The 55,512-nt window shown below is 44.0% G+C and overlaps 1 protein-coding gene across 5 annotated transcripts; it reads right to left on the reverse strand.

The window, feature by feature from the left end:
- Positions 1–3,206: 3,206 nt before the first annotated feature.
- On the reverse strand, positions 3,207–31,643 carry LOC134341106 (uncharacterized). 5 transcript variants are annotated; one of them, XM_063038865.1, is made up of 3 exons: positions 31,557–31,643; positions 13,307–13,441; positions 3,207–12,385 (listed from the first exon to the last, which is right to left on the reverse strand). In XM_063038865.1, exons 2-3 carry the CDS (start codon positions 13,392–13,394, stop codon positions 8,610–8,612), a joined length of 3,864 nt encoding a protein of 1,287 aa, XP_062894935.1. In that variant the 5' UTR covers positions 13,395–13,441; positions 31,557–31,643; the 3' UTR covers positions 3,207–8,609. The 5 variants fall into 5 exon arrangements, with proteins under 5 accessions (XP_062894935.1, XP_062894934.1, XP_062894936.1 ...); XM_063038864.1 differs by lacking the exon at positions 31,557–31,643 and adding an exon at positions 30,950–30,991; XM_063038866.1 differs by lacking the exon at positions 31,557–31,643 and adding an exon at positions 28,499–28,605.
- Between the last annotated feature and the right edge of the window lie 23,869 nt (positions 31,644–55,512).

The raw sequence follows: 55,512 nt of genomic DNA on the forward strand, positions 1-55,512 counted from the left end.
TCTCCCTCCGTTGCTCCTCCCTCATTCTTCATGTTTTCCTAGTAGCAATTCTTCCCTGCAAACACACGTCTTGTTCCTCCTACCCAGTTTGAGATCGCCTGATCAATACTTGAAAGGAGTGTCAATCTCTTTGATTTCAGCCTTTGGTGACTCTAGTTATTTCGACCCGAACAAGAAGTTGACCTCCACACAAATTGTTCTAAGCTTGCACGTGCGGTTCACTAATCGATCTTAGTACATCGATTTTATTTGCAAATTTGCTGCTAATTCCGCAAATGAAACATTTTTAACAATGCAATGTCTGTAAGGTTTGTACGTTTTAACATGCAGTACTAACAATGTAAATTCATCAGAAGAATAGTCCCTAGGTAAATAGTAGAGGCATAATATGATTAGGAATAGTCAACATGGCTTGTCAAAGACAGGTCGCGCCTTACGAGACTGATTGGAATTTTTGAGGACGTGACTAAATACATTGGTGAAGGTAGATCCGTAAATGTAGTGCATATGGATTTTAACAAGACATTTGATAAGGTACCCATGCAAGTCTTATTACGAAAGTAAGGAGGCATGGGATTCAAGGGGTCATTGCTTTATGGATCCAGAACTGGCTTGCCCACAGAAGGCAAAGTGTGCTTCTAGACAGGTCATATTCTGCATGGAGGCCAGTGACCAATCGTGTGCCTCGGGGATCTGTTCTGGAACCCCTACTCTTAGTTATTTTGATAAGTGAACTGGATGAGGAAGTGGAGGGATGGATGAGTGAATTTTCTGATGACACAAAGGTTGATGGTGTTTTGAGTAGTCTGACAGACCGTCAGAGTTTACAACGGGACATTGATAGGATGCAAAACTGGGCTGAGAAGTGGCAGATGGAGTTCAACCCAGATAATTGTGAGGTGGTTCATTTTGGTAGGTCAAATATGATGGCAGAATATAGCATTAATAGTAAGACTCGGCAGTGGGGAGGATCAAAGGAATCTTGTGGTCCGAGTCCATAGGACACTCAAAGCTTCTATGGAGGATGACTCTGTGGTTAAGAGTGCATATGGTGCATTGGCCTTCATCAATCGTGGGATCGAGTTTAGGAGCCAAGTGGTAATGTTGCAGCTACATAGGACCCTGGTCAGACCCCATTTGGAACACTGTGCACAATTCTGTTCGCCTCATTACAGAAAGGGAGCAGAGGAGATTTACAGGGACGTTGCCTGGATTGGAGAGCATGCCTTATGAGAATAGGTTGAGTGAACTTGGCCTTTTCTCCTTAGAGCGATGGAGGATGAGAGGTGACCTAATAGAAGTGGACAAAATAATGAGAGGCATTGATCGTGTGGATAGTCAGAGGCTTTTTCCTAGGGCTAAAATGGCTAGCATGAGAGTGCATAGTTTTAAGGTGCTTGGAAGTAGGTACAGAGGAGATGTCAGGGGTCTGTTTTTTTATGCAGAGAGTGGTGAGTGTGTGGAATGGGCTGCCAGCGGCGGTGGTGGAGGCGGAAACGATAGGGTCTTTTAAGAGACCCCTGGGTGGATACATGGAGTTTAGAAAAATAGAGGGCTATGAGTAAGCCTTGGTAGTTCTAAAGTAAGGACATGATCGGCACAGCTTTGTGGGCCGAAGGGCCTGTATTGTGCTGTAGGTGTTCTATGTTTCTAAAACTTTACAATGGATAATGTTTGGTTCACTTTATGTAGCACTGTCCTCCTGCTGTTTAGATTAGATATTTATCAGACTGGAAAGGGTTGAATTCATAAGTGATCAGTCTAAGCTCTTTCACATCTGAAAATCATGTAAAACTGGAATAGTAGTTCAGGGACAAAGTGTCCGCAGAAGGGTGGAAGGTAAGGACAGCAAATCTGACAGGTTTGTTTTAAAAAGAGTAGCGGGGATAAACAAGGATAAATGCATTGAATCGGTAGTCAGGAAGCTATGGGGATAAATACTGGAGGACGGGTTTCATTTACACACCAAAGTCAGGAATTAGTCAGGTTGTCAGGGAAGGGGTGTTCAGAGTAGCTCCTCTTTGATCAATTTGTTTCAACAATTTGAAGGGGTTAGATGTATTGATCTGATTGATATATGTTGACTTGGACAAGTCCACATGTGGGAAAGAAATCGAAAGGTTAGAGCATGTAGAATCCAATGCAAATTGGTTCCAGAACTGATTTATTAAAGGAAGGGAAGGGTGATGTTGTGACATTCTAAAGTTCAAATGTTCAGTTTATTATCAAAGTACTTATGTAAAACACAACTCTTGTAATTTGTCTCTTCTCCATATAGCGGTAGAATACAGAAAGCCATTTAAGTGGTTGAAAGAAAGACATCAGTTACCCACCACCTCCGCCCCACCCCCCACCCCCCACCCCCACCCCTGCCCCGCATGAAATGATAAAGAAACAAAAACTCGCAATCCCCGCAAAAAAGCCTACAAACCCTCCCTCAAAACAAAAACTAACCCAACCCCACCCGCGAGCTCGCAAATCCTCAACAAGAAAGAATGAGCGAAAAAACGTAGAACTGAAAGAGGACAACGTGAACTATAGTCCAATCGATATATCTCAGAATTTCGATAACATCTCTGACAGCATCGGGACGCAGCGGCCTCTCCGACGGCAGCGACTCGAGCCAGTGGGCTCTCCAGGAACCGCAAACTCCCCTTTGCATTTGCTTCGATGTTCCAATCTACCTCGACGCTTTAACTGGCGACAAATGTAGTCGATCTTGGCCCCTCATCTCGTCCCTGAGCTTCTCCTCGTAGCAGAGTGCTAACTCACTCAGTCGAACTGCAGACTGTAAGTTATGGGCTCCAACAATTTCGAAAACAAAATTACGCTAAAAAGAAAAAGTGGCAGATGTAGAACAACTGAAATGATTGGCTTTCTAGAAGTTGTTGCCTGAGGAATGAACTACAACAATTGTTCATCCCAGTTTGGCAAAAGAATAAATCAAGGAAGGTAGTGCACCCGTGGCTGACAAGAGAAATTAGGGATAGTATCAATTCCAAAGAAGAAGCATACAAATTAGCCAGAGAAAGTGGCTCACCTGAGGACTGGAAGAAATTCAGAGTTCAGCAGAGGAGGACAAAGGGCTTAATTAGGAAGGGGAAAAAAGATTATGAGAGAAAACTGGCAGGGAACATAAAAACGGACTGTAAAAGCTTTTATAGATATGTAAAAAGGAAAAGACTGGTAAAGACAAATGTAGGTCCCCTGCAGACAGAAACAGGTGAATTGATTATGGGGAGCAAGGACATGGCAGACCAATTGAACAATTACTTTGGTTCTGTCTTCACTAAGGAGGACATAAATAATCTTCCAGAAATAGTAGGGGACAGAGGGTCCAGTGAGATGGAGGAACTGAGCGAAATACATGTTAGTAGGGAAGTGGTGTTAGGTAAATTGAAGGGATTGAAGGCAGATAAATCGCCAGGGCCAGATGGTCTGCATCCTAGAGTGCTTAAGGAAGTAGCCCTAGAAATAGTGGATGCATTAGTGATAATTTTTCAAAACTCGTTAGATTCTGGACTAGTTCCTGAGGATTGGAGGGTGGCTAATGTAACTCCACTTTTTAAAAAAGGAGGGAGAGAGAAACCGGGGAATTATAGACCGGTTAGCCTAACGTCGGTGGTGGAGAAACTGCTGGAGTCAGTTATCAAGGATGTGATAACAGCGCATTTGGAAAGCAGTGAAATGATCAGACAAAGTCAGCATGGATTTGTGAAAGGAAAATCATGTCTGACGAATCTCATAGAATTTTTTGAGGATGTAACTAGTAGAGTGGATAGGGAAGAACCAGTGGATGTGGTATATTTGGATTTTCAAAAGGCTTTTGATAAGGTCCCACACAGGAGATTAGTGTGCAAACTTAAAGCACACGGTATTGGGGGTAAGGTATTGGTGTGGGTGGAGAATTGGTTAGCAGACAGGAAGCAAATAGTGGGAATAAACGGGACCTTTTCAGAACGGCAGGCGGTGACTAGTGGGGTACCGCAAGGCTCAGTGCTGGGACCCCAGTTGTTTACAATATATATTAATGATTGGATGAGGGAATTAAATGCAGCATCTCCAAGTTTGCAGATGACACGAAGCTGGGTGGCAGTGTTAGCTGTGAGGAGGATGCTAAGAGGATGCAGGGTGACTTGGATAGGTTAGGTGAGTGGGCAAATTCATGGCAGATGCAATTTAATGTGGATAAATGTGAAGTTATCCACTTTGGTGGCAAAAATAGGAAAACAGATTATTATCTGAATGGTGGCCGATTAGGAAAAGGGGAGGTGCAACGAGACCTGGGTGTCATTATACACCAGTCATTGAAAGTGGGCATGCAGGTACAGCAGGCGGTGAAAAAGGCGAATGGTATGCTGGCATTTATAGCAAGAGGATTCGAGTACAGGAGCAGGGAGGTACTACTGCAGTTGTACAAGGCCTTGGTGAGACCACACCTGGAGTATTGTGTGCAGTTTTGGTCCCCTAATCTGAGGAAAGACATCCTTGCCTTAGAGGGAGTACAAAGAAGGTTCACCAGATTGATTCCTGGGATGGCAGGACTTTCATATGAAGAAAGACTGGATGAACTGGGCTTGTACTCGTTGGAATTTAGAAGATTGAGGGGGGGATCTGATTGAAACGTATAAGATCCTAAAGGGATTGGACAGGCTAGATGCAGGAAGATTGTTCCCGATGTTGGGGAAGTCCAGAACGAGGGGTCACAGTTTGAGGATAGAGGGGAAGCCTTTTAGGACCGAGATTAGGAAAAACTTCTTCACACAGAGAGTGGTGAATCTGTGGAATTCTCTGCCACAGGAAACAGTTGAGGCCAGTTCATTGGCTATGTTTAAGAGGGAGTTAGATATGGCCCTTGTGGCTACGGGGGTCAAGGGGGTATGGAGGGAAGGCTGGGGCGGGGTTCTGAGTTGGATGATCAGCCATGATCATAATAAATGGCGACGCAGGCTCGAAGGGCCAAATGGCCTACTCCTGCACCTATTTTCTATGTTTCTATGTTTCTATGAATCGTTGTTGGCTGGCGCCATCTTGATTGGACGAAACATTCAGTTTCTGTTTAGAGGCTTGTGACCCGACGGCCCCATCAGAGGTAGCAGAGAAGCCAAAGGGGATTCTTGCCTTTATACTCCATGTCATAGATTCTCAGTAAGGAGTGGTTACAGTACAGTTTATACAACATCTATCAAGAAGCAGCTGGATTATTGTGTGTAGTTCTAGGTTTCACGCAGCAGGGAGGATGCAATTGTATGGGACGGAATGCAGAGCAGAGTCGCAAGTATACTGGCTGGAATCTGTAGCATTTCAGTCCTGAGGAGAGACAGCATAGCCTTTGTTTCTGTTGGGAAAAACGATGCTCCAGCGGGCTCCTGATTGAGTAATACATTTTCTGAGGAGAGGCGATGGGGTATGTATTAACAACCTTTTCTTAAAAGCCCCCTACAAGATTCGCTGGCTCACATTAAAGGTAAGGACCCTCACACAGTAAAAGATTGCAGAGAAGTAGAAAATTTAGAGGGGTTTAAGGAAGAACCTTTCGAAACAGATGGTGGCTGAAACCTGGAACAAACTGCCAGAAGGGATCTTGGAGGCAGAGAATCTCGCACTTACGAGGAATTTAGATGAGCACTTCAAATACTTGAAATGCCAAAGTGCAGAAGACTACGTGCCAAATGCTATACAATGACATCAATAGAGGTAATAGTTTGCAAGCATAGACACAGACAGGGGCCTGTTTCTGTACTGGCAGACTTAATACAGAGTATTCCGTTTGTTTCATTGAGCGTCGTATCACGTGGGTGATCAAAGTCTTTCCATGACCATGATAGTTTTTGACAATTTTTTACACAAAAGTGGTGTGCCATTGCTTTCTTCTGGGCAGTGTTTTTATAAAACGGGTGACCCGAGACATTATCAATTCCCTTTAGAGATTGTCTGCCTGGCATCAGTGGTCGCATAACAAGGGCTTCTGATAAAGAGTATACGCGGTGGTTTTCCTGCATCCCTAGAGGCCTTTATCGCAAGTTTTTGAGGACAGCAGCTTTGATCTCCTTGGTTGGTTGTGGGGGCGCAATGCAGCAAGTGCCTCAGGGCAAGCTCTGCCCTTCTCCATTCCAATATACAAAATACAGGCTAGGCTGCTGCCACCACAGCACTACGAGGCAGTAACTCTCACTCCCATTGTGAGCTAGGCTACGGACACTCTGCCTCCATCCTAAGTGAGCAAATGGTCAGGAATGCATCAAGCTATACCTCATCAAATCTTCTGATTTACAATTTTGAGAGATTCAATGAGGGCTCACTAATGGAAGCTCACTGCCTGGTGAAATAAAATACAGAGATTGAGAATGTGTTCTGAAGGGTCTGAGCATAGGGAGAGGCCATTAAGTCCAGCCAGTCTGTACAAGAGCTGTCCATCTGATCCCAAATTTTCTGTGCATTTCTTCATATTTTCACAGCTCTTTGTAAACACTACAGTGGAACCTGCTCTAAATTGAATCACATCCTAACGAGTGCAAGACTGAACACTTGACTCCCAGCTGCATTTTGATGTCTGATACCTTAACGATCCTTTTGCAAATGTTTCTCAAGTGTACATCAGGTCCAATGACTATCCTTCCCTTGAGGCATGTCCTCTATAGAGATTGCCTACGGGAATTCTCTCTTTATTCCTCAGTTAACGGTGCCCAGCAGTCAAAGGTGTTTTCCCCAATGGTCAGGATAGGGAGTGGGAAGGAGGTTGCTCATTCAACTCATGTCCTATTCCATTTGTCCTCCTGAGTGTGATAATGACATCAATGCAAAATTTGATTGCGAGGTGAGAAGTTTGACTGAGTAACCATCACTGTCAATTCCTGGTGTGATCGATACATCCTCTGTATTTGCCCTTAAGGCATGAGGGGTTGGGAACTTTTCTAATTGACCTTCTGAGGGAGTACATTTCTCTCCAGCTCCCCGGACAGATGTTGGAGGAAGAAGCTAGAGCAGATCCTAAAGAGCAAAGAGAGAGAACACAGATGTGTGGACTTCTGCAATGAGTGCAGAGTGGCTGAGAGACTGATTCATGACATCGAACATCCAAGTGGAAGGACTGAATCCTTCAGAAATACTTGAAGGCACGGATATTCTCCATTGCCAGAACAATCTACTGCACACAAAACAAAGTCGTTGAGGATTCCTGTGAAGTCAGTAATGGATGCCCTCATACCTTGTGGGGTCAGATTCTTCCTTCTAGATTGGGTCATCAAAGTTTCTGTGAGGTTCAGGGGATAGATGTGTCTGAATGGAAATATTCACTCCAGTCAATGGTTTCGGGTGAACTCCTACCATTCCAGATATTTACCACATTTATGACCATTCATCCCTGCTGAGTTCCATGGCTGTTGGCCAATGTCCAGTTGTCCTGTACCATTGGTGCGAGCTGCAGGAACAGAGAGTTCCCTGGAGTGCAGCTCTGGGTAAAGTTCACACCACTGATCAATCTTAAATTCTGCTGGTTTTGAGCAGGTGGAAATCATGTTATGAGTTGGTTAATGTCTCTTTGTTTCAGACTTTCAACATGTGCAGGTTTTCACATCGAGATTTAACCTGAGTTTCCATTAAAATCTGATTGATTCTGATCTACCATTTCCAAATTTTGAAGCATCTGTACACCAAACCACTATGTTCCTGTTTCACATTTATATTTATAACTTTTAGACTATCTTAAAGGTCAATCAATTAATTGGTTATTGTAAATCTCTCCGTCAGATACCTATTGCCCCATCCACACTCCATGAATGTGATTGATGGGAGAATTACTGTAAGTACAGGAAGTGCTGAGAGCACTCTGTCACGCAGCATTTGTAAAGAAAGAAACTGTTAAAGACCGGGTCTGGGCTGTTCACTTTAACCTACTTCTCTGCTGCATTTGTTCTCATGCTGAGATACTCAAAACAATGCCTCTGAAAGTTCTGATGAAGATCATAGATCTGAAACATGAACTATTTTACTCTCATTTATGCTGTCTGACCCACTGAGGGGTTCCAAACTCTTCTGTATTTATTTCATATTTTCAACATCTGCAGCTGTATTCACCTTCCATTACACGTGAATGAGTGGGTTGTTTGGCATTTGACCAAGAGAAGATGACAAGGATATCAGGGAAATGGGTTGCTTTGAAAGCCAACATTGGGTCAGTGGACTGAATGCCCTTCTATGTTCTTTGACATCACTTGGGAGAAGTTTTCCAGTCATCCTGTATGGATGGAGGAATGAGTCATCTGACAGGATAGAGAGAGTGGGAATTGAGGAAGGAAGTAAGGACATACATCTTGGGACACCCTGTGACAAAGGAAAGCATTGATGTTGGGAAGGTTTGCCTCCAAGGTATGGACACAGATAGGAAACAGTTCATGTCAGCTAGCCTCAGAAGAGCCTCTGGTGATGACTCTACCTGGATGACACACCAGGCTGGTTGAAGGAAGCCAGCACTGTGGATGGATGATGCGCCATTAAACACTGAGGGCAGATGGGGAACGAAATGGAGGGAATATATAATAAGCAGTTTTTTAAATCACCTAGATAAAGCTTTGTCTCCCCACATTAGAAATAGCTGAAATGTATGCCAGTTACTTATCACCAAGCAGCCAATCAGAAAATTTAGAACATTTGCTTTTGATCAATTGCCGAACATCTTTCTTTCCTGTCAGTAGATCTTGTCTCATATCCTCTGATGACTGCTTGCCATTGCTGATGACCTGTTCCATTAACACTGCCTGCTCTTTGACCATTGTCAGTGACTGAATTCGCTCCATGTACCCAGGTTTCCCTTCATCTTTCTCAGACTGAATCAGGAGGTCAATGTAAGCTGGGGTGGAAAGAGGATTTGGTCTCAGAGCTACTTCTTCAAGTCTTCTAATACTCTGAGATAATTGTACAATCAACTCCAGCACTGCATTCTGAACCCCTTCAAACTCCTGCTTAAGCTCTTCCATGATCTTCTCCTGTGTTATCTTCTCACCACAGGCCTTCTCGTACTTTTTCTTTATGTCACCTAATGTCTTCTTCTTCTTTACTTTTTCATAGACATACTTGTACCTTTCCCTTGAGTGGTGACCCATGCCACATTTATTAGGACAGACTTTACAATTGCCCCATTTATCCATTGATACACACCAATATTTTAAAATATATGCAGCATAAGTACAGGGATCATGGCAATTAAATTCACATTTCTTACAAACGTTTACTGTTGAAGCATTACGTTCAAGATCCTTCCTTATTGTATATGTGACCTCAACTTCAAACTCAAAGTCTTTATTTTCATCCAGCTTGTTCTGATGCTGCTCCAGAACCTGTTGTGTTTTCTTAAGTTCCTCCAATTTGGTCAGTCCAACTTGAATCTGATTCTGCAAACCCTTCATTGTAGCTTCCAACTGGTTACGTTCCCTCAAAACTTCTTTGGTCAAAACTAAACTTTTTGGCTCCATTGTGTCGAGAGCTCTAAAGAATTTCTTCATACTGTTAGTTCCCATCTTCCAGAACATTGCATCAAAGTTATCATCATCCTCTTCTTCTTCCCCACTGTCATCAGAGCTCCTCTTTTTGGCAGCATTTCCAGATACTGGACGTTGGGCAAATATGACAGAATTGTTAAACTTGAAGTGAATTGGCATACCATTTTTATCTTTGGGACATGGTACCTCAGCTACCTTCAAAGCCTCCAGAACAGGAGGACGCTTTCCATCTGCGAATGTCACCAATATCTGAATGTTCTCTGCAATATCTTTGCCAAAAACAGAAAGAATTGAATCAAAGACATATTTCTGTGTTTGAGTCAGGCGAGCCAAAGAGGCTTGAGCAACAAAACACACAGCATCAATCTGATCAACCCCCTGTGGGGAGGTGAAAAACTCGCGAATGTTGTCAGTAATCAGTTTATCTCGGCTTATCCCCCTGGTATCCCCGAATCCTGGCGTATCAATTATTGTCAACGAGTAATCGATTTTAAATCCCACCTGATGGTGTAGGTTGTATGCAGTGATGGAGGATGTCTGACTTTCAGCTTGGGACTTTCCTGTCTCTTCCTGTATTAACCTGTATCTGAAGTTATCACCCCATTCCACACCCAAGATGTAATTAATCATCCCATTAATAAGAGTTGTCTTTCCTGACCCTGTAGCTCCCATAACCATAATTGTCTTCATTCTTTCTCCTATGCTGGGTTTTCCAAAGAAACAGTTCACAAGATGCTTTGACTCATTAAAGACCTCCTTCTGCAGGTTTACCATGTAAATGGAAGGGTTTCCTGTAGATAATAATTGGCCTTCTGTGTGAAGAGTCTGGGGTATTTCCTTTGTTGTTTCTCCTATTTTTATTAAAATCTCTTCACTTGGGACACTCGAACCTGCTTCTCCACAGTCAGCAGACACTCGGACCCTGTAATCTGTCCGAGGTTGCAGTCCCATTAAATTATAGCGACATTCACTCTCTGTCGGCTTTACTTCCATCCACAGTGGAGCCTCTGTGTTCGAGGTAAGAGCTGTTTCTTCTCTATACTCAATCCTGTACTGAACTATTTTAACACCAGCTCCAATACAACTTGGGCTATCCCAGGAGAGTTTTGCAAAGGATGAACAATCCTCGAAGACCAGTTTACCAGGTGAACTTGTAGGAAGTGTAATTTGCCTATAGCTATCACTGGCCTTGCTAACCCCTACCTTGGTCACTGCTCTGTATTGGAAATAATATTCCTGATGTGGTTGTAACCCAGATATTGTAAAAGACTCAGATTTATCATGTGTATCCACAGTTGTCCATTCCTCCTGCTGGGTAGCTTTGTACTCTATCTTGTAACCCACAATCTCACTCGTACCATATCTAGGAGGGTGTATCTGCAGTGTCACGCTGTCATGTGTTGTTCCACTAGCCACAGCTCTTGGGGGCTGTGATGGGGGTTCAAAGCATCGGTTCTTTATACACGGACCCTCATACAAGTAAATCGATGTTCCTATGTGGCTATCATCCTTCACAGAAGCAACAAGGAATTTTATGTTCCCATGTGATTTGTTGGCCGTGGCAAAATCAAGGAATAGCTGAGATTGTTCCTTCATCTTTCGTTTTACAACTTCTGAATGAAACCACTGCTCGCCACGATGGGTTCGGTAGTCTCCATCAGCAGGAATTGGTGTTCGCATCTTTGGAATTGCGTTTGATTGGAGGTAATTGATTGCCTCTGACAGATAGGTATCCTCCTGATGCAGCGTTGTAAAGGCAAAGCAAACCACGTAGTCCATTGCGCAATCCATCAATTCATCCTCCAAATCATGTACAATTTTCACAGAAGATATGTCATCGAATATCCTCAGATAATGCCCCAATACCTTCAGCTCTCTTTCCTTGTCATCCAGCCATGTGATCAGCAACTGGTGTCTGAGAGGTGACTCTTTCTTTTTTTTCAGTATATCCACCAGTAACTCTTCCTCACCCGCACCGCCCCGGATGATTGGAAGATCTTTCGCTAAAGTCTTCTGGAAAACTAGTTTGCATTCCTGACACAACTCTCGGAATTTTACTATCCTGTCCCTGACCTCGGGAAACTTACTGGCAACTCTTTCTTTCTGCATGTCGTTACATCTCATCACTGCCTCACTGAGCTGTTCTAGGGCATGCTGGCAGCGAGTGAGCAATCCCACACTTATCTCTCTCACCAGTTGAACAGCAGTCGAGTCTAGTTTATTGAGAGGATAAAGCCAGACTGTCATGGGCACTGCATGCTCCCCGTCTGGTCCCAGTAAGCTTGGAAGTGTTGCATAGATGCTGATGGCATCTTGGAATGTGGTGGGATTGTTCTTCAGAGAGAAATCCCCATAAAAGGTGCAGCTAAATTTCTCAGCATTTGATTTTTGTTCTTCTGTCATTTTTAAGGAGGCCTCACCCTCAATCGCAATCTTAGGGAGACGTTTAATAGCTGACTCCATATTACCCTGGATATCCTGCAATTTTTCTGCTGAGGAAACCATTCGATCAAACACAAAGAAAGCCTGGGCCCCATAGAGCACTGCTGTAATGACATGGGTTGCTGACCCCTCATCAAACACACTCGGATAGGTGATATTCTGCCTCCCTAAGTGACTCATTGTCAGTTGTTCAAACCTGGTGGTTGTTTTATACTGAAGGGTAACTCGCGCTTGTTGCTTTGATCCCTTTGTGTCGTTGAGGTATTTTGCAGATCCTTTCACTTCCACTAGCCCACACATGAGACTGACTTTCATAGATCCAGACACATTAAGTGCAGAGGCTTTCTCATCCATGGCATCAGATGCAATGATCTGAAACTCAGTGCTGGGCTGATCGCGAGTGCCAACATTGCTTTGGAGTGTCTGTAAATCCCACAATGTGATACCTACAAAAAAAAACAGCATTAAAAATTGTTAAATTGATGTAAAGTGCTTCAGTCAATTGGCATTTACTTGATCAAAACACCAGCATCTACAGAATCTATTCTAGATTTGAATATCTTGAATATTGTTTATTTGAATATCTTCCTATACTGGCTGTATTTTAAACTGTCTGTACAATGCTTTGCCCTCGCTGAACTAAATATTTCACTGGTTTATATCAGGTTAGTTCACTTGCCAGAACATTTTTCCTCACCCTGAGCCAACTGACAGCACAACTGCTTGCCACCTGGTCTAAAACGGGTTCCCAGTCCCACACTGCAGAGGCAGGAATGCCATTTGGAACATCAGCTTGTGACTGAATGTCATATAGGTCTTGCTGCTTTAGACATGGTCTGTTTTGTGGATTTCAGCAATGCATAATTATCAGTGAATGTCCCCCCTACTAGCCTTATGGCAGAAGAAATGTAATTTCAACAGCAATTGAAAATGATTGCTCTCATCAAGCAGTTCTGCTGGTGATGGGGTTTATCTGCAAAGAGCACACGGACCTTTTGTGATATATATAGGCCTCATGAGAGACACATAGCACAAGACCATAGTTTGTGTCTAACTGCTGCATCAAACCATTCCCCATACCCTGTCAGATATTGTACCCTTTCTCACTTGCATCACTCCACACCTCCTCGATTAATGAGTGACTTGTCAGATGGAGATTTACCTGCAGCTGGCTGCTACTAGTCTACTTTTGTCAAGTGGTTCTGTATGATGTTGAAATCAGCCATACCACAATTCATAATCTTTATTCCCAGATTATCCTTATTCCCTTGCTTAACCAGAGAACCTGATGACTATCTTGAGATTGGTGACCTGAATCAACTGGGCTGCATTGATCTCTACTGATTAATATGATTTTATTCCAATACCTGGGATCAGAACATCTGACCGGCAGTCGTACAGCATTCCCAACTGGAAAGGACGGCCCAGAGTAGCAAGTTGTATAACCTCACTCATGTCTGCACCAGGAGCTGGAGACTCAGGCAATACCACTCACCTGAAACCTAAAATACAATTACATTTTAAAAAAGTTGAATTCAGTTGGCATACATCAGGCAATGTATTGCAGATGGCCTCCTTTAGATATAAAGTATCTGAGATCAGCTCAAGATGCAATACACTAAAATTGTAATAATCTAGTATTTGCCTGCTCATGAGACCTACTATCTGCAGATCTGTCTGTTCTTCGTCTAAGGTTCTCTCTAACTGTTCTTTACAGCTGGATGGACCAACCATTGCTCTGAGTTGAAACATTTTACATTGCTTGAAAGCTGTATGTCACTTTATAATAACATGATATAAAAGAAAGTGCCAGCGGTACACCAACAAAGACTATGTGCATGGAAGCATTTCAGTTACTACGTGGTTGCACAGCCATGCAACTTAATGGGAATAGTGAATTCAGGTTATTTCTATATTAGTGAGAGTGTGCAAATGGTGTGTGGTCAGAGCCAATGTCTAGAATGTTTTCCAACCATACAGCCTTATTCATAAAAAGATAAGCACAAGACATCTGAAAAAGCAGTGCAAATTTCTTTACATTCATACTGTTCTTCAGTCTGTACGCTCAGTTTTATAAACTTACATCATGAGCATAGTCTGCACACAGAGCACCATTGGGTGCCTCTAAACATGCAGCTTTTTCGGGATTTTATATTAGGCTTAGCTCTTTGGTGTCCTGAGGAAGAGGAACCTAGATTGTGCGTCTTCAGTACTGAACCTATGGACAGGCTGGAAGCTCATCATTTAGCATATACCTCTGCAGACTGGACGGTGTCATAGAGTTTTAGAGTTATAGATCAGAGGAACAGTTCCTTCAGCCCAACGGATTCTTACCAACCAAGATGCGATATCCAAGTTGATCCCATTTTCCAGTGTTTGGCCAATATTGTTCTAAACCATTCTTATCCATTTGCCTTCCAGCCGTCTTTTAAAAGTTGTTATTGTGACTCTCTCAACCACTTGCTCTGGCAGCTCATTCCATCTACATATCACCCTTCATATAACAATAACGTTATCCATCAGGTTTCTGCTAAATTTTTTATCTCTCACCTTATACCTAGTACCTCTAATTCTTCATTCGCATGAGAATGTGAAAAGACTAAGTGCATTCACACTATCTAATCCCCCGAAGATTTTATACACCTCTATAAGATTACCTCTCAGTCTTATACGGTTTATTTCATAAATCCTAGACTGTGCAACCCCCTCCCACTCAGTCTGCCAGGTCCTAACAGCATGCTCGTTAACCTTTTCTGGACTCTTTCTCGTTTAATAACATACTTCCAAGACCAAACACAACACTACAAGTGCAACCTCACCAGCACAAACCACACTATAACCTTCCAATTTTATGCTCAATGCGTGAGTGGTGAAGGTCTGTGTGTCAAAAAGCCTTCATTATCACGCTCTCTTCCGGCAACTTCACATTCAAGAAACCATGTATCCTCTTTTCTGCAACACTTCCCAGGGCCCTGCTGTTTACTCCAAGACTCCTACCTGGATTTAACTTCCCAAAATGCAGCACCTCGCAGAAGTAAATTAAAGTCCATTAGCTATACCTCGGTGTGCCAACACAGACAATAAAGATTTTGCCCTGCAACTTTGATAGCCTTCCTCATTATCCACTTTACCACCTATTTCACACTCAGATGCAAACTTATTGCGCAATATACACAATATACACATGCAAAATATAGAGTATACATGCCATGTGTTTAGCTATCCAAATCATTAACAAATAACAAACAGTCCAAAACCAATTCGTCAACAAGTACTGAAGGAAGACTTCAATCACGAATATAATTATTGGATATTATTATCATAATTGACGTTTTGTGTTTGTTTAAAAGTAATTGTTATCAGAATAGGTCAAACGTAGAAGCATTGCAAATGTATCAAATCATTATGCAGTACTATAACTGTAGTTTTGAAATACTCTGTAACATAGACACTTCAAGTTTTTCCACCTCCGAATTTTCAGATGTGACTCTACCAGGTTCCTTTATGGAAACCAGTTTTTTCAATAATATTTTTTATAAGATTTGTACTTTTTAACAAACTCATGTATTTTTACACTCACTTTATACTTTAACAGCATAACAGCTAAAGTAACACTTTATCAGCTTTCTCATTTTTCATCGATGAAGTATTAGCACAATACCCATCTGATGTAATTGTTTTAATGATGTAACCTATTAACTAGTTTATCGTTATCTAAGGAACTTCATGTCTTATATATAAAAGTGATTGATTTTTCAGGCACAATCTTTATTCTATTGTCTTACACATTTTTGCATTGGTTCTCAGCTCTTTATTTAGTTTGCTTAGTATTTGTATGTTTGCTTATACTCTCAATTGAACAGAAATCATAGAATTAAGTCTCATTCTTAACTCCTCGAAGAACCATAAGGTCAGAAATTAAATGGAGTCCCAACTATCTCTTAGGCTTCTGACTTTTTCTTGCAATTAGTTTTATATCTTGCTGATGAAATTTAACATGGTGACGAGTTATTTTTAAACATAACTGAGATAACTACCTACCTGCTGAAGTGTAACTAATCAAAGTTCAAAATAAATTTTATTATCGAAGTACATATACTGTATGTCACAAAATACAAACCTGAAATTCATTTTCTTTTGGGCTTATTCAATAAATCTATAGAACTCTAACTTATATCCACATGCCCTAAGTTCTACACTTGCCCAAACACCTCCTCCCTCACTTTCCTTCAGGATCCCAAACAGTCCTTCCAGATGAGGCACCACTTCACTTACAAATCTGCTGGGGTCATCTGTTGTGTCCTGTTCTCCCATTGCACCCTCCGTAAATTGGGGGGGGGGGTCACTTCATCGAGCAGCTCAGCACCATCTGCCACAAGTGCTGGTCATTCTAATGTGCCGATCCATGGCCTCCTCTTGTGCCAAGACGGGGCCACCCTTATATTCTGTCTCAAGACCTCATATTCTGTCTCAGCACCTATTCTCATATTCTCAACACCTCATATTCTGTCTGGGTATCAATTTCCCCTTCCTGTGAACAAAATTTCCCCCTGCTCCCAGTTCCTTTATTCTCCACTCTGACCTTTCACTTCTCACCTGCCTATCACTTGTCCTTGGTCGCCTATTCCTTTTCTCCTATTGTCCACTCTCCTCTCCTATCAGATTCTTTCTTCTCCAGCCCCTGACCGTTCCCTCTCACCTGGCTTCACCTTTCACTTTCCAGCTACCCTATTTCCTCTCCCCTCACTTTTTAATTCAGGCATCTCCCCCTTCCTTCTCAATCCTGAAGAACAGCCTCAGCCCAAAACACTGACTGTTTCTCCAGTATTTTGTGTTGTTTTGGATTTCCAGCAATTCCAGCAGGATTTCCTCATGTTTGGAATAACAACAAAAGCAGAGTCAATTAAAGATTGCCCAACTAGGGCATTCAGTCAAACTGCAGAAGGCAACAAACTGTGCAAATACAAAAGGAAGAAATAATTATAAAAATAAATAAGCAATAAATATTGAGAACATGAGATGAAGACTCTTTGAAAGTGAGTGCATTGATTGTGGTAACATTTCAATGATGTGGCAGATGGGGAAAGAGGTAAAAATGGGATAGCCAGTATTGCGGGGTCATGAGGGCTGAGCAACTATAACTTGGTGATGCATTACCAAACGGTGATGCAACTAGTTTGAATGCTATCTGCTGTACACCTATAGAAATTTACAAGAATCTTTGGTGAAATGCCAAATATCCTCAAATTCCTAATGAACTAAAGTCCATGTCATGCCTTCTTTGTATGGGAGAAGATGGTGGCATGACGGCAGCGTTGTTATCTGTTATCTGTCAAGTAGGGGACCGTGCACAATCCTGATTTGATGGAGATAGACGTGGGAACATCTGGAAAACTTCTGAAATGCCGCTTTGCTGCCGCTGCTACTGTGTGGTAACCGGAATCTCCGGAGCTGAAGGCCCCGAAATCCTCAACTTTGCATGTTTCAGCAGCCAGGGAGAGGTCGAAGGCGCTCAGCAGAGGATGGCGCTCGGGAGGCGGTGTCGGAGAGGCTGCTTGGAAGCTCGGAGTTTTCGAACGGATGGACTCAGGTCGGCTGGGGTCGGCTGCTTCCAAGGTATCGGCAAGTTGACGGTGCCTGGAGGTTTATGGCAGGGAGTTTCTCCCTTTTGCCGCCTGCTATCGGGGACTCGGGAGTCGATCGACTAGGGACTTTGAGACTTCTTTTTTTACTGTGCCCATGGTCTGTTCTTTATCAAATAATGGTATTGCTTTGCGCTGCTGTAACTATATGATATAATTATGTGGTTCTGTCAGTGTTAGTCTTTGGTCTGTCCTGTTTTCTGTGATATCACTCCGGAGAAACATTGTATCATTTCCTAATGCATGTATGAATTTCTAAATGACAATAAAAGAGGACTGATTATTCTGATAAACTAATTCAATCAATATGCTAGGATAGTTCTACAGAGATTTTGACCCCTAGGAACTCAAATCTGCTCACCCTTTCTGCTGTTGATGCCTCAATGGGGATTGGTATCTGTTCCATCAACTTCCACTTCCTGAAGTCCTCCCAACCCTCTGAAATTCTGCCAACAATACCTATGACATCAGCAAATAGATGGTGTTTCAGCTGTGCCCTGCCACACTGTGGTGGGTGTAGGGAGAGTAGAGCAGTGGAATGAGAATGCATCCTTGTGGTGCACCAGTGTTTACTGTCAGCGAGAAGGAGATGGAATTTCCAGTCTACACTGACTGTGGTCTCCTGGAAAGGAGATCAAGGATCATGTTACAGATAGAAGTACAAAAGTCAAGGTTTTGGAACTGGTGATTAGAACTGAGGCAAATACTAGGAAATCTGCAAATGCTGGAATTTCAAGCAACGTACATAAAAAATGCTAGTGAACACAGCAGGCCAGGCGGTATCTGTAGGAAGAACTACAGTCAACGTTTTGGGCTGAGACCCTTCATCCTGAGTTAGTCCTGACGAAGTGTCTCAGCCCGAAACGTCGACTGTACCTCTTCCTATAGATGCTGACTGGCCTGCTGCGTTCACCAGCAATTTTTATGTGTGTTATTAGAACTGAGGGTATGATTATGTTGGATGTGGAGCTACAATCAATAAACTGCAGCCTGACATAGATATTGTTATTGTACTCCGAGTGGAGGGCCAGTGAGATATCATCCACTGTAGACCTATAGTGACAATAGGCAAATTGCAGCAGGTCCAGGTCTTTGCTTAGGCAGGAGTTTACTTTGGCCATAACCAGTCTCTCAAAGCACTTCCTCACAGTAGATGTGTGTGCAAATAGGCAACAGTCTTTGAGGTAGCTCGCTCTGCATTTCTTGGACACTGGTATGATTGTCGCCCTTTTAAAGCAGGTGGGAACCTCAGTCTGCAGCAGAGAGAGATTGAAAATGTCCTTCAACACTCCCCCAGTTATTCAGCACAGGTTTTCAGAGACCTACTAGGTACACTATCATGGCCTGATACCTTGTGAGGCTTCACCCTCTTGAAGAATGCTCTACTGTCCAGATGGATGCTCAATTCCTCATTTGCAGTCAGTTTAGATTGGCAACAGCAGCTCCACCACTATCTCCATCAGCATAAGTGCATCACAAGACCATGTGCTTATCCCGCAGCTTTACTTTCTTTATACTTATGACTGTGAGGCTAAGCATAGTTCCAATGCCATATTTAAGTTTACAGAGGATTGGAAATATGATTGAGTGGTGTCCCAACAACCTCTCACTCAATATCAGCAAGACCAAGGAACTGATTATTCACTTCAGGAGGAGGAAACCGAAGGTCCATGAACCAGTTCTCACTGGGGCATCAGAGGTGGAGAGGGTCAGCAACTTTAAATTCCTCAGTATTATCAGTTCAGCTAATCCGTCCTGGGCCCAGCACTTCCGTGCAATTACGAAGTAAGCACTGTAGTGCCTCCACTTCCTAATTAGTTTGTGAACTTTGACAAACTTCTAGAGATGTGTGGTGGAAAGTATATTGACTGGTTGGATCACTGCCTGGTATGGAGACACCAAAGGCCTTAAGTGTAAAATCCTCCAAAAATAGTGGATATGGCTCAGTCCATTAACGGGTAAAGCCCTCCCCACCATTGAGCACATCAAGATGGACCACTGTCATAGGAAAGCAGCATCAATTATCAAGGACCCCACCACACAGGTGATCCTCTCTTCTCACTGCTGCCATCAGGAACAAGGCACAGGAGGCTCAGGACCCATACCATCAGGTTCACGAAGAGTTATTAACCCTCAACCATCAGGCTCTTAATCGAGAGGGGATAACCTCTCTCAGTTTCGTTCGCCCCATCAGTGAACTGTGGCCACAACGTATAGACTCACTTTCAAGGCTCTTCATCTCATGCCCTCGAAGTTTACCGAATATTTACTGTATTATTCTTTTCTCACTTGTGTTTGCAGTTTGCTCTCTTTCAGACAGTGACTGTTTGTCTAACCTGTTGGGAGCGCTCTTTCACTGACACTATCTGTTTCTTGCATTTACTGGCATGGCTATTCTGCACTGCCATTCTCAATGGCTGACTTAATATCCCTCTCAGCCCCATTCTACTGCCTTCTCCCAAAAATCTTTCACACATTGCTAATTAAATGCTGATCATCCTCTGCCTGAAGTACCTAATGACTTGGCTTCCATAGCCGTCTGTGGCAAGGAACTGCACAAATTCACCAAACTCTAGCAGAAACAATTCCTCCTCAAGTCTGTTCGAAAAAGACATCCTTGTATTCTGAGGGTATAAACTCTGATCCCAGACTCTCCTACGATAGAAAATATCCTCTCCACATTGACTTGTCATGGTCCGGTCCGTGAAGTCCGTATTCCGGTTCACGGCCTGGTCCATTGTTCCTTAATCCAGGGTTTCTGGTTTTCCCCAGTTTCTGCTGTGGGCACATGATTCTCATTTTGGGGCTGAGACATAAATACCGCTGCAAACCAGGGATTCCCTGCTGGACTGTTCTGTTCCCCTCCTTGTCTCCCCACCCCCCCCCCTTGCCTGACTCTCTGCCTGGATACCTCGCCTGACTCTCTGCCTGCTCACCTAGCCTGGATACCCCACCTGTATTGCTGAAGTTTTACCGCCGGAGCAAGACCAGAGTCTTGTTAGGTCAAGATAAGGAACTGTCTTTCATTGTGTGGAATTGTCTTTCTGTGTCCACGCCTTCGCTAGGTAGGTCCGGCCGTTTCCTGCCACCTAGCGTTGGGAACTGTCTCTGTGTCTGCGCCTTGGCTAGGTTGGTCCGGCCATTTGCCGGTACCTTGTGGTGGTATCCGTCTCTTCATGTTCAGCGTTCTGTGTATGAGTCCCGGCCCTATGTCCTGTTCCCAAGGAGGGGTCACGGCTCTGTGTTCCGTGCTCCTGTCTCTTCTAGTCCAAGGCTCTGAGCTCCTGAAGGCCCTCGTCCAGTCCATGCCTAGACTAGTCCTATCCATGTGCCTTTACCTGTCCTTGTGTCTCGCCCTACCCAGGAGTTCCTCACCCAAGCCATGTCCAGTACTGAAGCCTCGTCTTGTCCTCACCTAGTTCTGGAGTCCAAGCCCAAGGCAAGTCCCACATTCTGGGTCCTTGCCCAGTCTCTGGCTCGGAGTCCAGGCCTCAAGCCTCAAGCCCCCAAGCCTGTCTCCAGGCCTCAAGCCTCAAGCCCCCAAGCCTGTCTCCAGGCCTCAAGCCTCAAGCCCCAAGCCTGTCTCCAGGTCTCAAGCCCCCAGCCTCCAGTCCTGCAGTCATGTCATGTCCTTGCCTGGTTCTGGGGCCTGAGCCCAAGGCAAAACCCAGGTTCTGGGTCCTTGTCCAGTCTCTGGCTCGGGGTTCAAGCCCAGCCTCCTAGTTCATAGTTCCTCGTCCGGGTTCCCTGCATCTAGTCCATGTCCTAGCCCAGATCCTGCATCCTTGTCCTGTTCCTAGTTCTTCAGTGTCTGTGTCTTGCATTTGGGTCTGCCATCAACGCCCCCCCATTGTGACACCACTCTATCCAGACCTTTAAATATTCAATAAGATTCAATGAGATACTCCCTCATTCTTCTAAACCCCAATGAATACAAGCCTAGTAGCTTCAAACGCTCCTCATGCATTAACCCTTTTACATCTGGGATACTTCTCGTGAAACTTCCCTGGATCCTCTCCAATGTCAACACATCCCTTCTTTGGTAAAGGCTCCAAAACTGTTCACAATGCTTCAAGTGCGGTCTGACTTATTGCTTAAGAAGCCTCAGAATTGCATTACTGTTTTTATATTCTAGTCCTCTCAAAATGAATGCTTACATTGTATTTACCTTCCTTGCCAATGAATCAAGTTGCAAGTTAGCCTTTAGAGAAACCTGCATACAGACTCCCAGGTCCCTCTGCACCACTGATTTCTGAATTTGTTCCATTTAGAAAATATTCTACAACATTATTCCTTCTAAGTATGACTGTACACTTTGCTACACTATGATCCATTTGCCAATTATTTACTCATCCTCCTTATCTGCCCAAGTCCTTCTGCAAACTCCCTGCTTCCTCAATCTATCTTTGCCACTCCCATCTATCTTTGCATCATCTGCAAATTTGGCTACAAAGCTATCAATTCCGTCTTACAAACCATTCGCATACAGTGTGAGGGAAGTGGTCCTACCACTGACAATGCCAGAACTCCACTAACCAGTAAAGTTCCTTCTTTATCCCTTCCTATGCAACCAGGGCATGGAAAAGCTAATCTTGGTCACCTGAATATGTCCAGTGACCATAACTGGTTTCTCTATGCCCTGAACTCAAAGTTCAAAGCAAATTTATTATCAAAGTTTTTATGTCACCATTTACAACACTGAGATTCATTTTCTAGTGGGAAAGCACAATAAATCCACAGGGACATATAGCACAGAAACAGATCCTTTGGCCCACCGCGTCTGTGAATACTACCAACAATGCATTTACATTAATCCTACAATAATCCCGTTGGTTCCTTTTTCCCAACTTCTCGCCACCTCCTATATACTCCCCACCACGCGTGGGTTCATGGACAGTACAGTGGCTAATGAATTGACTCTCTGGTATGTTTCTAGGATGTGAGAAGTGCAAGAAACCTGCTGACTTTAAAGGCGCTAACACAGAGAGACTGCTGGAGGGATTTAGCAAGCCAGGCAGCTTCTATGAAGGGAACTAGTTGACATTTTGGGACTCATCATCAGGACTGAAATGGTAAGGGGCGGAAGCTAAAATAAGAAGGTGAGACGGGGAGGAGTGCCAGTTGGCAGATAATAAATGAGACAAGGTAAGGAGTGGATCGTTGGGTGGAGGAGGGACGATGAGGAGAGATGCTGGGAGAAGGTAGGAAGAAGGAGTAAAGGGCTAAAAAAGATGAAATAATCTGATACGAGTGGACAGTGGAACATGGAATAAATAGACAGAGATCAGGAACCTGAGGGAGGTGATGGGCTGGTCAAGAGAGCAGGAGAGGAGAAAGGAAGCAGAGAGAGGCCAACTAAAATGGGGGGGAAACCAAACAAAGGCAGGGGTGTTGAGTAAAACAGTGGGAGTAGTTAGTGGACATTAGAAAAAATGATGTTCATGCTATCTGGTGGAAGATTACCCTGGCAAAGAATGGGATGTTACTCCTCCATCCTGAGTTTGGGCTCATCTTGGCAGGAGAGCTGGCAATAAACAGGCACATCCGTGTGGGAATCTGAAGCTGTATTTAAATAGTAGCCACCGAGAGTTCCTGTCTTTGATCGTGGTCAGCATGAATGAGTTCAATGAGGCAGTCCTTCAATTTTCATTGGGTAAGGTGTTGTTTCCCCAACCTGACTGTGGCCTCATCATGACGATGGAGAAGGCCATGCATAGTCATAACAGAATGGGAATGGGAAGTGGAATTAAAATGGGCGACCACTGGGAGATTCCATTCCTGTATATCAGTGAGATCTGACACAGATTGGGAGACCACTTCGCCGAGCATGTGCTGTCTGTCCACCAGAAAAGAACGGGCTCTCCCAATGCCCACCTATTTTAATTCCACTTTCCCATTCCCATATTTCTGTCCTTGGCCTCCTCCACTATCATGATGAGGCCACGCTTAGGTTGGAGGCACAACACCTTATATTCTGTTTGGGTAGCCTCCAACCCAATAGCATGAATATCAACTTCTTGAACTTCCAGTAATGGCCCCCAACCCCTCTCCTTCACCATTTCCCATCCCTTTTTCTTTGTCTCACCTTATCTCCATGCCCGCCCATCGACTCCCTCTGGTGTTCCTCGTCCCGTTTCTTTCTTGCATGACCTTCTGTCTCTTCCACCATCCGAACTCTTAACTTCCTCCCTCCCCATTCAGATTTCACCCATCACATGGTGTTTCTCTCGCACCTCTCTCCACCTTTTAAATCTACTCCTCAGCAAATATGATAGTACAGTTTAAGTTGCAGTTACAGAGGAGTAGATTTAAATGTAGATGCAAACCACAGACAGATACAGACTTTGTGCAGGCAGAGAGAATAAAATTTCCAATATGGACTATGCAGACGCGGAGAGTCAATTTCCGGAGGTGCAAGCTCACGGAGGTTTTAACGCGGTTACTGAACAAGCAACGGCTGGTCTGTTCAACTCACCCACAAAGGGAAACATCAGTTGAAGGACGCACTTGGTGTCGCATAAAAACACTAAATGCCTCACACAGCATTGCACACTAATTCACACAATCCCCAATTCTCTCACAAATGCTAGTCCAACTCTCTCCTCTCTCTCTCTATCTATCTATCTACCTGTATCTCTCTATTCTCTCTCTATAAATCTATCTATCTATCTCTCACACACACACAAACAGGGTCTGCACTCTCACTCAAGATAGCTTCAGGAACTATCGTGTCATACAGCCGTTTCCTGTATTGCAAATTCTCCTCTGTTCTATGAAGCCAGCACAGAATTACTCAGAATTCCTATACGACATGAAGTGACAACACTCGGATAATTTATTCCATATTCTGTTGTTTGCTCCTATCAGATTCCTTCCCTCTCTTAGCCCGTCCGTCTATCACCTCTCAGCTTCTCACATCACACCCCGCCCCAAGTCACCGACCTATAACCCTTCCACAGCACCACCCCATCCCCTTTTCCTTATTCTAACTTATTTCTTCATTTCAAGTCCTCATTACGGATATCCGCCCCAATCTTCGCCGTCTATTTACTCTTCCCCCGCCCCCAACCACAATACAGAGGTTTCCTGGTCTCCTCAGTTCCTCTTGCAATCTTCGTGCGTTGCTCTAACACGCTAGCGTCTGCAAAAGAAACGATGTTTTTCTGCTTGAAGGACAAGCAGAAAACGGAGAGGTTAATTAACCCAATGTTATCTGTTCTTTGCAAAAAGTAGCGACGTTCTGCTTTGAGTTACTGTTCAGACAACAACAAATATAACAGTCCATTATATTTCCCGATCCCAGTCTCCACCAATTTCCCTTTTCAATTGACAGCCATCACAATGATTTTTCAATTGGATTTCACATTTCCTTTACTTATTGCAAAATGTTGTAGTTCTGAAATTGTTAAGAGGAAAAGTTATTACATTAAAATGAGTTGCCATGCTAAATCAGACGTGGGAATGTACACTGCTCACTACTATAGAACGAAGAGGAGCAGATTTCTATAGAATTTAAAGTCGGTTAGCGAACAAGCAAAGGGCTGGTTTGTTCATCTCACCCACAGATGGGAAGCATCAGTTGAATGACATGCTAGGAGTCTCACAAAAACACTGACTGCGGCGCTCAGCATTCCAGAGTAATATATGCAATTCCCTTTGTTTTCTTTTTTACACACACACACACAAACTGGATTCGCATTCCTACTCAACAGATACCGTTTGGACATGAACATGTCTCATTCACTGATAGATGAAGCATCGGCCTGCAGCAGAAGACGGTCGACAATGCTACGACTCGTTTGCCTGCCAGTTCTTTTGTACACTGTCAGCACGTGAGTCCGATTCTAAAGCTGAGTTGGCTCACTAAAGGCCCAGTGTTTTTAACTTTGATATTTTCACGTGCTTTCAGCGAATCTTCACGTTATGACCAATGTAAAGTGGAGGTACTTGCAGCGCAGGTATGTCCTCTTTCAGTACAAGAATTGTTCCTTCTTCACTCACTCGAAAGGATTTCTGCAATTGAGCTTCTTATTTCTTTCATTTCCGTTTTTCTCTAAACAGAAACTTTACAGGACATGCTGACATAGACCAGAGTATCATCGAACAACAGCAGCTGTGCATCTCACGTACACAGAAACAGCAACAAACCTGCTGTACTCGGTCTTCGACCAATAGGCATCAGTCAAGACTCAAGTTGGTGGAACCAGATAGAATAGTACAGTTTAAGAGGCAGTTACAGAAAATCTTGAAAATGCGAAACACAGACAGATACAGACACAGAAAATTCAATTTCGAATATTGACTGCGCAGGCGCAGAGAGACAAAGACCCATTTCCTGAGGTGCAAAGTCTCCTCTGTTCAATGAGCCAGCAAATACAACACAGAGTTCCTAACTGACATCAAATGACAACATTGCGAGTTTATTCCACGATTCGTTGTCCTTTCACATCAGGCACCACCCTTCTCTTTAACACTCCTTCTATCATGTCTCAGCTCTTCACAGCACCCCATTCGCCCACCCCTTACCTTCTCCCTCAGCTGCTCTCAGCTATCAATGCCCCTCCATTTTCTTATGCTAACGTCTTGTTTCTTCCTTTCAAGTCCTCAGTAAGGGTCTCAGTCAGAATTGCGGCTGTCTGTTTATGTCCCCCCCCCCCTCCCACACACACACTCCGCCCTACTCTCCCTCCACCAGAGAGGTTGCCTGGCCAGCTCAGTTCCTCTGGCATTTCTGTGCGTTGCCCTAGTTTACCGGCGGCTGCAGAATCTCTTATGCCTCTGCCTGAAGGAACAGCAGAAAACAGTCTAGCATACATTAACTCAAAGTTATCTGTCCTTTGCGACAAGTTGCGATGTTCTGGTATGAGATTGATTTTCAGGTAACAATAAAAATAAAACAGTCAATTAATACTCCGCGATTCCAGCCCCCTCGATTTCAGTTTTCCATTAACAGCCATTGACAGCATTTTCAGCTGGATTTCACATTTCCTTTACTTAATATCCGTGCTTTCCATTGCAGAATATTGCAGATTGAAATTGTTAAGCGGGAAAGTGATTTCTTTAAGAAACATTGTCATGAAAAATATAAGTGGGAATGTACAGCGATCAATACTATAGAAAGACGGGGAGAAGTTTTCTGTAGAGGGTTTAATGTTGGTTACTAAACAAGCAACGAGATGTTTTGTTCACGTCACCCACAAGCAGAATCATATGTTGAAAGATGTTCTTGGTATCTCACAAAAACACTGATTGTTTCACTCAGCATCCCCAGTTAATGCACAGTACACCCATCTCCCTCTCTCTTTCCTCTCTCTCTCTCTCTCTCTCCACACACACACACACACACACACACTGGATCCACGTGTCCGCACTCCAACTCAACAAATACCGTTTCGACATGAACATGTCTCACTCACTGGTAGATGAACCAATCGCCTGCAGGTCGACAATGGTACGACTCGTTTGCCTGACAGTTCTTTTGTGCACTGTCAGGATGTGCGTCCGATTCTGAACCTGAGTTGTCTCACTAAAAGTCCAGTGTTGTTAACTTTGATGTGCTGATATGCTTTAGGCGAATCTTCGCGTTATGACCAATGTAAAGTGGTGAAACTTGCTGCGACGACAAGTCCTCATTCAGTACAAGAACTGTCTTGCGCAACTTCTTCGCTCACTAGGGCGGAGTTCTGCAGATGAGCTTTTCATTCCATTCATTTCCGCTTTTATCTAGACAGAGAACCTTTACAGGACTCGCTGACATAGACCAGAGCATGATCGAACCACAGAAACTGTGCATCTCACGTACACAGAAACGCAACAAACCTGCTGTACTCAGTTTTCCCACCGATAGGCATCAGCCGAGACTCAAGTTGCTGGAAGCCGATAGGATAGTAGAGTTTAAGAGACATTTACAAAGGAGTTTGAATATGCAAAACACAGACAGATAGAGACAATGTGCAGGCAAAGAAAATTCAATTTCCAGCATTGTCTGCACAGGCACAGAGAGTCAAAGACCCATTTCCCTAGGTACAAAGTCTCCTCTGTTCTATGAAGTCAACAGATACGACATAGAGTTCTAACTGACATCAAATGACAACATTGCGATAGTTTATTCTACGATTCATTGTCCTTTCACATCAGACACCTCCCTTCTCTTTAACACTCGTTCTATCATGTCTCAGCTCTTCGCATCACCCAATTCGCCCACCCCCTACCTTCTCCCTCAGCTGATCTCAGCTATCAATGCCCCACCATTTTCTTACGCTAACGTCTTGTTTCTCCCCTTTCAAGTCCTCATTAAGGGTCTCAGTCAGAACTGCGGTTGTCCGTTTATGTTCCCCCACACAATCCTCCCTACTTTCCCTCCACCAGAGAGGTTGCCTGTCCGGCTCAGTTCCTCTGGCATTATCTGTAAGCTACTCTCGTTTACTGGCGTCTACAGAGTCTCTTATGCATCCAGCTGAAGGAACAGCAGAAAACAGAGAGGCATAAATTAACGCAAAGTTATCTGTTCTTTGCAACAAGATGCGACGTATGAGATTGCTGTTCAGGTAACAATAAACGTAAAATCAATTAATTAATATTCACCCATCCAGGCCCCACAATTCTCACTCACTGCTAGATGAAGCATCCACCCGCAGCGGAAGAGGGTCGACAATGGTACGACTCGTTTGCCTGCTAGTTCTTTTGTACACCGTCAGCACCTGAGTCAGAAGACACATCCTCATTCAGTACAAGGATTGTCTTGCGCAACTTCTTCGCACACTCGGACCGAGTTCTGCTGATGAACTTACTATTTCGTTCATTTCCGGTTTTCTCCAGACAGAGAAACTTTACAGGACACAGACACGCTGACATAGACCAGAGCTTCATCGAACCACAGAAGCTGTGCAGGTCACGTACACAGAAACAGGTACAAACCTGCTGTACTCCGTCTTCGACCAATAGGCATCAGCCGAGAATCAAGTTGGTGGAAGCAGATAGAATTGTACAGTTTAAGAGGCAGCTACAGAGGAGCTTGAAAATGCAAAACTCAGACAGATACAGACAACGCGCGAGCAGAGAGAATTAGAGTTCCAATATGGACTGCGCAGGCGCGGAGACTCAAAGAGCCATTTCCTGAGGTGCAAACTCTCCTCTGTTCTATGAAGCCAGCAGATACTTTTCAGAGTTCTTAGCTGACATCAAATGACAACAATGCGATAGTTTATTCCACGGTCCATCGTCCTTTCCCATCATCACCTCCCTTCTCCTTACTTCTCTTTCCTCCACCCACCTACCTTCCACTAAGCTGCTCTCACCTATCATCCACTCCCACGCCCCACCGTACTCTTATTCTAACTTTTTTTCTGCTTCCTTTCAAGTCTTCAGTAAGGTCTCAATATGAATCGTGGTCCTCGGTTTATTCTCCCTGCCCCTCCTCCTCCGCCCCACCCTCCCCCCAGCATTTTAATTCCACATCCCATTCCCATTCTGATATGTCTATCCACGGCCTTCTCTACTGTAAAGATGAAACCACACTCAGGTTTGAGGAACAACACCTTATATTCCGTCTGGGTAGCCTCCAACCTGATGGCATGAACATTGACTTCTCTAACTTACGCTAATGCCCCACCTCCCGCACGTACCCCATCCGTTATTTATTTATTTACACACATTCTTTCTCTCTCTCTCCTTTTTCTCCCTCTGTCCTTCTGACTATACCCCTTGCCCAACCTCTGGGTTTCCCCCCATCCCCCCTTTCCTTCTCTCTGGGCCTCCTGTCTCATGATCCTCTCATAACCCTTTTGCCAATCACCTGTCCAGCTCTTGGCTCCATCCCTCCCACTAGTGTCTTCTCCTATCATTTCGGATCTCCCCCTCCCCCTCCCACTTTCAAATCTCTTACTAGCTCTTCCTTCACTTAGTCCTGACAAAGGGTCTCGGCCCGAATCGTAGACTGTACCTTTTCCTAGAGATGCTGCCTGGCCTGCTGCGTTCACCAGCAACTTTGATGTGTGTTGCTTGAATTTCCAGCATCTCCAGATTTCCTCATGTTTAAGTTGAAGGACCCACTTGGTTTCTCTAAAAACACTGACTGCCTCCCTCAGCATATCACACTATACTTTATTACGAGTTTGAAGAGATTTGGCATGTCAACAAATACACTCAAAAACTTCTATAGTTGTGCCTTGGAGAGCATTCTGACAGGTTGAATCACTGCCTGGTATGGAGGGGCTACTGCACAGGACCAAAAGAAGCTGCAGAAGGTTGTAAATCTAGCCAGCTCCATCTTGGGCACCAGCCTACAAAGTACCCAGGACATCTTGAGAGAGCTGTGTCTCAGAAAGGCAGCGTCCATTATTTAAGACCTCCAGCACCCAGGGCATGCCCTTTTCCCACTGTTACCATCAGGTAGGCGGTACAGAAGCCTGAAGGCACACACTAGGCGATTCAGGAACAGCTTCTTCCCATCCGCCATCCACTTCTTCAATGGGCATTGAATCTTTGGACATTGCCCCACTTTTTTTTTAATATACAGTATTTCTGTTTTTGCACATTCCATTCCATTTACGTATACTGCAATTGATTAATTTGTTTATTTATTATTATTATTTTGTTTAATATTAATTCATTTTCTCTACTAGATTACGTATTGCATTCATCTGCTGCTACTAAGTTAACCAATTTCACGTCACTTCATTCTGATTCCAATGCACCCCACCCCCAATTCCATCACAAATGCTAGAGGAACTCAGCAGGCCAGACAGCATCTATGGAAAAGAGTTCGGGACCAGACCCTTCGGCTTGACTGGAAAAAGCGCCGTCTTTAGTCTTGCTGCAGGGTCTTGGGCCAGAACATCAACTGTACTCTATTCCATAGACGCCAGGCCTGCTGAGTTCCCACAGCAGTATGTATTTGTTGCTTGGAGTTCTAGCATCCGCAGATATTCTCATGTTTGTCTCTCGCTCTGTCTGTCTGTCTGTCTCTCTCTCTCTCTCTCTCTCTCTCTATCAATCTATCTATCTATCTATCTATCTCTATCTCTATCTATCTCTCTCTCCCTTCCTCCCTCCCTCCCTCTCTCTCTCCTCTCTCTCTCTCTCTCTCTCTCTCTCTCACACACACACACACACACATACACACACACACACACACACACACACACACACACACACACACACACGCATAGTCAGAATTGCGATTGGTTGTTTATGTTCCCCGCAGACACTCCGCCCTACTCTCCCTCCACCAGAGAGGTTGCCTGGCCGGCTCAGTTCCTCTGGCATTCTCGGTGCGTTTCTCTGGTTTACCGGCGGCTGCAGAGTCTCTTATGCCTCTGTCTGAAAGAACAGCAGAAAACAGACTGGCATACATTAACTCAAAGTTACCTGTTCTTTGCGACAAGTTGCGATGTTCTGGTATGAGATTGCTGTTCAGGTAACAATAAAAATAAAACAGTTAATTAATATTCCGCGATTCCAGCCCCCTGAATTTCAGTTTTCCATTAACAGCCATTGACAGCATTTTCAGTTGGATTTTACATTTCCTTCACTTAATATCCATGCTTTCCATTGCAGAATATTGCAGATTGAAATTGTTAAGCGGGAAAGTTATTTCTTTAAGAAACATTGTCATGAAAAATATAAGGTGGAATGTACACCGATCAATACTATAGAAAGATGGGGAGAAGATTTCAATAGAGAGTTTAACGTTGGTTACTAAACCAGCAACCGGATGGTTTGTTCACGTCACCCACAAGCAGAATCATCTGTTGAAGGATGTTCTTGGTATCTCACAGAAACACTGACCGCTTCACTAGTACACCAACTTAATGCTTAATATCCCCATTTCTCTCTCTCTCTCTCTCTCTCTCTCTCTCTCACACACACACACACACACACACACACACACACACACACACACACACACACTGGATCCACGTGTCCGCACTCCAACTCAGCAGATGCCGTTTGTACATGAACATGTCTCACTCACTGGTAGACGAAGCAATCGCCTGCAGGTCGACAGTGGTACGACTCGTTTGCTGCCAGTTCTTTTGTACACTGTCAGCACGTGAGTCCGATTCTGAACCTGAGTTGTCTCACTATAAGTCCAGTATTTTTAACTTTGATGTGCTCAGGTGCTTTAGGCGAATCTTCGCGTTATGACCAATGTAAAGTGGTGAAACTTGCTGCGACGACAAGTCCTCATTCAGTACAAGAACTGTCTTGCGCAACTTCTTCGCTCACTAGGGCGGAGTTCTGCAGATGAGCTTTTCATTCCATTCATTTCCGCTTTTATCTAGACAGAGAACCTTTACAGGACTCGCTGACATAGACCAGAGCATGATCGAACCACAGAAACTGTGCATCTCACGTACACAGAAACAGCAACAAACCTGCTGTACTCAGTTTTCCCACCGATAGGCATCAGCCGAGACTCAAGTTGCTGGAAGCCGATAGGATAGTAGAGTTTAAGAGACATTTACAAAGGAGTTTGAAAATGCAAAACACAGACAGATAGAGACAATGTGCAGGCAAAGAAAATTCAATTTCCAGCATTGTCTGCACAGGCACAGAGAGTCAAAGACCCATTTCCCTAGGTGCAAAGTCTCCTCTGTTCTATGAAGTCAACAGATACGACATAGAGTTCTAACTGACATCAAATGACAACATTGCGATAGTTTATTCTACGATTCATTGTCCTTTCACATCAGACACCTCCCTTCTCTTTAACACTCGTTCTATCATGTCTCAGCTCTTCGCATCACCCAATTCGCCCACCCCCTACCTTCTCCCTCAGCTGATCTCAGCTATCAATGCCCCACCATTTTCTTATGCTAACGTCTTGTTTCTTCCTTTCAAGTCCTCATTAAGGGTCTCAGTCAGAACTGCAGTTGTCCGTTGATGTTCCCCCACACACTCCGCCCTACTCTCCCTCCACCAGAGAGCTTGCCTGGCCGGCTCAGTTCCTCTGGCATTATCTGTAAGCTACTCTCGTTTACTGGCGTCTACAGAGTCTCTTATGCCTCCGCCTGAAGGAACAGCAGAAAACAGATAGGCATAAATCAACGCAAAGTTATCTGTTCTTTGCAACAAGCAGCGACGTATGAGATTGCTGTTCAGGTAACAATAAACGTAAAATCAATTAATTAATATTCACCCATCCAGGCCCCACAATTCTCACTCACTGCTAGATGAAGCATCCACCCGCAGCGGAAGAGGGTCGACAATGGTACGACTCGTTTGCCTGCTAGTTCTTTTGTACACTGTCAGCACCTGAGTCAGAAGACACATCCTCATTCAGTACAAGGATTGTCTTGCGCAACTTCTTCGCACACTCGGACCGAGTTCTGCTGATGAACTTACTATTTCGTTCATTTCCGGTTTTCTCCAGACAGAGAAACTTTACAGGACACAGACACGCTGACATAGACCAGAGCTTCATCGAACCACAGAAGCTGTGCAGGTCACGTACACAGAAACAGCTACAAACCTGCTGTACTCCGTCTTCGACCAATAGGCATCAGCCGAGAATCAAGTTGGTGGAAGCAGATAGAATTGTACAGTTTAAGAGGCAGCTACAGATGAGCTTGAAAATGCAAAACTCAGACAGATACAGACAACGCGCGGGCAGAGAGAATTAATTTTCCAATATGGACTGCGCAGGCGCGGAGACTCAAAGAGCCATTTCCTGAGGTGCAAACTCTCCTCTGTTCTATGAAGCCAGCAGATACTTTTCAGAGTTCTTAGCTGACATCAAATGACAACAATGCGATAGTTTATTCCACGGTCCATCGTCCTTTCCCATCATCACCTCCCTTCACCTTACCTCTCTTTCCTCCACCCACCTACCTTCCACTAAGCTGCTCTCACCTATCATCCACTCCCACGCCCCACCGTTCTCTTATTCTAACTTTTTTTCTGCTTCCTTTCAAGTCCTCATTAAAGTCTCAATCTGAATCGTAGTCCTCGGTTTATTCTCCCTGCCCCTCCTCCTCCGCCCCACCCTCCCCCCAGCATTTTAATTCCACATCCCATTCCCATTCTGACATGTCTATCCACGGCCTTCTCTACTGTAAAGATGAAGCCACACTCAGGTTTGAGGAACAACACCTTATATTCTGTCTGGGTAGCCTCCAACCTGATGGCATGAACATTGACTTCTCTAACTTGCGCTAATGTCCCACCTCCCGCACGTACCCCATCCGTTATTTATTTATATACTCACATTCTTTCTCTCTCTCTCCTTTTTCTCCCTCTGTCCTTCTGACTATACCCCTTGCCCAACCTCTGGGTTTCCCCCCATCCCCTCTTTCCTTTTCCCTGGGCCTCCTGTCTCATGATCCTCTCATATCCCTTTTGCCAAACACCTGTCCAGCTCTTGGCTCCATCCCTCCCACTAGTGTCTTCTCCTATCATTTCGGATCTCCCCGTCCCCCTCCCACTTTCAAATCTCTTACTAGCTCTTCCTTCAGTTAGTCCTGACAAAGGGTCTCGGCCCGAATCGTCGACTGCACCTTTTCCTGGAGATGCTGCCTGGCCTGCTGCGTTCAGCAGCAACTTTGATGTATGTTGCTTGAAAATCCAGCATCTCCAGATTTCCTCATGTTTAAGTTGAAGGAACCACTTGGTTTCTCTAAAAACACTGACTGCCTCCCTCAGCATATCACACTATAATTTATTACGAGTTTGAAGAGATTTGGCATGTCAACAAATACACTCAAAAACTTCTATAGTTGTGCCTTGGAGAGCATTCTGACAGGTTGAATCACTGCCTGGTATGGAGGGGCTACTGCACAGGACCAAAAGAAGCTGCAGAAGGTTGTAAATCTAGCCAGCTCCATCTTGGGTACCAGCCTACGAAGTACCCAGGACATCTTGAGAGAGCGGTGTCTCAGAAAGGCAGTGTCCATTATTTAAGACCTCCAGCACCCAGGGCATGCCCTTTTCCCACTGTTACCATCAGGTAGGAGGTACAGAAACCTCAAGGCACACACTAGGCGATTCAGGAACAGCTTCTTCCCCTCTGCCATCCGCTTTCTCAACGGGCACTGAATCTTTGGACATTGCTTCACTTTTTTGTTAAAATACAGTATTTCTGTTTTTGCACATTCTTTTTCATTTACGTATACTGCAATTGATTAATTTGTTTATTTATTGTTATTATTTTATTTAATATTATTTTATTTTCTCTACTAGATTATGTATTGCATTCATCTGCTGCTACTAAGTTATCCAATTTCACGTCACTTCATTCTGATTCCAATGCACCCAACCCCCAATTCTCTCACAAATGCTAGAGGAACTCAGCAGGCCAGACAGCATCTATGGAAGAGTTCGGGACCAGACCCTTCAGCTTGACTGGAAAAAGCGCCGTCTTTAGTCTTGCTGCAGGGTCTCGGGCCAGAACATCAACTGTACTCTTTTCCATAGACGCCAGGCCTGCTGAGTTCCCACAGCAGTTTGTATTTGTTGCTTGGAGTTCCAGCATCCGCAGGTATTCTCATGTTTGTCTCTCGCTCTGCCTCTCTCTCTCTCTCTCTTTCTCTCTCTCTCTCCCTCCCTTCCTCCCTCCCTCCCTCTCTCTCGATCCACGTGTCCATACTCCAACTCAACAGATACTATTTGGACATGAACATGTCTCACTCACTGGTAGACGAAGCAATCACCTGCAACTGAAGACAGTCAACAACGATACGACTCATTTGCTGCCAGTTCTTTTGTACACTGTCAGCACGTGAGTCCGATTCTGAACCTGGACTGCGCAGACGCTGATTCAAAGAGTCATTTCTTGTGCCATGAGCTTCCAGCGCCGCAAACTTACCAATGCAGCACCCTGAAAGCACCCGACCATAGCTGGCTCTTGAGTCTGTCCAAAAACTTCGAGCCTCTGACCTGCCCTCCAACACCGAGCACCGTGCACCATCTCTGCCAATCGCTTCGATCCCGGCCCCGGCAACAGGCAATAGGCAAAGCCGAGGATTTGGGGCCTTCCCTTCCGGAGATTCTCGATCGCACAGTAGCAGTGGCAGCGAAGCGGGCATTTCAGAAGTTTTCTCCAGATGTTCCCCCGTGCTTCTCATGGCTGTCTCCATCAAATCAGGATTGTGCACGGCATCCTACTTACAAATACGATATCATTTTGGAGCGGCCGCACACACTGCATCGCGCCACCATCTTCTCCTCCTCACCCCCTCCCCAAAAATAAAATATCATTTTTAATATCTTTAAAAATAATAAATTAAAATTATCGAGTTATCAATATATCCAATTGGTCAAAATCCAATAGTCCCGAAAGCCTGCTACTCTGTCACCAGCAAAGTCTGGATACAGGATATCAAAATTGTCCTTCTACAAAATAATTATGAATGTAGATTCAATATACATTTATTATCGAAGTACATATGCACGATGCAACCCTGAGGTTCAACAGCCATGAAACAAAGAAAACTATGGACCCCTTTCAAAGAAAAATATTATCTCCCCACCGCTTCCACTCTCATGCAAGAAAACAAATTGCGCATAGAGCAAAAAAAAGCAAGCGTAAAACACAGAATACAACACACCAACCCACAAGGTCGTCATCGAAGGAGTCCAGGGGTATTCAGTTCAGTTTAATCTAGTGCTGTGAATTGCATTAACTGTACACTGCCCTGATCAAAATTGCACAAAATAGCAACAAAAGGAAGGAGTAACCAGAAACCAGAAACACATAACAACATGAGCTACAGAGTCCAGTCCACAAACCACATCACTAATCCTTGCCCAAGGCCTGGGTCTCCAACACCATTCTCCAGCAGCATGGAGGGAGAAAGGTGCAATTTGAATGCAGGCACCTTCCTCAAGGAGTAGCGAGTGAGGGGGAGAGAGAGAGACCATCACACGCAAACACCTTCCGATGGCAGCAGCAAGTGAGAGGATGGAAGACGGCGCTCAGCACCCGCTCACCATCCACTCTTGCCTCGGTGATTTCAATCTTCCTGGATGTTTTATTTGGTGAGAAATTGAGTTGACCATGGACCTGCACCCCATCTCCAGGCTTTTGGCTGCCAGGCTACATACATCACTTGAAACCTCACTGATCACCCTCGAAACAGCAAAGTACCGGATTGTTCAATCGACCCGAAAACACACCACCAAAATGCAGTTCTTCAGGCTACAGCAGTAGGAGAACCACACTTGAAATTTTTTTAAAGTGTAAAAGAAGTGAAAGAAGTGGTTTCATGAGCCATCTGAAAGATGTTTGTTGCCCTTGGTTGCATTGTTTGCTGGTGCCACCTGCTTATAAAAAAATGCAGAGTCAACCATACCTCTATGTACTCCATATTTCACAAAGTACAAATTTGAAATAAGGCTTTGATGTTCTGCTGGATCATCAAGTTGTTGAAAGACACACATTGGTCTGGCCTGAACCTCTAGCACAATGGGATATTTGTAAGTGAATGCAGCTAATCAGCATATTCCTAGCAGCGGCACAGTCACCATGAACCAAGTGCTAGGAAAGGGATTGCTATACATCGTAACTTGATAGCCAGCATGGATCTGCTGGACCAAATGACTTGTTTCTGATCTCTATTACTCTACCTGTCTGTCGAGAGAAATGCTTTACTCTTCCGTGGTTAAGAAGGCATATGGTGCATTGGGATTGAATTTAAGAGCCGAGAGGTAATGTTGCAGCTGTATAGGATCCTGGTCAGACCCCACTTGGAGTACTGTGCTCAGTTCTGGTTGCCTCACTATAGGAACGATATGGAAACCATAGAAAGGGTGCAGAGGAGATTTACAAGGATGTTGCCTGGATTGGGGAGCATGACCTATGAGAATAGGTTGAGTGAACTAGGCCTTTTCTCCTTGGAGCGACAGAGGATGAGAGGTGACTTGATAGAGGTGTACAAGATAATGAGAGGCATTAATTGTGTGGATAGTCAGAGGCTTTTCCCCAGGGCTGAAATTGCTAGCACAAGAGGGTATCGTTTTAAGGTGCTTGGAAGTAGGTACAGAGGAGATATCAGAGATAAGTTTTTTATGCAGAGAGTAGTGAGTGCGTGGAATGGGTTGCCGGCAATGGTGGTGGAGGCGGAAAAAATAGGGTCTTTTAAGAGACTCCTGGATGGCTACATGGAGCTTAGAAAAATAGAGGGCTATAGTTAAAGCCTAGGTAGTTCTAAGGTAGGGACACGAAGCCCACACAGCTTTTTGGGCCGAAGGACCTGTATTGTGTGGTAGGTTTTCTATGTTTCTATGTTTCTTTGATGAAATCCACAATTGTGTCTGCAGGCTGAAATCAGCGTGGGGGGGGGGATTGATTAAAAGAAAGCAAGTGCAAGCAGTGTAGACATTGTTTGAGCGGCCATTGTGTGAGTGGGACAGTGTTAGATTTGTCTGCCTTTGGCTCAACACGTGTAGGCAGGGAACGACTGAGGCAAGTACGGTCAGAAGTTCTAAGGAGGCAAGTAAGTAAGTTTCTAGTCAGATTTTTTTCTCTCTGTTGGTACACAGCTAGTGTGCAGAGAATGAGTCTGGATGTAGTGGTATATTCTTTGTGTGAGCGGTGAGAAATCTAGGAGACCTCCAATCTCCCTGATAATGAAAGCTGCATGAAGTGCATCAAGCTACAGCTCCTTAGAGACCATGTTAAGGAACGGGAGCTGCAGCTGGATGACCTTCAGCTCATACAGGAAAAAGAGGTGATAAGATAAGATCTGCAGGGAGGTAGTCACCTCTAAATTGCAGGAGGGAGATACCTGAGTAACTGAGAGGAGAGGGAGAGGGAGAGGGTAAAGGTAGCCAGTGCAGGGTACTGCTGTGGCCATTACCCTTAACAATAAGTATACCATTTTGGATATTGTTGGAGGGGTGGGGCGACCTATTAGGGGGGAGGCCACAGGAACTAGTCTGGCTCTGTACTCAGAAAAGAAGTGGGGAGAAGAGGGGTGCAATAGTGATGGGGGGAAAGCAGATTCTGTGGGCATGAAAGAGACACTCAGATGGTATGACGCCTCCCGGCTGCCAAGGTCAGGGATGTCTAGGATCAGGTCCACACCATTGTACAAGAGAAGGGTGAACAGCTGGATGTCATGGTAGGTATTGGTATCAACACAGAGGTAGATAACACAAGGAGATCCTGAAGAGGCAATACAGGGAATTAGGCAGTAAGCTGAAAAGCAGGACCTCTAGTGTAGAAATCTTTGCATTGCTCTCTGTGCCACATGACAGTGAGGGTAAGAGTAGGATGATTTGTCAGATACATGCATGCCTGAGGGATTGTAGCGGGGGCAGAATTTCAGACTTCTGGTTCAATGGGATCTCTTCTGGAGAAAGTATGATCTATACAAAAAAGAACAGAATACACCTGAACCCAAGGGGCACCGATATACTTGCAGACAGCTTTACAAGAGCTGTGGGGAGGGTTAAACTTACTTGGCAGCCGAATGGGAACCGCATGGGAGTAGATATCAGACCACTGGAAAAGGTCACTGGAGGGTTTGTAGTAGGGTTCAGTGAAATGGCAAATGAACTGAAAAAGTATTTTACATTCCTCCTCACTGTGAAAGTCACTAGCAGTATACTGGAAGTCCAGTAGTGCCAGGGGGTAGTGCCAGAGGTAAGTGCAATTTTGATTGCTAGGGAAAAGGTGCTTGGTAGGTTGAATGGTCTAAAGGTATATAAATCACATAGTCCACGTGGTCTGCACCCCAGGATTCTGAAAGAGGTAGCTGAATAGATTGTGGAGGCATAACTTTACTTTACTTTACTTTATTGTCGCCAAACAATTGATACTAGAACGTACAATCATCACAGCGATATTTGATTCTGCGCTTCACGCTCCCTGGATAACAAATATTCAATATTAAAAATATTAAACATAGTAAAAATTAGTAAATTTTAAAAATTTAAATTATAATCATAAATAGAAAATAGAAAAATGGAAAGTAAATGTAGTGCAAAAAAACCAAGAGGCTGGTCCGGATATTTGGAGGGTATGGCCCAGATCCGGGTCAGGATCCGTTCAGCAGTCTTATCACAGTTGGAAAGAAGCTGTTCCCAAATCTGACCGTACCAGTCTTCAAGCTCTTGAGCCTTCTCCCGGAGGGAAGAGGGACGAAAAGTCGTGTCCTTGATTATCCTGGCAGCACTGCTCCAACAGCGTGCGGTGTAAAGTGAGTCCAAGGACAGAAGATTGGTTTGTGTGATATGTTGCGCCGTGTTCACGATTTTCTGCAGCTTCTAATGATTAATTATCATAATTAATAATGATCCTTCAAGAATCACTGGATTCTGGCATGATTCTAGAAGGATGAAAAATTGCAAATGTCACTCTAAGAAAGTTGGGAGGCAGCGGAAAAGAAAATATGGGCCAGTTTTTCTGACCTTAGTGGTTGCGAAGATGTTGGAGTCTATTAAGGATGAGGTCTCGGGGTACATGGAGACACATGATGAAATGAGCCAAAGTCAGCATGGTTTTCTTAAAGGAAAATCTTGCTTGACAATTCATCGGAATTCTTTGAGGAAATAACTAGCATGATAGACAAAGGAGAATCAGTGGATGTTGTGTACTTGGATTTTCAGAGTGACATTCTGCTCCACTATTCAATAAGAGCATGACTGATCTGGCCATGGACTCATCTCCACCTACATTCCTTTTCCACATAATCCTTAATACCCCTACTATGCAAAAATCTATCCAACCTTGTCTTAAATACATTTACTGATGTAGCCTCCACTGCTTCATTGGGCAGAGCATTCCAGATTACCACTCTCTGGGAAAAGCAGTTCCTCCTCATCTCCATCCTAAATCTACTCCCCCGAATCTTGAGGCTATGTCCTCTAGTTCTAGGCTCACCTACCAGTTGAAACAACTTTCCTGCCTCTATCTTATCTACCCCTTTCATAATTGTATAGGTTTCTACAAGATCTCTTCTCATTGTTCTGAATTCCAGCAAGTCAGTCCCAAGCGACTTAATCTCTCCTCAATCTGTCTTTAAGGCAAAATCTTGCCTGACGAACCTGTTGGAATTCTTTGAGGAGATTACAAGTAGGATAGATAAAGCGGATGCAGGTGGTGTTTTATATTTGGATTTTCAAAATGCCTTTGACAAGGTGCCACACATGAGGCTCCTTACCAAGTTAAGAGCCCATGGTTTTACAGAAAAATTACTGGCCTGGTTAGAGCATTGACTAATTGGTAGGAGGTAGCAAGTGGTAATAAAAGTATCCCTTTCTGGTTGGCTGCTTGTGCCTGGTTGTCTGCAGGGATCAGTGTTGGGACCACTTTTTTTTATGCTGATAATTCAAGGTTTTGTGTTGCCGTGTGGTCAAGTGGTTAAGGCGTTCGTCTAGTGATCTGAAGATTGCTAGTTCGAGCCTTGGCTGAGGCAGCATGTGTGTCCTTGAGCAAGGCAATTAACCACATATTGCTCTGCGATGACACCAGTGCCAAGCTGTATGGGTCCTAATGCCCTTCCCTTGGACAACATCAGTGGCGTGGAGAGGGGTGACTTGCAGCATGGGCAACTGCTGGTCTTCCGTACAACCTTGCCCAGACCTGTGCCCTGGAGACCTTCCAAGGCGCAAATCCATGGTCTCAGGAGACCAAAAGATGCCTATTATTATTATTATTATTATTATTACTCATGGTTTTGCTGTTGGAATAAATGGCATTGTTGCTATGTTTGTAGATGATATGAAGACTGGTGGAGATACAGGTAATGTTGAGGAAACAGGTAGGCTGCAGAAGGACTTAGACAGATTGGGAGAATGGACAAGAAAGTGGAAAATGAAATAAAATATTGGAAAATGAATGGTCATGTACTTTGGTAGAAGAAATAAATGTGCAGGCTATTTTCTAAATGGGGAGAAAATCCAAAAACATGAGATACAAAGAGAATTTGGATTCCTTGTGCAGAAAATCCTAAAGGTTAACTTGCAGGTAGAGTTGACAGTGAGGAAGGCAGATACAATGTTAGCATTCATTTCAAGAGGTCTATAATACAAGCGCATGGATGGGATGCTGAGGCTTTATAAGGCACTGGTGAGGCACTAGTAAGATCAAGCTAACCCTTCCTTTCTACATACCCCTCTACTTTTTATCATCTACATGCCTATATATGAGTTTCTTAAATGCCCCTAATTTATCTGCCTCTGCAGCCATTCCTGGCAGGGGTTTCCATGCACCCACGTCTCTGTGTAAAAAAAACTTAACTCTGGCATCACCCACCCCCTTATACTTTCCTTCAATTACCTTAGAACTATGACCCCTCATATTGGCTATTTTGTCTTGGGAAAAAGTCTATAAATATCCGCTCGATCTCTGTCTGTTAATATCTTGTATACCTCTATCAAGTTGTCTCTCATCCTCCTGTGCTCCAGAGAAAAAAGTCCTAGCTCATTCAAATTAATCTCATGAGACATGCTCTCTAATCCAGACTGCATCCTGGTAGATCTCCTCTGCACCTTCTCTAAAGCTTCCACATCTTTCCTATAATGGTCGACCAGAAATGAACCCAGTATCACAAGTGTGGTCTATCCAGGGTTTTATAGAATTGCAACATTACCTTGTGGCTCTTGAACTCAGTCTCTGACTAATGAATGCCAACTCTTCATATACACACATTGGTCTGGAGAAGCTCAGCAGCTCAAGCAGCATCTATGGATGGGAATAAACAGTCGTCACTTCAGGCCAAGACTGTTCATCAAGACAACATGTCATATGTCTTCTGAACAACCCTACCAACTTATGCAGCAATTTTGGGGAGTCAATGTTCCTCCACGCTGCTAAGAATCCTTCCATTAACCTTGCACTCTGCCTTCACGTTTGACCTTCCTGTGTGTATCACTTCACACTTCCACTGATTGAACCTCATCTGCCACTTCTCCGCCCAGCTCTGCCTCTAGTCAATGTTCCATTGTCACCTACGACGACCTTCTACAATATCTACAGTTCCACCAACCTTCATGTCATCTGCAAAATTATTGACTCTCCCCTCCACTTCCTCATCCAAACTATGTCTCAATAAACAAGAGTAACAGAACAGATCCCTGCGGTACACCACTGGTCACCAACCTCCAAGCAGAATATATTCCATCTGCTATGTTATATGGGAAAAACCATTCTGAATCCACACACTGTGGTTTCCCTGGATCCCATGACTCCAACTTTTTGAATGAGTCTACCACGGGAAACCTTATCAAACTCCTTACACCATTTACACCTCATCCACTACTCTACCTTCAAGGTGTTTTTTTCACATTCTCAAAGAATTCATTCAGGCTTGTGAGGCATGATCTTCCCCTCACAAAGCCATGCTGACTATCCCTAATCAGACTATGCTTCTACAAATGCTTCTAAGTCCTGTTTCTAAGAACATTCTCCAATAATTTGCCCACCACTGAACCAAAGCTCAGTGGTCTCTAATTAGTAGAGTTATTCCTACTCCCTTTCTTGAACAAAGGAATATACTCTTGCCACCCTTTAACCATCTGGTATTACCCCTGTGGCCAGTGAGGATGCAATTATGACCGCCAAAGACTTTTTATCTCGCTTTCGATAATAACATGGTGTATACCCTGTTATACATGATGCATACCCCATTAGATCCTGGGGTGTAATGTCCCTTGGGTACTTCATTTCCTCCCACATCCCAAAGGTAAGTGGATTGATCAATTAATTGATTACCATAAGTAGCCCCTAATATGTGAATGATATGCGAAGAAATTTTTTTAGTCAGAGGGTGGTGAATCTATGGAATTTGTTGCCACGGGCAGCAGTGGAGGCCAAGTCATTGAGTGTATTGAAGGCAGAGATTGATAGGTATCTGAGTAGCCAGGGCATCAAGGGTTATGGTGAGAAGGTGGGGGAGTGGGACTAAATAGGAGAATGGATCAGCTCATGATAAAATGGCGGAGCAGACTCGATGGGCCGAATGGCCTACTTCTGCTCCTTTGTCTTATGGTCTTATGATTGGTGGAAACACTAAATGTGCTGGAGGAATCCAGACCCTTCATCTGGACTGGAAGATAAAGTTCAGATAGCCAGGAAGATAGCCCGTCTATCTTTTACAGAACCCCTCTGAGCCACTTATCTCCTACTTTAATCTATGGCATCTGATTTTAGTTAATTCTGGTATGGGGAAGAACTTCCTACTATCCACCTCATAATTTTGTACACCTCAATCATGCCCCCAAGAGTGTTTTAACGATGTGACCAACTCACTGTCCAGATGAAAAATCTTGTCCCGAAACATCGACTGCTCATTTCCCTCCACAAGTGTTGCTTTCCAGTTCCTCCACTGTTCTTGGGTTTTTCCAGTGTCATGCCCCGAAGCCGTTGCTGCAGCAGTTCCCTTAGCTACCACTAGATGGCAGAGGTTAACTGCCTGACCATTGCACGAAACAGCTCCAAAAATTATCAGTCTACTTCTTCGGCAGTGGGGCTCGGATCTTCCGCTGCCTGCCAGGGTCAATGGCAGGCAACGTACCGCCTAATTTGTAAATCCAGTGTGCGCAAAAATCTTGTGCTGTGCAATATGTGCGCACTGAATAATACAGCCAATACAGTATAAATAAGCCAGTTCTAAAATCTGTAGAGAAATCAACTCAAGCTCCACGTTGTCAACACGGTCCGCAGCAGAAACCAGAAAAGGAAATATGATTGTGTACGATCGTAAAATATACTTAACATGCCAACGAGGCAGATGGTGATAACCTTTTGTGCGCAGTTTAAATTCCTTTGTGCGCTCATAGCAAAAGATGAGTGCGTCCGCACATGCGCACACCTTAAGAGGGAACATAAACTGGCACCCAAGGCAAAACCGTCTCTTCCAGCACCATCCTTCTGCGGGAGGTCAGCTCAATGGCGAGATCTAATACACACGTGAACTGCAGCAGCCAGGGTGACGTCAAGTACGATGTTGGGAGGATACTCCGTTGCTGTGGAGGAGATGTTGCGAATCTCCTTCAACCCACATGGGTTCATTTTGGTAGGTCCAATGTGAAGACAGAATATAATATTAATGGTAAGACTTCGGCAGTGTGGAGGATCTGAGAGATCTTGAGGTCCATGTCCATAGGAGACTCAAAGCTGCGGCACAGGTTGACAGTGTTGTTAAGCAGGCGTATGCTGTGTTGGCCTTCATCAACCCGGGGACTGAGTTCAAGAGCCTGAGGTAATGTTACAGCTATGTACGACATTGGTCAGACCCCACTTGGAGTACTGTGTTGAGTTCTGATCACCTCACTACAGGAAGGATGTGGATACTATGGAGAGAGTGCAGAGGAGATTTACAAGGATTTTGCCTGGATTGGAGGGCATACCTCATGAGAATAGGTTGATGTACTTGGCCTTTTCTCCTCGGACCAATGGAGAATGAGAGGTGACCTGGTAAAGGTGTATAAGATGATGAGGGGCATTGATCGTTTGGATAGCCAGAGGCTTCTTCCCTGGGCTGAAATAGCTCATGCAAGGGGGCGTGGTTTTAAGGTGCTTGGAAATAGGTACCGAGGGGAGGTCAGAGGTAAGTTTTTCAAACAGAGTGGTGGGTACATGGAATGCACTACCGGTGGTGGTGGTGGAAGTGGATGCAATAGGGTCTTTTAAGAACCTCTTAGGTAGGTACATGTAGCTTAGGAAAACAGAGGGCTATGCGGTAGGGAAATTCTAGGCAGTTTCTAGAGCAAGTTACATGGTTGGCACAACATTGTGGGCCAAAGGGCCTGCAATGTGTTGTAAGTTTCGATATTCTATGTTCTATGTTCTATGTTTAGAATTACAGTAAAAGAGCCACAGGGAATGAAGTTCGTGTAATGGACACCTAGTCAGCATCAAGTGAGAATATAGCAGAGATACCTTTACAGCTTTGTGGATAACATCTTTGTAAGCACCCCACTGTGGACCACCTGGAGGACAAACCCAGCAGAAAGGAGTGCTTGGAACCTGAAATATTGTGGGAAAGTGCAATTTCAGAGATTACAAACCTCAGAGAAACCTTTTGGTAATCTAGAAGTTAACTGTAGAATGCCATCACCAAGAATGTGATGAAGTTAAGGAAATACATGTTTCTAAAGATAGGGATTAGGATAAGACTGTGTTATGACTGCAGTGGCATCAACACTGGACGTCGAGGTAGAAGGACCTGAGCTCGAATCCAGCCAGGTCCCAACCTGGCCTGGGCAGTAGCAGTATCTGTGCAGAAGAAAGGCCTGGCAACCTACTTCCATATCTTGCCATGAAACCCCTATGGATTATTGCACTGCCCATAGAGTCACCAGCTTTCAACAACAACAAAGACCTAAGCAACGTTTGGGAGGTGTGTGAAGAAATGGTATAAAAGTCACAATATGTGATGACCAGCCGCAGTGATCTCAGTGATCAGTCACGGAAGTAGACCCTGAGCCAGGGACTCAGAGACTAATCTTGCCAAGATCAAACCAGAAGCAAGTCTCTCAAGAATGGGGAATATCTGAATATATGTTCTGGATAAGGAGGAGCTTAAGAAGAGACAATGGCCTCTAACAGCGACTCCTTTGCTTACACCTTCGGAAAAAGCTCGATTTCTTTCTTTAATATCTCTGTTTTCCCCTTCGGGGTTCTTTTGAGAACACTGACTATGATCCTATGTGGGAGTGGGACCTGCTCTCAGGGTTTCACGACTGGCCATTATTCGACACGCCAAGGGCGCGGCCTAAGAGCTTCACTCAACTTCGGAGATCCGAGATTTCGTGGCTCTGGAGACGGGGGATCAGAGGGCGGTGTCGGGGCAGAAGATCGGTGTGTCGTGAGAGTTGGAAGATCTAAGGTTATATGCCCTGGGACCCGATATCTTTGGGCACAGAGCTCGGAAAGAGTGTCACAATGGACTCTTAATATCGTAATCCAGCGAGTTATTTGTTATGGCTTCCCTCTTGCTGTGAAACAGAGACACCTCTTTCTCCCTTATTAAGGAGAGAGGGAACTTGTGGTATGTCGAATACTGGGTGAACAAGCAGCCTTTGGTGCAACTGCAAGTCTTGTCTTTGCTGTTGCTTTGCTCATGCTTGAGTGCTCTGGGGTGGGTGCCAATGCTTTTTGTTGCTGGTGAGGGAGGGGGGGGATCGTTGCTTGCTGCCGCTTACATGCAGGAGGGAGGGGAGCTATCAGGGGACTTTGGGGTTCTAACATTGAACTGTCATTCATTCTTTGGGGCACTCCTCTGTTTTTTGTGGATGGTTGTGAAGAAAAAGCATTTCAGGATGTATATGGTATACATTGCTCTGACATTAAATGTACCTTTGAAACCTTTGATCTTGGAAGTTGTTAGAGTAAACCAGAGTTGTGTAACCAGAAATAGGTGACTACTCAAAAAAATACGGTGAACTTCCGAGTTGTTTGAAGCAATATAGTTGCTGGGAAATGTCATTGCCTGGTGTGTTTTATCATGTGTTGTGTTTAATTAGCAGCAATATGTACACACACCGATGAATGTACACCTGGGCAATTTGCCCAGTTGCAAAAATGTGTGTGCGCACGTACACGCGCGTGCACACACACACACACACCATGGATTTATTTATTAGTTATTAAGAGATATAGCACAGTGACAGGCCCTACCAGCCCAATGAGCCCATATCACCTAACTATACCCATGTGACCAATTAACCAGCAAACTGGTAAGTCTATAGAAAATGGGACGAGACTGGAACACTTGAGGAAGCTCACACAATCACCGCGCGAACATGCAAACTCCTTAAAATCAGCGGTAGAGTGGAACCGCTGCTGTAATAGCATTATGCTAAGTTCTACACTACCATGCTGTCCTTGTCATGATTCAAGACAGCCACTCATCTACCACTTCAAGGGATGGTCAATAAATGTTGGACTTGTCTAAATGATGGACCGAAGAAATAAATAAATAAAAAATCATGATCTGAGAAACTTTGATTTGGCTGTACTTGGAAGCTACCAAGATGGAACATGAGGTGTTGCTCCTCCAACCTGAGAGCGGTCTCATCATGGCAGAAAAGGAGGCTATGGACCAACATGTTGGAATAGGAATGGGGATAGGAATCAAAGTGCTTGCACTTGAAATTCCACTTTTGTGTATGGAGCTGAAGTGCTCAACAAAGTAGTCCTTCAATGCACATTGGGTCTCACCAGTATAAAGGAGGCCATGACAGGAGCACTGGATGCAGTAGATGACCATAACAAGTGTTGCCTCACCTGGAAGGACTGTTTGGACTGAATGGAGGGGTGTGTCTAGAACTTACAGGGATAAGTGCCGGGAGGGAGATTAGTGGGGAGGGACGAATGGACACGAGAATCACAGAGGGACTGATCCCTGCGGAAAGACGCAAGTGGGCTTGAGGTAATGATGTGTTGGGTGATAGAGTCCTGTTGAAGATTGGGGAGGTTGCAGAAAATGATGTGTTGGATGCAGAGGCTCATCGAGAGGTAGGTGAGGATAAGAGGAACTCTATCTCTGTTAAGATAGCGGGAAGGTAGGGTGAGCGCTGATGTCCAGAAAATGGAGGAGATGTGGGTGAGGGTAGCATTAATGGTGGAGGAAAGGAAATCCTGTTCTTTGAAGAAGAAGGACACCTTTGATGTTCTGGAAAGGAAACCCTAATCCTGGGAACAAATCAGCAGAGACAAAGGAACTATGAAAAGGGAATGATATTTTTACAGGAGACGGTGGAAAGAGCTATAGTCAAAATAGTTGTGGGAATCAGTGGGTTTATAGAAGATATCGGGAGACAGTTTGTCTCTTGTGATGGAAACAGATTGAGGAAGAGTAGAGAGGCATCAAGGTGGAAGTTGATGACATTGACGAGCTCAGCATGGGTGCATGAAGCAACACCAAGGCAGTTGCCGAAGTAGCACACAATGTGGCACACTGTTACTAAACTACAGATCAGGGTTGTTTTGAACTTTCAAGAAATGAATATTTGAAGAGAAGTTGTTCTTGAACCTGGTGTTGTGAGACCTTAGGTTTCTATATCTCCTGCCCAATGGGAGCTGAGTTCGGATGATGGGGATCTTTGACGATGATGCTGCCTTCTTGTGGCAGCACCTCCTATGGATGCCACCAAGGGTGAGGAAGGGTTTGTCTGTGATGCATTTGGCTGGGTCCACTACTTTGCAGCATCTCACATTCATCCACTTTTTTATTCTTACCATGACGAACCAGTCAGGATACTTCCAACAGTACATCTGCAGAAGATTATTAGAGTGTTTGGTGACAAGCTGAACCTCCCTAACCTCCTGAAAATAAAGACACTGGTGTGTCTTCCTTGTGATTTCATGTGTCCAAGGAGTCTTTCCCAGCTAGCCCATATCTAAATCTTTCCTATCCACATATTTGTCCAAATGTACTTTGAACGTTGTAATTGTATCCACGTCTACCACTTCCTCTGGTGACTCGTTCCACATACCCAGCAACTACTGTGTGAAAAACTTGCTCCCCATGTCTCCACTAAATCTTCCCCTTCTCATATTAAACCTTGTGGCCTATATGCTTGGACTCCCCTAGTTTACTCGGGTAAGAACTGCAGAGAAAGTATAGTACAAGCAGTCAAATAAAGTCCAAGGCCCATGATGAGGTAGATTATGGATCATAAATTCAACTGAGCCTATGGGAGATCCATTCAATTGTCTGATAATATCAGGATAGCTGTACTTGAAGCTGGTGGCACCCGCATAGTGAACCACGTGTAGCGCAACACCCAGACTAATTTCCTTAAATCACTTGTTAACTAGAGTGTTGGGGTGCGCAGTTTACGAACTCTGTCAACGTGTTGAAGGCCAATCTGACCCTCCTTCAACTGTTAGTTCCCTAACGTAGAATAAAAGGAGTCAAACAAGAAACACAAACTGCTGGAGGAACTTTGGTCCTGCTGAAGGGTCTCAGCCAAAACGTTGACTGTACTCTTTTCCAGTGATGCTGCCTGACCTGCTGAGTTCCTCCAGCATTTTGTGTGTTGCTTGGACTCCCAGCATCTTGTTTGTAACAGGAGTCAAGCTCACCTTGGACTTGCCTCATTAGAGGAGCATATGTGAAATCTTTCAAGCACACCGCAGATATGGGAACTAATGTCAGTTTCCTCAGAGAATTCAGGCCCTAATTAGATTCAATCTACTCCACTGGGGAAGCCCTGCTGTCCACATGCCTGTCACCAGAATCTGAAGACACTCAACTGCAAATTTTCTCTATGGGAGATCACCAGGTAGAGGAAACATTTGAAAAGAAAAATATTATCTCCACCAATACCATGGAGTTCCAGTGGCACAAGGTCTGAATACACATTTTGCTGTTCTTTACAAAGTTGAAATGTTGATAAACCAGCATCCAAATGAAATGGATCCCAGGCTTTTTAAGAGAAGAAAGATCACAGGATCCACAACAGGAAGTTATAGCTGCAAATGTTAGCTGAAGAGGGTGAAGTGAATATGTAGTGTATAGGACAATTAACTGAATAATGACCAACCAATTAAAAAATTGGAGAAGCATAAATCAGCTGAAGTTCACCTTGCAAGCACCCTTTAGTTTGCAAGCTACAGACTCAAAGCACTGATCATGTTTTACTCCCCATCGTTTCTCCAATATTTCCTTCCCATTTCAAAAATACTCACCCCCCCCTTAGAAGTTTTCATGTTTTATTGTTTTGGTTTGGCTTTTTTGACACTGATCAACAGAAAAAGACTTTTGTGTCAAAGTGAAAACAGACCTCTACAAAGTCATCTAAATTTATTACAAATATAAAACACAAAATAATTGATTGCATAAGTATTCACCCCCACCCCCTTTAATATGACACACCAAATCATCACTGGTTTAGCCAATTGGTTTTAGAAGTCACATAATTAGTTAAATGGAGGTCTGTATTTGGAGACCTGTGTTTCAAATAACATCTGTATCTGGAAGGCCCAACTGCTGGTGAGTCAGTATCCTGGCAAAAACTGCACCATGAAGACAAAAGAACAACTCCGCGAAAAGGTTATTGATAAGCACAAGTCAGGAGATGGATAAAAGAAAGTTTCCAAGTCACTGAATGGACTTGGAGTATGTTTAAGTCAATCAAGAAATGGAGAACATATAGCACAGCTGTAAAGCAACACACATGAAAGTTGCTGGTGAACGCAGCACAGCTGTAAATCTGCCTAGAGCAGCTGTCCTCAAAACTGAATGACTCTGCAAGAATGGGACTAGTGAGGGAGGCCACCAAGAGACCTATGACAACTCTAGAGGAGTTACAAGCTTCAGTGGCTGAGATGGGAGAGACCGTGAATACAAAAACTATTGACCAAGTGCTTTTCCAATCACAGTTTTATGGGACAGTAGCGAAGAGAAAACCACTGTTAAAAAAATGCATGAAATCTTGGCTAGAGTTTACCAGAAGGCATGTGGGAGACTCCGAAGTCAGCTGGAAGAAGGTTCTATTGTGTGATGAAACTAAAATTGAGCTTTCTGGCCATCAGACTAAATGCTATGTTTGGCATAAGCCAAACACCACACATCATCAAAAGCATACCATCTCTAACATGAGGAATGGTGGTGGCTGTATCATGCTGTGGGGATGCTTCACTGCAGCAGGCCCTGCAAGGCTTGTGAAGGTAGAGTATAAAATGAATGCAGCAAAATACAGAGAAATCCTGGAGGAAAATGATGCAGTGTGCAAGAAAACTGCAACTTGGGAGATTTTTTTTCCCAGCAAGACAATGACCCCAAGAATAAAGCCAAAGCTACAAAGGAATGGCTTAATAACAACAAAGTTAATGTCCTGGAGTGGCCAAGTCAGACTCCAAACCTCAATATAATTGAGAATTTGTGGCTGCACTTGAAAACGGCTGTTCACTCACAATCCCCATGCAATCTGATAGAACTTGAGCAGTTTTGGAAAGAAGAATGGGGGAAAATTTCAATGTCCAGATGTGCGAAGCTGATACAGACCTATCCACACAGTTGAGGCTGCCACAGGTGTATCTATTAATACTGACTTGAAGGGGGTGAATACTTTTGCAATCAATTATTTTGTGTTTTATATTTGTAAATAAATTAAATCACTTTGTAGAGATATGTTTTCACTTTGATCAGGTCAAAAAAGCCAAATTAAGTCCACTGCGATTCAATGTTGTAAAACAATAAAACATGAAAACTTCTGGCGGGGGGGAGTGAATATTTTTATAGGCATTGTATATGAGGATCTTCTGTTGCCAAGATGTACAGCATTTAAATGGGCCATTCAGTCAACCATTGCACCCAGTGGACACCCTTCTGCATTAGTTCCATCTCCCAGCACTTGCCTTCTTTCTGTAGACAACTGAAACGCAACTAGACCCTTTTTTATTGAAAGATACAGCCCAGTGAAAGGCCCTTCTGGCCAAACATTGTTATGGAAACAGCAACAGAAAATCCTGCAAAAAGTAGTGGGTTCAGCCCAGTCCATCACAGGTAAAGCCCTCCCATCACTGAGCACATCTACACAGAGCCCTGTTGCAGGAAAGCAGCAACCGTCATCAAGGACACAACTCAGGCTATGGTCCCTTATCGTGGCTGCCGTCAGGAAGAAAATACAGAAGCCTCGGAACCCACACCACCAGGTTCAGGAACAGTTATTACCAGTCAACCATCAGGCTCATGAACCAGAGGGGATAATTTCACGCAGTTTCACTTGCCCCATCACTCAACTTTCTCGATAATTTATTGCTGATTTATTTATTTTTTATTTACATTTGCAGTTTGTTGTCTTTTGCACATTGATTGTTTGACTTACTGTTGGGAGCAATCTGTCATTGATTCAATTCTGTTTCTTGCATTTATTGTGTATGCCCACAAGAAAATGAATCACAGGGTTGTATATGGTGACATATATGTACTTGGTAATAAGTTTACCTGGAACTTTTAACAAGGTGCGTAACCCAATCACATTCTTGTGATCAATTAACTTACTAACTCATCTATTCTTGGAATGTGGAAGCAAACAGAAGCACCAAGAGAAAACCCATACAGTCATGGGCAGAATTAGACCCAGATTGCCGTCAGTGTGTACACTAACCTCTATGCTACCAAATCACCTGTTGTTCAAAACTGTCCATTTCACTTATCATGTTCTGGGTGAAACTTCCCACCTCTTATACTCCTTTTGAATCTTTCCCCCTTATCCTAAATCTACACCCTCTGCTTTATCTGCTTTTGATGTCGGGAAAGGTTTCCTGCAGTCTACACTATGGGTCAATTTTATATACTTACTACGTCCCCATACCACCTCCACTCCGAGAACATCAACAGCTTCTCCATTCTCACACCTCCCACCTGCACCTCAATGTAATTAGTTATTATATCATCTAATCAGTTATAGGAGTAAATAGTATTCACATTGGCTCAGCAGAAGATAGCAGATAGGTTGCCTCTCTGCCTTCAGCCTGTGACTAGTGGTGTGCTGCAGGAACTAGTGCTGGGTCTATTGTTGTTTGCCACTCTATTAATGATCTGGACAACAATGTGATAAACTGAGATGGAGTGGAGAATAGGCAGCAAGGAAGGTCAACATAGCTTGCAGCAAAATCTGGGACAGCTTGAAAATTAACAAATGGATTTATTGCAAATGTCAGCTGTTTCACTTAGAGAGAATATAGCAAGGCAGACCACACAAAGTGAATAGGCACTGAGAGGTGCTGTAAGAAAGGGCATCTGACAATGCAGCCGCATTAATTCCTTGAAAGTTGCCTAAATGGTAAGGTTGTGGAGATCTTCTGTCACATTGGACTTCATAAATTCAGGTATTGAGGACAGGAGTCAGTATGTTATGTTGAAGTTGTGTAAGATGTTGGTAATGCCTGATTTGTAGTGTTGAGCGCAAATCTTACCTACAGGAAAGATTTAAGATTGAAAGACAATAGAGAGTCTCCAGTTTAACACGTGGCTAAGGAGTTGATGTAGGAGGGAGGGCATGAGATTTTTGGATCATTGGGCTCTCTTCCAGGGAAGTTGATTTAGCTTGCACCTGAACTGGACGGGGACTAATATCCATGAGGGAAGATTTGCTAGAGCTGCACAGTAGGGTTTAAACTAGAGTGCCAGAACAGCTAGTGAAAAGGTTGTCAAGACAGATGTTGCTAAGACTTCAGACAAAGCCCAGGAACTAAAGAGTTAAGCATGGTGGGACTAATGTCCTGAACTACGTGTATTTTCAGTACAAGAAGTATTGCAGGAAAGGCTGACTCGCTCAGGACATAAATCAACACCTGGATTTATAACGTGAGACTTGGTTGCAGGAGGAGCAGAACTGACAAACAGGCTTCAGTTGTTTTAGACATGACAGAGCAGGAAGGGTGGAATTACTAGTCAGAGAAAATGTCACGGCAGTGCTCAGTTAAGACAGACTGGAGAACTTATCTACCGAAGCATTGTAGGTGGAACTGAGAAATAAGAAGAGCATGACCACATGAACTGAGCAATTTCACAGACCACTCAACAGTTCTGGAAGAACAAATTTGTGGGGATCGCAGACTGTTGCAAAAAGAAACATATTATAAGGTTGTTATAGTAGGTGATTTTAACTTTCCGTATATCGACTGGGACTCCCACACTTCAAAAGAACAGATGGGATAGCTTGTCAAATGTGTTCAGTAATTTTTCCTTAAGCAGTACATAGAAGTCCCAACAAGTGTGTAAGACCGCAAGACCATAAGACATAGGAGCAGAATTAGGCCATCTGGCCCATCCAGTCCGCTCCACCATTCAATCATGGCTGATCCTTTTTTCTATCTCCTCCTCAACCCCAGTTCCCGGCCTTTTCCCCATAACCTTTGACGCCATGTCTAATCAAGAACCTATCAATATCTGCCTTAAGTACACACAACAACCTGGCCTCCACAGTTGCATGTGGCAACAAATCCTAAAAATTCACCCCCTTTTGGCTAAAGAAATTTCTCTGCATCTCTGTTTTGAATGGACGCCCCTCTATCCTGAGGCTGTGCTCCCTTGTCCTAGACTTTCCCACCATGGGAAACATCCTTTTCACATCTACTCTGACTAGGCCTTTCAACATTTGAAAGGTTTCAATGAGATCCCCCTCATCCTTCTGTATTCCAGCGAGTACATACCCATAGCCATCAAACGTTCCTCATATGATAGCCCTTTATATCCCTGGAAACATTCTTGTGAACCTTCTCTGGACCCTCTCCAATGCCAGCACATTTTTTCTAAGATGAGGGGCCCAGAACTGTTCACAATACTCAAGGTCAGGCCTCACAGTGCCTTATAAAGCCTCAGCATCACATCCTTGCTCTTGTATTCTAGACCTCTTGAAATGAATGCTAACATGTCATTTGGCTTCCTCACCATCGACTCAACCTGCAAATTAGAAAAATTATAAAAATAAAGGGCTATCGGTAACCCAAGGTATATTCTAAAGTTAACACAAGTTTGGCATAACATTGTGGGCCAAGGGGCCCGTACTGTGCTGTAGATTTTCTATATAACCTTCAGGGTGTTCTGCCCAAGGACTCCCAAGTCCCTCTGCATTTCAGATTCCTGGATTTTCTGCCCATTTAGAAAAAAGTCTGCACACTTATTTCTACTACCAAAGTGCATGACCATGCATTTTCCAACACTATTTCATTTGCCACTTTCTTGCCTAATCTCCTAATCTAAGTCCTTCTGCATCCTACCCATTTCCTCAACACTTGCTGCCCTTCCACCAATCTTTGTATCATCTGCAAATTTGGCAACAAAGCCATCTATTCCATCATCTAAATCATTTATACACAGCATAAAAAGAAGTGATCACAACACCGGCCACTGTAGAACATCACTGGTCACTAGCAGCCAACCAGAAAAGGATCCTTTTATTTCCACTCACTGTCTCCTACCAAATCAGCCGATGCTCTAATATAGCATAGATTTTGATGCCAAAATAGGCAGGGAATTCTTGAATCTATGACCAAAGTGGGGCCACTTTACAGAATATTGATAGAG

The sequence above is a fragment of the Mobula hypostoma genome (genome assembly GCF_963921235.1).
Source record: "Mobula hypostoma chromosome 5 unlocalized genomic scaffold, sMobHyp1.1 SUPER_5_unloc_1, whole genome shotgun sequence".
Taxonomy (NCBI): domain Eukaryota; kingdom Metazoa; phylum Chordata; class Chondrichthyes; order Myliobatiformes; family Myliobatidae; genus Mobula; species Mobula hypostoma.

Excerpts from the sequence above, each read along its gene's own strand:
- LOC134341106 (XM_063038865.1), bottom strand. The coding sequence starts at position 13,394 with ATGAGTGAGGTTATACAACTTGCTACTCTGGGCCGTCCTTTCCAGTTG. Across the intron at positions 12,386-13,306 it reads GTCAGATGTTCTGATCCCAG|GTATCACATTGTGGGATTTA; the intron begins GTATTGGAATAA and ends TTTTTTTTGTAG.